Source organism: Lepus europaeus, unplaced genomic scaffold, assembly GCF_033115175.1.
Source record: "Lepus europaeus isolate LE1 unplaced genomic scaffold, mLepTim1.pri SCAFFOLD_29, whole genome shotgun sequence".
Taxonomy (NCBI): domain Eukaryota; kingdom Metazoa; phylum Chordata; class Mammalia; order Lagomorpha; family Leporidae; genus Lepus; species Lepus europaeus.
This window is the reverse complement of record NW_026909167.1, coordinates 4,032,144-4,093,091: the sequence shown is the minus strand read 5'-3', so window position 1 is coordinate 4,093,091 and position 60,948 is coordinate 4,032,144. Positions and strand designations below refer to the sequence as shown.

The 60,948-nt window shown below is 41.4% G+C and overlaps 3 pseudogenes; 1 reads left to right on the top strand and 2 right to left on the bottom strand.

Moving 5' to 3' along the window:
* Positions 1 to 756: 756 nt before the first annotated feature.
* Positions 757 to 29,998, bottom strand: LOC133754761 (serine/arginine-rich splicing factor 10-like; annotated as a pseudogene).
* A 1,087-nt stretch (positions 29,999 to 31,085) lies between these two features.
* On the top strand, positions 31,086 to 33,239 carry LOC133754760 (ubiquitin-conjugating enzyme E2 D3-like; annotated as a pseudogene).
* Positions 33,240 to 54,238: 20,999 nt separating this feature from the next.
* LOC133754818 (serine/threonine-protein kinase RIO2-like) lies at positions 54,239 to 55,971 on the bottom strand (annotated as a pseudogene).
* Positions 55,972 to 60,948: the final 4,977 nt, after the last annotated feature.

Here is a 60,948-nt window from a genome sequence, read left to right as displayed (position 1 = left end):
GGAGAGGCAGAGAGAGAGAGGTCTTCCATCCAATGGTTCACTACCCAGTTGGCTGCTATGGCTGGAGCTGCACCCATCTGAAGCCAGGAGCTTCTTCTGGGTCTCCCAAGCAGGTGCAGGGGCCCAAGGACTTGGGCTATCTTCTACTGCTTTCCCAGGCCATAGCAGAGAGCTGGCTTGGAAGTGGAGCAGCCGGGTCTGGAACTGACACTCATAATGGGATGCCAGCACTACAGGCAGTAGCTTAACCCATTACACCACAGTGCCAGCCCCATAAATAAAATATTAACATGGGACTAGACATCTTAACAAGACATAAAAGTTCACCATGAACCTACTGTGTTTGAGCAGTCAGTGTTATACTGTGGCTACTTCATTTTGTATTAATCTATCTTATTAGCAAGCTACAGCTCTAGGTTTCCAGTTCTACCAAATATGGATATGAAATTTCATTTTTAGTAAGACAATGTTGCAAATTCAAGCCAATCAACATCTTTTCAATGAATACTTCAAGCATAATGAGAATCTTTGAGAAAATTGCAGACCCCACAAATTTGTACCTGTCCATGACATTAAGTAAATTGGACTCCTCAGAGTGGCTTCTTAATAACATGTCATTTTAATTATAACCTGATACATGGAAAGCTAACAAGTATTTCTAAAGCATCATTACAACATTGTACTTCTGATAATTTAAGTAAACCAAACTATGATAAATTAATGATATATGCCTAAAGATTATCATGGTTTATGTTATCAGTGGCCACTGGACTTAGGACTAGTCTAAGATCTTGATCTAAATTTTGACCTAGACCTAGACTGTGATCTTGACTGAGCTTTGGATTTAGGTAGTCCTTTTCTCCCTGATTCCTTTTCATTACTTGAGCCAGACTTATAATGTGTTTTGGAACCTGTTTTAGAGGTACCTCTAATTTTTTTGTGAGTTGCAGACCTAGAATGTGATTTAGTCTCCAATTATTTATTGGGCTGGGATATCACAATCTTTGGTGTTTGAATCTAACAATGTTAGAACGGCTTCTGCTACCATGAAGTCTTCTAATTAGTCTGCTCTTTCTAGGGCTATAAGACTTAGACATGTAATTAAAAGACTGACTTCTTGCTCTCCCTTCATAACACTAGATTCTAGAACATCTATATTTGTCAAATCATGATGACATGAAGAACTCTACACATTCCTCCCTCCCTTGGCTTTCTTCTGATTTGGTGTCTTCTGATTGCCCTGTGCAAATTGTATTTTTGATGCCCACAAATCTATTTTCTGTCCAAGTTATGTAAAGCATTTTTGGAATCATGAGCATCCTCAAATTGAATGTAAGCAAATCCTCTTGGATGGAGAATGTAGAAATCAAGTGGAACATACACATGAACTTTAGGATCATAACAACAAAATTTTCACCATAAGTCTTCAGACCTGGTGTTGCCCACTACGTTCCTGACAGAGATGTGTTTGCAGGGCACAGGTAGTGGCGTGAATCTTGCTCAGGGTACTAATAGGCTCAGCAAACCACTTGCAGCCAAGTCTGACACAGACACACAACTTCTTTTTTTAAGATTTATTCATTTATTTGAGCCGGTGCCATGGCTCACTTGGCTAATCCTCCACCTGTGGTGCTGGCACCCCGGGTTCTAGTCTCAGATGGGATGCCAGATTCTGTCCCGATTGCTCCTCTTCCAGTCCAGCTCTCTGCTTTTGCCCGGGAAGGCAGTAGAGGGTGGCCCAAGTGCTTGGGTCCTGCACCCACATGGGAGACCAGGAGGAAGCATCTGGCTCCCGGCTTTGGATCAGTGCAGCACACAGGCCGTAGTGGCTATTTGCAGGGTGAACCAATGGAAGGAAGACCTTTCTCTCTGTCTCTCTTTGTCTCACTGTCTAACTCTGCCTGTAAAAAAAGTGATAATCAGGTGGATATACCTTCTTCAAAAAAAAGGGAATTATTTATTTATTTGAAACTCAAAGTTACAGAGAGGGAGAAATGGGGAGACAGAGTGAGAGCAAAGGAGAGGGAGAGGGAGAGAGAGAGGGAGAGAAAAAGCAAGAGATAGATAGAGGGAGATGGAGGGTGGGAGGGAGGGAGAGAGAGAGAGAGATCTTTCATCCACTGGTTCACTCTCCAGATTTCTTCAAAGGCCAGTGCTGGGCCATGCCAAAACCAAAGCCAGGAGCTTCATCCAAGTGAAGCAGCCAGAACAAGAGGTAATGTCCATGTGGGGTGCTGCCAATAACAGTGGGTGACTTTACCCACTATGCCACAATATTGGCCCTGAGTCTGCTCTATTTCTGATCCAGCTCCCTGCTAATGCACCTGGAATAGAAGCAGAAGGTTGTCAAAGTACTTGGGCCCCACCACCCATGCAAATGATCTAGATGACACTCATGTCTCCTGACTTCTGCTGGGCCTAGTTCTGGTCATTATAGCCATTTGGAGTGTGAATCAGCATATGGAAGACTTCTCCTCTATGTCTTTTCCTCTCACTCTGTACTCTTTCAAATAAACAAAAATAAATCTTAAAAAAGTGAAAGGGGCTTATTTAGCCTACACAGACATGTTAAGGATTTTTTGAGTAGGAAACAATAGGTTTTAAAATATTGGCAAACACAGACTATGATTCATGTGACACAATGAATTACTTTTGCCCTACCCTGATATAAACACACATACTGGCTCCTGGTTTTGGCCTGGCCAAGTCCCAGCTGTTACAGCCATTTGGTGAGTGAACCAGTGGGTGAGACAAATATCTCCCTCTCATTCTGCCACTGTGTCTTTCAAATAAACTTTTTAAAAAAGATTTGAACTCAGGGACTTTGAGATATTAATCAAAATGCTGAATCAGATACTCCTCTCAATATGTCTTCTGTGGGCCATCTCCCCATGTGTGACTTTTTTAACTCTCTAAGATGACTTACAAATTTATGTCTGTAGCCTCTGAATTAGAAACAATCTAGTGGACATTTCCACTTGGATGGAATTTAGCATGCTTATATCATATACTGGAAAGATCAGACTGCTGTTTCTCATAATGCTTGGTAGGAAAGGTTGGAAATTGAAAGCATGGGACACTTAAATTCAGATACTCTATACCTAAGGTTGATGCCTTTCTTCAGTGACTCAGGTTTAATTCACCAGCACCTACTACAGACCCTGGTAACTGACCTGAAAGAATTTTCATTGATTCAGCTTTATTTGCATGTCATTTTTGGAAGGTGATTACCTTTATCCCACAAGTTCAAAGTACTATAATTTATATTCATGATGAGAATATTTTCTAAGAGTGAGCAGGGATTCTACTCAGAGACTAATCATCTCTGAAAGCCTGAACCTATGTAAATTCCCTTAGAGTCTTGCTTTAATCCATTGGAATTAATAATCACAGAGAACTCAAGGTAGCACATTAAATTTAAAGCAGTTCAATTCAAGCAAGTAAAGGAAACTTGGACTGAAAAGAGAAATCTTTACACCAACAGATTGGGTTTTAAGATTGAAATTGACAACAGTCTCTATAGGACGTGCATTGCCATTTTCAGTTCTTTAGAATGATAATTTTCTTTTAAGGTTTCCATTAATTAAAATATATAAAAGTAACATATGCTTATTGGAACTATGACAATACTACAAACCCCTAGAGGTGACTGCTATTAATAACCCACAGTGCATTTCTTATGCTGCTACAGGCTCAAAAACTGGATACCAATAGGTTTCATACATGAATAGTATTGAATTATCTATTTTCTTTTTTTTTGATTTTATATCATGTTTATTCAGAAATGTACAGTGTTTGAAATGCTATTTTTATCTTTTATTTAATAAATATAAATTTCCAAAGTGCAACTTATGGATTACAATGGCTTCCCCCCCACCCATAACTTCCCTCCCACCCACAACCCTCCCCTTTCCCGCTCTCTCTCCCCTTCCTTTCACATCAAGATTCATTTTCAATTCTCTTTATATACAGAAAATCAGTTTAGTATATATGAAGATTTCAACAGTTTGCCCTCACATAGCTACTCAAAGTGAGTAAGTACTTTTGGAGTACTAGTTATAGCATTAAATAAGTGTACAGCACATTAATAACAGAGATCCTGCATGATATTTTTTTTTAAAAATTGATTAATTTTCTATGTAATTTCCAATTTAACACCAAGGGCTTTTTTTTTTCATTTTCAATTATCTTTATATACAGGAGATCGATTCAGTATATACTAAGTAAAGATTTCATCAGCTTGCACCCACACAGAAACACAAAATGTAAAAATACTGTTTCAGTACTAGCTATATCATTAATTCACATTGGACAACCCATTAAGGACAGATCCCACATGGGACGTAGGTACACAGTGACTCTTGATGTTGATTTAACAATTTAACACTCTTGTTTATGGCATCAGTAATCTCCCTAGGCTCTAGTCATGAGTTGCCGAGGCTATGGAAGCCTTTAGGGTTTGCCAACTTCGATCTTATTCCAACAGGGTCATAGTCAAAGTGGAAGTTCTCTCCTCCCTTCAGAGAAAGGTACCTCCTACCTTGATGGCCCCATTCTTTCCACTGGGATCACACTCGCTGAGATCCTCATTTAGGTCTTCTTCTTCTTCTTTTATTTTTCCCAGAGTGTCTTGGTTTCCATGCTTAAAATACTCTCATAGGCTCTTCAGCCTGATCCGAATGCCTTAAGGGCTGATTCTGAGGCCAGAGTGCTATTTAGGACATCTGCCATTCTATGAGTCTGCTGTGTCTCCCCCTTCCCATGTTGGATCCTTCTCACCCTTTTTGGTTTTATCAGTTAGGATTAGCAGACATTAGTCTTGTTTGTGTGATCCCTTTGACTCTTAGAACTGTCAGTGTGATCAATTGTGAACTGAAATTGATCACCTGGACTAGTGAGATGGCATTGGTACATGCCACCTTGATGTGATTGTATTGGAATCCCCTGGCACCTTTCTAACTCCATCATTTGGGGCCAGTCCGATTGAGCATGTCCCCAATTGTACATCTCCTCCCTCTCTTTTTCTCATTCTTATATTTAACCGGGATCACTTTTCAGTTAAAATTTAAACACCTAAGAATAATTGTGTGTTAATTACAGAGTTCAACAACTAGTACTAGAACAAAAAATATACTAAAATTGATAAAGTATTACATTGTACATCAACAGTCAGCACAAGAGCTGATCAAGTCACTGTTTCTCATAGTGTCCATGTCACTTCCACGGGTTTCCCCTTTGGTGCTCAGTTAGTTGTCACTGATCAGGGAAAACAAATGATATTTGTCTTTTTGGGACTGGCTTAATTCACTCAGCATGATGTTTTCCAGATTCCTCCATCTTGTTGCAAATGACCGGGTTTCATTGTTTTTGACTGCTGTATAGTATTCTATAGAGTACATGTCCCATAATTTCTTTATACAGTCTACTGTTGATGGGCATTAGGGTTGGTTCCAGGTCTTAGCTATTGTGAATTGAGGTGAAATAAACATTAATGTGCAGATGGCTTTTTTGTTTGCCTATTTAATTTCCTTTGGGTAAATTCCAAGGAGTGGAATGGCTGGGTTGAATGGTAGGGTTATGTTCAGGTTTCTGAGGAATCTCCAGACTGACTTCCATGGTGGCTTAACCAGTTTGCATTCCCACCAACAGTGGGTTAGTGTCCCTTTTTCCCCACATCCTCTCCAGCATCTATTGTTGGTAGATTTCTGAATGTGAGCCATTCTCACCGAGGTGAGGTGAAACCTCATTGTGGTTTTGATTTGCATTTCTCTGATTGCTAGTGATCTTGAACATTTTTTCATGTGTCTGTTGGCCATTTGGATTTCCTCTTTGGAAAGATGTCTGTTGAGGTCTTTGGCCCATCACTTAAGTGGGTTGTTTGTTTTGATGTTGCGGAGTTTCTTGATTTCTTTGTAGATTCTGGTTATCAACCCTTTCTCTGTAATATAGTTTGCAAATATTTTTCCGATTCTGTCGGTTTCCTATTCACTTTCCTGTTTCTTTTGCAGTACAGAAACTTCTCAATTTGATGCAATCCCAATAGTTAATTTTGGTTTTGACTGCCTGTGCTCCTGGGTTATTTTCCAAGAAGTCTTTGCCTATTCCTATATCTTGCAGGGTTTCTCCAATGCTCTCTAATAATTTGATGGTTTTGGGTCATAGATTTAAGTCTTTAATCCATGTTCAGTGAATTTTTGTGTCAGGTGAAAGGTAGGGATCTTACTTCATGATTCTGCACGTGGAAATCCAATTTTCCCAGCACCATTTATTGAATAGACTGTCTTTACTCCAGGGATTGGTTTTGGATCCTTGATCAAATATGAGTTGGCTGTAGATGTTTGGGTTGATTTCTGGTGTTTCTATTCTGTTCCATTCATCTATCCATCTGTTTCTGTACCAGTGCCATGCTGTTTTGATAACTACTGCCCTGTAGTATGTCCTGAAATCTGGTATTGTGATGCCTCCAGCTTTGTTTTTGTTGTACAAGATTGCTTTATCTATTCGAGGTCTCCTGTGTCTCCATATGAATTTCAGATCATTTTTTCCAGATCTCAGAAGAATGCCTTTGGTATTTTGATTGGTATTGTATTAAATCTGTAAATTGCTTTTGGGAGAATGGACATTTTGATGATGTTGATTCTTCCAATCCATGAGCATGGAAGATTTTTCCATTTTTTGGTATCCTATTCTATTTCTTTCTTTAAGATTTTGTAATTTTCATCGTAGAGATCTTTAATGTCCTTGGTTAAGTTTATTCCAAGGTATTTGATTGTTTTTGTAGCTATTGAGAATGGGATTGAACTTAGAAGTTCTTCCTCAGCCACGGCATTGTCTGTGTATACAAAGGCTGTTGATTTTTGTGCATTGATTTTATATCCTGCTACTTTGCCAAACTCTTCTATGAGTTCCAATAGTCTCTTAGTAGAGTTCTTTGGGTCCCCTAAATAAAGAATCATCATCTGCAAAGAGGGATAGTTTGAGTTCTTCCTTCCAAATTTGTATCCCTTTAATTTCTTTTTCTTGCCTAATAGCTCTGGCTAAGACTTCCAGAACGATATTGAAGAGCAGTGGTGAGAGTGGGCATCCCTGTCTGGTACCAGATCTCAGTGGAAATGCTTCCAACTTTTCCCCATTCAATAGGATACTGGCCATGGGTTTTTCTTGAATTGCTTTGATTGTATTGAGGAATGTTCCTTCTATACCCAGTTTGTTTAGGGTTTTCATCATGAAAGGGTGTTGTATTTTATCAAATGCTTTCTCTGTGTCTATTGAGAGAATCATATAGTTTTTCTTCTGCAGTCTGTTGATGTGGTGTATCACGTTGATTGTTTTGTGAACATTGAACCATCCCTGCATACCAGGGATAAATCCCACTTGGTCTGGGTGGATGATCTTTCTGATGTGTTGTTGCATTCTATTGGCCAGAATTTTATTTAGGATTTTTGCATCTATGTTCATCAGGGATATTGGTCTGTAGTTCTCTTTCAATGCTGCATCTTTTTCTGGCTTAGGAATTAAGGTGATGCTGGCTTCATAGAAAGAATTTGGGAGGATTCCCTCTTTTTTGATTGTTCTGAATAGTTTTAGGAGAATTGGAGTTAATTATTCTTTAAATGTCTGGTAGAATTCAGCAGTGAATCCATCTGATCCTGGGCTTTTCTTTGTTGGGAGGGCCTTTATTACTGTTTCAATTTCTGTCTCTGTTATGGGTCTGTTTAGGTTTTCTATGTCTTCCTGGTTTAATTTAGGTAGGTTGTATGTGTCCAGGAATCTATCCATTTCTGATAGATTTCCCTGTTTGCTGGCATATAAGTCCTTGTAGTAATTTCTGATGATTCTTTTTATTTCTGTGGTGTCTGTTGTTACGTTTCCTTTTTCATCTCTGATTGTATTGATTTGGGTCTTTTCTCTTCTTTTTTTAGTTAGTTGGGCCAATAGGGTGTCAATTTTGTTTATTTTTTCAAAAAACGAGCTCCTCGTTTGGCTGATTTTTTGTAATGTTTTTTAGGATTCAATCCTGTTGATTTCTTCTCTGATTTTAATTATTTCTCTTCTCCTACTAGCTTTGGGTTTGGTTTGCTGCAGATTTTCTAGATCCTTGAGATGACTTGAAAGCCCATCTATTTGGTGCCTTTCCAATTTCTTGATGTAAGCACCTATTGATATAAACTTTCCTCTTAACACTGATTTTGCTGTATCCCATAGGTTTTGGAATGATGTGCTGTTATCCTCATTTACTTCCAGAAAATTTTTGATTTCTCTTTTGATTTCTTCTATGACCCATTGTTCATTCAGGAGCATGTTGTTCAATCTCCATGTGTTTGCACGTGCTCTAGGGATTCCCGAGTTGCTAATTTCCAACTTCATTCCTGTATGGTCTGCGAAGCTGCATGGTATGATTTTAATTCTTTTGAATTTGCTGAGACTTGCTTTATGGCTAGTATGTGGTCAGTCCTACAGAAGGTTCCATGTACTGCTGAGAAGAATGTAAAGTCTTTAGATGTAGGATGAAATGTTCTGTAGATATCTGTTAGGTCCATTTGAGCTATAGTGTCGTTTAAATCTACTGTCTCCTTGTTGACCTTCTGTCCTGTTGATCTGTCTATCTCTGAGAGTGGAGTATTGAAGTCCCCCAGTACTATTTTATTGGGGTCTAAGTCTCCCTTTAAGTCCCTTAACAAGTCTTTTAAATAAACCAGTGCCCTGTAATTAGGCACATATACATTGATAATCGTTGTATCTTCCTGTGGAATGTATCCCTTAATCATTATATAGTGCCCCTCTTTGTCTCTCCTAATAGTTTTTGTGGTAAAATTTATGTTATCTGATATTAAGAGGCTACGCCAGCTCTTTTTTCATTTCTGTTGGCATGGTATATCTTTTTCCAACCTTTCACTTTCAGTCTGTGTGCATCTTTGTTAGAAAGATGTGTTTCTTGTAAGCAGTGAATAGATTGGTTTTGTTCCTTAACCCAATGAGCCACTCGGTGTCTTTTAACTGGATTGTTCAGGCCTTTAACGTTTAATGTGACTATCGATAAGTAGCAATTTTGCCCTACCATTTTTGGGTTTCCTGTGATCTTTTGCTGTGAGGTTTCCTTCCTTTACCTTCTTTCATATTGATGACCGTGTTTCTGTGTTTCTACGTGTATCACATCTTTAAGCATCTTTTGCAGGGCTGGACAAGTGGCGATGAATTCTTTCAATTTCTGTTAGCTGTGAAAGGTCTTTATTTCACCTTCATTCACAAATGAGAGCTTTGCAGGATATAATATTCTGGGCTGGCAGTTTTTCTCTCTTAGTACCTGGGCTATATCTTGCCATTCCCTCCTCCCTTGTAGGGTTTCTGATGAGAAGTCAGCTGTGAGTCTGATTGGGGATCATCTGAGGGTGGTCTGATGTTTCTCTCTTGTACATTTTAAGATCTTTTCTTTATGTTTCACTGTGGTGAGTTTAATTACAATGTGTCGTGGTGAAGATCTCTTTTGATCATGTTTATTAGGGGTTCTATGAGCTCCCTGTACTAAGATGTCTCTGTCCTTCTCCAAACCTGGGAAATTTTCTGCTAGTATCTCACTAAAAAGGCCTTCTAATTCTTTCTCCCTTTCCATGCCTTCAGGAACTCCTAGGACCCGAATGTTGGTTTTTTTTTTTTAATAGTATATTGTAGATTCCCGACAATATTTTTTAGATTTCTAATTTCCTCTTCTTTTCTTTGATTTGCCTGTTTCCTCTCCTGTTCTCTGTCTTCTAAGTCCGATATTCTCTCTTCTGCTTCACCCATTCTGTTTTTAAGGCTCTCTAATGTGTTTGTCATTTGATCTATTGAATTCTTCATTTCATTATGGTTTCTCGTCACTATCACAGTTTTTTGTTCTACTAGTTGTTTCATTTCATTTTGATTCCTCCTTAATATTTCATTTTCACGAGAAAGATTTTCTATCTTGTCCATTAAGGATTTCTGTAATTCAAGAATTTGTTTTTGAGAGCTTCTTAATGTTCTTATCAATTTTTTGAGATCCACTTCTTGCATTTCTTCTATCTCATCATCTTCATAATCTTGAATTGGGGTGTCTTTTTCATTTGGGGGCATCATAGTGTCTTCCTTGCTCTTGTTACCTTGGTTTTTATGTTTGTTTGGCATCTTGGAGGTGTGGCCAAAGAGGTCTGTTTGGTTCTTCAGGGTTAAGGGTGTGCCCAAGGTGACTCACACAGATTGTTATCTGGCTTGCTCTCTTGCTCTCTCTCTCTCACTTTTTTTTAGACTCAGTTGGGAAGAAATTCCACACAGCTCACCGGGTTGCCTAGGTTATGGAGTTTGTTTTACATATGTAAAATGGTGCCTGCTCTTTGTCTTGCTCATCTTTGTAAGCTGAGTGGAGAGAGAGGCTAGTGACCCTGTCGGTTTCCCTTATTTATTCACTTTTTTTTCTCTCCTCCAGTCAGCCTGGTGCAGTTTCCCCCCGTGGGGTCTCAGACCACGCTCTAACCTTCCCATCCAATGTCTCAGGTTACCTTTCCTTCCAGCGCTGGGGCTCAAATTCTGTGGCTGGGCTTCTGTCGCTGGGCTCGCTGGGTTCCCCGCTCTTGTGGCTCCGATCTCACAGCTCCGATCTCGTGGCTTTGCTCCCGCGGTACGGCTTGGCGGGGCAGTGGGACACCTTGCTCTCCCTGTAGGTCTTCTGTGTCACATCTACTAGATCCAGAAGAGTTTCCTCTGCAGTTTTTTTTCTGAGTCTCTTCCTGATGGTACAGTAACTCCACTTTTGTTAAACTATCTTTTCCCGGACTGTTGGTGCACGCCCTCACTCTTCCGCCATCTTGGCTCCACCCTGAATTATCTATTTTCTTATTTATTTTATGTCTTCAGTAATAGAACTATAACAGCTTGAACTATATGTTTGCTTATTTATTTATGTCTTCAGTAATGGAACTATGCAATGTATATTACTCTGCAACTTGCGTTTCTCACTTAATGCTATAATACGGACAGCTCCTCAGTCAGTTAACATAGCCTTCCATTTTGTAAATAACTTATAATATGGGCTGCTCCTCAGGAAGTTCATTTAAATGCTCACTATAAAAAAGTATGTGTGGATTTAAAAAATCTGCATCAAAATAAACTCATAGTAATTTGTAACAATCTGTTTGCCCAAGATCTAGTTTGGGGCACTAAGAAGGTAAAGACATCAATTTGAAAAAGCCCTTATCAGAGCAATATAAATTCTGCAGGAAAAGAAGAATGAACACTATCTTGATGGTGCAGCATGGATGGGAAAATTGTAACCCCATGGATGCCTTGTGGCAATTTTATGTGGACAAGGCCTCAAGGAAATCAGCAATTTATGAGTGGTAAATTTATTTAAGAAGGGATGAGGTGATGTTAAAGATAATTTCCACAGTGGCAGACCATCCACATCAATCTGCAAGGATAACATTAGGCTTGTTCATACCCTAATTGAAGAGGACTGATGAATAGCAACAGAAACAATAGCCAACAGTACAGACATCTCCACTGTTCAGCTCACATAATTCTGACTAGAAAAACTAAAGACTAACATTTTTGCTCAGTGGGTGTGCAAAAACTGTTGTTCCCAGAACAGCTATAGAAATATTCAGTTTTCAATAGAAAGATTTTTAACTAAAAGCACTTCTTGCAAACACTGCAATAATATGAGGAGTTACACTAGGTAACTCATTAGGTCATATCCCTATCAGAGTGAGAAAGAGACAAAAGCCCTTGAAGAGTGGACAAAGTGCGTGCTTCTCCCTGGAAGCTGTCTTAACCACACTTAGTTTTATGCCAAGAGAAGACTATACAGCATTGTAAGCCTTGCTCCTGATTGGTTGGTTATTCTAGTCTTCTAATTGTTACCCTCCCCCTCTGGTTGCTATTCTACCCTTCCGATTGCTTTTTATCCCTGCTTTGTGATTGGCTGTTAGTCTACTCCTCCCTGATTTGCTAAATCTAGGAATGGTTTTCAGAAAGGAACCAGAGAGAGCAACTATATGTATAAAATGGCTAGCCCTCACAGGCTTAACTGGGAGATGCTCTCTTGGAACCACACTCCTCACTGCTGCAACAAGGGGTTTCTCACTTTCAATAAATTTTGCTTTGCTCACTGTCCCTGTCTGCATGGAAATTCTTCTTTAATGTGAGATAAGAACTGAGATGGCTTTCATCATCCTGCAACAATGCGAGATGAAACATGAATTTACCAGTATGATTCCTAAGTCAAAGCACATCAAGACAATGGCTACCAAGAGATGGAAGTGGTCCAGTCAAAGCAGAAACAGAGAATGATCACATCTGAAAGCTCCAGCAGAAAAACCCCTGAAAAAGCTTCACCAAGGAGTATTTCTGCACTACAACAATGCATTGGTCATTTAGCTCATCAAAAAGGGGTAAGTTTGTGAGAATTTCCATGGGATATAGCTAGGCATCTATACCATAATTCTGTTTGGGCTCCCTATGACTTCTTTATGTTTTATAATCTTAAAACTTTTTTTAAAGACATGCAGTTTTCTTTAGTTACTAATGTAAAAATCCAGCAATACCATGTTTAAATTCCCAGAAACCTCAGTTCTTAGGGATGAATTAAATGGCAAAGTATCGTGATTCACAAAAGTGTCTTGATCTTCATTGAAATGTGAAGAAGTAAACTTTTTTAATTTAAATTTAATTTTTCAATTCCATTTTTAATGAACATTTTGTGTATATCTTTTTATATAATAAAGCATTTATTTTTGAAGAAGCATTTCTTTCCATCACTAAGATTTCTGAGTTACAGAGAGGACAAGTTTTTCCAATTACCTTAATAAATGAGCAGAAGAAGGGAAAAGGGAAGCCACATTTCTGTCTGCCAGATACTATAGGAGGTACTTTCCATAAGTGGTATACTTTGATCTTGTTTGCTTATTTCTAGCCCATCCTCAATCCATTCTCTAAACACAGAGGAGCATGTCAGCCTTTGCTCAAAGTCTCCTCCTCCCCAGCCCCATGGTTCCCATGTTCTCCATGATACAGTACTAACTGATTAGTAATACAAGCTACTAACCTGGCCCACAGGCCTTCCAGTTTGCTCTGACTTCCCTCTTCTGTCTTCCCATGTCCCCACCCTTTCTCTTTGTATCCTAGCTCACCTGAACGACCTACAGTTTCCCCAATTTCCAGGCCCTGTCAATCCTCAGGGCCCTTGTACTGCCTCCTTCTGTTCTCATGGTCATTCTTCACCTCTTCTCCTGGCTGTCATTCCACTCACCAGTGAGTACTCACTGCTCTTTGGCTTCTTCAGAATGTCTTTTGCAGGGCGTTTGTGAATTAGTGAAGCAAGAGCATGCTGTAGTCATTTACAACCAATAACTCTTGGTAAATTAACAGAAGTTTGTCACTTAGCCAGTCAAATTTGGCTGCAGGTCTGGGTTATTCTCTTGGGCAGCTCCTCTAAAAGCTCTGCAGAAGCAATGGGTGGCAGGCCTATTAATGGCTGATCTGTACAGTGATCTGCCCTCAAGGAGACCCAACAGGCCAGTCCACTGCAGTGGCTTTCAATGTGGTAAGCCTGGGCTTCAGCAGAAGTCAGCTTGTGAAGAGCCCTGGCAGCTCTGCCAAGAGTTGGATCACTGGAAATGGACCTGCCCTGGAGTCGAAGGATGCCCAGGTCAGAGCCACAGATCTTATTGGCTCTAAGCTGAAAAGCCCTTCACTCAGCCCAACTTCCAAAGTGACCACTGCAGCTGAGGGGATGGTCAAGTAGGGTCAGCAACATTGCAGGCAGAACTGTAAATTTCTTGTTAGAGATGCCACCTGCCTTTACCTGGCCAGCTCTCCTCCCAGGCCAGCCAAGTAATGAAAGTCAACAGAGTGCCTTCCCCTAGGAGGTTCACACCTCCCTTAGGATATACCTCATGTGAAGAAATAGCTAGGTCTGGGCCTCTGAATTTACAAGGCCTAAAGCCCACCAGATTATTATCAAGCCCCTTCTATCAGGTTCTATTTGCCTCTCAATCAGAAAACTTAATTGTAGCTTAGACAGCACCTTTCTTAGCTCCTCTAATAATGACTCTGTCCTTTGTTCTAGGCCCTGTCTAGTGCACTTGGGCCTCATTCCTTTGTAATCATAACCTCTACTCTACCACCAATGGCTCTACTCCCAACATGTGTGTACTGATGGTCCTCTTCCCCACTTAATGCTGTATAATTGTTCAAACCTGGTAAATGCCACTCTTAGGATCATTGGTTACTATCCTCACTCTGTCTTTTATGACCTTGTCTAAATATGATCAGAGTCGGCAAACTTGGAAGGCTTCCATAGCCTTGGCAACTCATGACGACAGCCTAGGATGGTTACTGGCGCCATAAACTAGAGTGTCAATTTGTTGGGTCAACAACAGGAGCCACTGTGCACTTGCTCCTCATGTGGGATCTCTGTCCTTAATGTGCTGTACATTGTGATTTAATGCTATAACTAGTACTCCAACAGTATGTTTCACTTTGTGTTTCTATGTGGGTGCAAACTGTTGAAACCTTTATACTAAATTGATCTTCTGTATATAAAGAGAATTGAAAATGAATCTTGATGCAAATGGAAGGGGAGAGGGAGTGGGAGAGGGGAGGGTTGCGGGTGGGAGGGAAGTTATGGGGGGGGGAAGCCATTGTAATCCATAAGCTGTACACTGGAAATTTATATTCATTAAATAAAAGTTAAAAAAAAAAAGCTCTGCTGATGGAGTTCGTGGAGTCTCTTCCATCCTGTAATTGCACTATCCACAGCATTTGACTTCCTTGGCTATTGTGGCAGTAGAAGAGAATATAAATGGTGACATTCTGGCCATGAGATGTATTGGTTTCAAAGTGCCCCTGATCCCCCTACTCTCAAACTTCTACTAGCACTGCTACATGGCCCTGATTTCAGAGGCCTAAGGTCTGATGCAAGTACAAAGCCAGAAGGAAAGGAGAAGTGGACATAAAAGAGCCTGCAATCTCTGCCACAGGTGTGATGACAGCAACCACTTCTGTCCAGAGGGATTACTGTGCAGTATTAGAAGGATGGTGTAGATGGCTCTCACCCACTAGAGTGTGCATTTTGTGAGGGTGAAGGCTTTTATATTATTCATTTTTATGTCTCTGGAATCTGGCAGTGTCACCCACACAAATCTATTCATCCATATTTCTAAGTGATCCAAGTTTCTTTTTTCTTATTTGACAGATAGAGTTAGACAGTATGAGAGAGAAAGAGACAGAAAGAAAGGTCTTCCTTCTGTTGGTTCATCCCCCAAATGGCCACTACAGCCAGAGCTATACTGATCTGAAGCCAGGAGCCAAGTGCCTCCCTCTGGTCTCCCATGTGGGTGCAGGGGCCCAAGCACTTGGGCCATCTTCCACTGCCTTCTCGGGCCACAGCAGAGAGCTGGACTGGAAGAGGAGCAACTGGGACTAGAACCTGGTGCCCATATGGGATGCTGGTGCCACAGCAGAGGATTAACCAAGTGAGCCATGGCACTGGCCCTGATCCAAGTTTCTAAAAGGTTTATTATTTATCAAAAGGCAGAGTTACAAAGAGAGAGAGATATATATCTTTCATCCACTGATTCACTCCCCCATATGGCGGCAAATGCTAGGTCAAAGCCAGGTTCCTGAAATTTCACCCTGATCTCCAATGTGAGTAGCAGGGACTCAGTGCTTGAGCCATCTTCCACTGCCTTCTCAGGTGTATGTAGGAAGTTGGATCAGAATCAGAGCACCTGGACTTGAACCAGCACTCTGATATGGGATGCCAGCATGGCAAGTGACAACTTAACCTGATCTGCCACAATGCTGGCCCCTAATCTATGTTTTATGTATGGGGAAACTAAAGGCTAGAGGGGTCAATTAATTCACATGGCTAGAAGGTAAGCAAAGCACGATTCAGATCCACATTTTTCAGATACCCTAATCCACAATTTTAGGAGGGGTTTTATAAGTTATGATTCTTAGATCTTGGGGCCAATACTGTAGCAAAGCTGGTAAACCTACAGTTTACCTGCCACCTACAGTGCCAGCAACCCTTTATGGCACTGGCTTGAGTCCTGGCTGCTCCATTTCCAATGCAGCTCTCTGCTATGGCTTGGGAAAGCAGTGGAAGGTGGCCCAAGTCCTTAGGCCCCTGTACCTGCATGGGAGACCCTGAAGAATCTCCTGGCTCTTGGCTTTGGATCAGCACAGCTCTGTCCATTGTGATCATATGGGGAGTGAACCAGTGGATGGAAGACTTCTCTCTTTCTGGTAAGGATGGGAGCTCTTTCTTTCTCTTTATTCCTCTCTGTGTGTCTCTGCTCTCAGATAAGTAAATAAAAAGTTAAAATAGATAAATACATAAAACCTCTACTTTCACACATATGCATGCTAATTTCATGCCCTATAATGTTCCAAATGCAAGAAACTTCAGATAAATGCTCTACCTTCCTCATACTCCCATAATTTGTGCTATCTTTTTTTTATTTTTTATTTATTTTGACAGGCAGAGTGGACAGTGAGAGAGAGAGACAGAGAGAAAGGTCTTCCTTTGCCGTTGGTTCACCCTCCAATGGCCGCCGCGGTAGGCGCGCTGCGGCCGGCGCACCGCGCCGATCCGATGGCAGGAGCCAGGTGCTTCTCCTGGTCTCCCATGGGGTGCAGGGCCCAAGCACTTGGGCCATCCTCCACTGCACTCCCTGGCCACAGCAGAGAGCTGGCCTGGAAGAGGGGCAACCGGGACAGGACCGGTGCCCCGACCGGGACTAGAACCCGGTGTGCCGGCGCCGCAAGGCGGAGGATTAGCCTAGTGAGCCGCGGCACCGGCCAATTTGTGCTATCTTATCATGTTTTGTGGCAGACTTGCAGTAGCATTCCTTCTATAGTGCTGTTTTATGTTGTTAAAATGTTATTAAAAGGGGCTGGCATTGTGTCACAACAGGTTAAGCCACAGCCTGAAATGCCAGCAACCCATATGATACCAGTTTGAGTCCTGGCTGCTCTGCTACTGATCCAGCTCCCTGTTAATGTGCCCAGGAATGCAGTGGATGATGACCCAAATGCTAGGGCCTCTGCCACCTGTATGGAGTCCTTGGCTCCTTGGCTTCAGCAAGGACCAGCCCTGGCAGCTGTAGTCATTTTGGGAGTGAACCAGTAGCTAAAAGCATTTCTCCCTCTCCCTCTTCCTCTCTCTCTCCCTTTCTCACTCTTCCCCATCTCCACTGTAAGTTTTCCTTTTAAATAAATAAGTCTTTAAAGAATCAAAGACCGACATTGGAGTTATTTTTCCTTCAAAGTATGTTATTAAAGGACAACTACTTCCTTGAAGTCCAGTAAGAATACTATTCAATATAATCCCTGCACCTACTAACTTTCTTTACTTTACTGATTGATTTTTTGACAGGCAGAGTTAGACAGTGAGAGAGAGAGAGACAGAGAGAAAGGTCTTCCTTCCATTGGTTCACCCCCCAAATGGCTGCCAAGGGCCGGCGTGCTGTGCTGATCCAAAGCTAGGAACCAGGTGCTTCCTCCTGGTCTCCCATGTGGGTGCAGGGCCCAAACACCTGGGCAATCCTCCACTGCCCTCCTGGGCCACAGCAGAGAGCTGGACAGGAAGAGGAGCAACCAGGACAGAATCTGGCACCCCAACCAGGACTAGAACCTGGGGTGCCAGTGCCACAGGTAGAGGATCAGCCAAGTGAGCCATGGTGCCAGCCTACTGATTGATTTTTTAAAGATTTATTTATTTATTTGAAAGTCAGAGTTACACAGAGAGAGGAGAGGCGGAGGGGGGGGGTCTTCCATCCAATGGTTCACCCCTAGATGGCCACACCAGCTGGAAACTGCACTGATCTAAAGCCAGGAGCCAGGAGCTTCTTCTGGATCTCCCACGCAGGTGCAGGGGCTCAAGGACTTGGGCCATTTTCTACTGCTATCCCAGGCCATAGCAGAGAGCTATGTTGGAAGTGGAGCAGCTGGATCTCGAACCAGTGCCCATATGGGATGCTGGCACTTCCAGCCAGGACATTAACCCACTGTGCCACAGTGCCAGCCCCTAATGATTGATTTTTTTAAGGGAAATAGTTTATTGGGGGAATCCCAACATACCAGTGGGAAGGAGCAAAGAAGGAAAGGAGGGAGAAGAAGAGTATAAGAGAGAGACAGAGATCAGGACACGGAGAGAAAGAGAGAGGTCCTTTTAAAACTTTGCCACGGGGCAGGCAGGGAAGTAGGAGCAGCAAATCCCATTAGGATGGGGGTGGAGCTTGACACCAGTGGTTGAGCCATGTGGCTACCTGGCTTCCAGCAATGGCAGTGGGGGCTAGAGCCTAGGATGGTGTCAGGGTGTAGTTCACACCATAGATAAGATTGCACCATTTTACTAACATCCTCCACTTTTAGTTTTTTATGAAGCAGGAGTTGTATGGGATTACATTAGTCCCAAAAGTCCAGGAGGGTTAGAGGGACAATGATCTGTCTTTAGAGCTACTTCCTGCTGGAATGGGGCAAGGAGATACTCTTCACTGTCATGGGGCATTGTCTCAAGCCACTATCTCCTGGGTGGGGAGTCAAGTATATCCCTGTAGCAGCAACAGCATTTGGTTGACCGCCTGGTTGCTGAATGCCTTGGTTCATTCCATTATTAACTCCTGTAAACACTTAAACAGACACTGTAGTATAAAAGACAGGGTAAGAATAGAAACCAATGATCCTAAGAGTGGCATTAACCAGGTAATGAGAAGATTTTATAGAGGAGAGGAAATGATGGTGGTGGTGTCTCTGGACCCTTGTGAGGACTGTTTGATAAATGTGGTTTAAAGCTGATCCCAACCAAGATCAGGAGAAAGGCCACTCAACTTTTTCAGGTAGAGGTGTTTGTCTGTAGAGAAATTCTGGACAACCATACAACATTAAGTAGGGGAAAGGACCATCAATACACAGAGGTGGGGAGTAGAACCCTTGATGTTAGAGTAGAGGCTATGATTACAAAGGAATGAGGCCCTAAGTGGGCTAGATACAAAGGACAGAGTCATCATTAGAGGACCTAAGAAAGGTGCTGTGTAAGCCAAATAGAAATTGACAGTCTGGCTGTTGTGGCCAACTGGGGAGTGAACCATCATATGGGGGACCTCTCTATCTCTCTCCCTCTGCCTCTTGTCTCTCTGTGTAACTCTGACTTTCAAGTAAATAAAATAAATATTTTAAAAAAAGGAAAGAACTGACAGAAGGGGCCTGATAATAATCTGGTGAGCTTTAAGGCCTTGTAAGTTATGAGGCCCAGACCTATCTATCTCTTCACATGGGGTACAGCCTAAGGGAGGTGTGAACCTCCTTGGGGAAGGCACCCTGTTGACTTCCATTACCTAGCTGGCCTGGCAGGAGAGGTGGTAAGGTTAAGGCTAGTGGCATTTTCTGCCTGCAATGTTACTGACCCTGCTTGGCTGTACCCTCAGCAGTGGTGGTCACTTTGGAAACTTGGCCAAGTGAAGGGCTTTTCAGCTTGTAGCCTGCAAGATCTGTGGCTCTGACCTGGGCATCCTTCGACTCCAGGGCAGGTCCATTTCCAGTGATCCAACTCTTGCCTGGCAGAGCTGCCAGGGCTCTTCATAAGCTGATTTCTGCTGAATCCCAGGCTTCCCACATTAAAAGCCACTGTAGTGGACTGGCCTGCTGGGTCTCTTTGAGGGCAGATCACTGTACAGAGCAACCTTTAATAGGCCTGCCACCTATCTTTACATTGCTTCTGATGCCTAGCTTTCTTTTCTCCTGATTTTTCTTAAAGCAGACCACAGGATGCAAGTCAAGGAGGTGCTCAAGTCCCACCTCTAATTTACTGATTGATTTTTATCATCACATGTTCCACTCTCTGAGATTACGGTAGTTCCAATTTGCCTGTGTGTTCATTTTCTCTCCCACTAGGATGGAAATTCCTGGGAATGTGGATTTTGTTTATTCAGCACTATATATCAGTTTCTATAAAAGTGCCCACTACATAATAAATTTCAAAAATACTTATGGAATAAATGAAGACATGGATATTTAATAAGGCTAATCAATTCACATTGGGAATTCTTTCTGAGATGTGCAATGCAAGAGTTAATCTGACACTACTGATTCAGTGAGCTGTAAATGAGATGAACTCACAAATTTGAATCCATTTTCATTTGAAAATGACTCTGAAGTTCATCAATTATCAAGCAAATATAAGAAGTCACTGGTTTATAGCAAAGATCTATTTTAATTTTTTATGCAGAAATAGAGCATAAAGTGGAAGTGGAACTTGCCACATTTTCTGGTGTTTGTTTATCTTCTTTTCTTTTTTTAAATTTATTTTTTAAGGAATACAGTTTCATGAGTACAACTTTAGGGATGTTTTATTATTTAAAATGCTTTAAAAATTCTCTGCTGGAGCCAGCATTGTAAAGTAGTGGGTAGAACGGTCACCTGTGATGCTGGTATTCTGTATGGGAGCTGGTTCCAGTACTGGCTATTCTACTTCCTATCAAGGCCCCTGCTAATGCACCTGGGAAACCAGCAGATGTTCCAAGTACTTGGGCCCCTACATGCATGTGGGAAACCTGGCTCCTGGCTTTGGACAGGCCCAGCTGCAGACATTATGACTATTTGGAGTGTGAACCCTGGCTGGTGGATATATCTCCCTCTCTGTAACTTTGCTTTTCAAATAAATAAACAAATTTCTTTTTAAAAAATTCTCTGCTAATGTACTAAAATTTCCCTCCTTTCATATCCTTTGACCTCCAGTTCCACTTCCTAGAAGTGACCTAAGTATTCTTGAAATTTTGTCCAAGGTACTTGTGGGTAGTGGGCCACAGACTGACTCATTCCCTACATATGGATATACATACTGCAGCTTCTCCATTTACTCTGATAGGCTATCTTTTTTCTTGTTAGTGCTCCCTCACTATGCACTTTGACTTAATGCCTTTCCAGAGACTGCTCCATCCTTTAGCACTCCTTCTCAATACAGCCCCATGAGGCACTTAACCTGGCTCTTACTTGTGCCTGTGGGATGGGTATGGCCATATTTTGTGCCCTTGGTCAGCCTGCTGGTGTCTGCTTTTAAAGCCTGATGCCAGTATACCTGAGGCTGTACTCCCCTGGCTGGGTCTAGCCTGGCTCAGCTGCAGTTCCCTGTGACAGGGCTGGATAATCCTTTGCCTCATCTTTCCCCACACCCCATCTTTGGAAGATGCCCTGGGAAACTAAGCACTCAAGAGACATAGGGACCTAAACACCCCCTTACCATCCTGCGGCTAGGGAGAACTTGCCCACCAATCTGGGCTGTTTGTCTCAGCACACCTCATGTGCAGTGTACCACAGGCCATGAGAGACAGTGTCTTCAAGTCAGTCAGAAAAGGAGCAAGAGCCTCCAGGGAGGCAGAGTTTTCATCATATACATCCAACCCTCTGCCAACTCAACAGCTCTCTCTTCCTCCCACAGTCCCTCAACCCTGAGGTGAGGCTTTCATTTCCTTCCTGTCTGCTAAGGACTTCTACTATGGCTAATCTTTCCCCTGTCTCAACTTTGCTGTTAGCTCTTAATCTAAGTGCTGAGTACAAGTTCAGAGACAGAAGCATTTTTATTGGTAAAGGAAGATAAATTGGGAAATACATTCAAAATGACTTACTGTTACAGATTTTATGTATAAAATTTACTGTATAGATTTTATGTAGCTTAACTAATCAATAGTGATGTTGTGTTCCATATAACATTCTTTTCTTTTTGATGCAATATTTGTTATAGTTGTTACCACAGCCATACACACATCTCTATCTTATTACTTTCTAGGACCACATAGTTTTGCATTGAAAAAATATTTTGCCAGTCTCTTAGTCATGGGCATTTAGGTAATTTCCAGTCATTTTCTTTGCAAGCAATGCTATAGTAGGCATTACTAAACACAGTTTGAGCATTATTTTTTATTTTTGTGTGAATATATACTTTAGCTACATCTCTAGAAGTGGGGCTGCTGGAAAACTGGTATGAAAACAAGATTGACTATAAAAGTGTTTATCTATTTCATATTGACATGAAGTCACAGGATGCCCTTTCAGCATTAGTTTGGATAAATATGTCAGTGATGACCAGAACACAAGAATCCATTTTGAAGATAGAGAGGAGGAAATTGGAAGGAGGTGAGTCACTTACTGGACACCAGTGCAATATGGGCATGGGCTCAAGGGCTTGGGAATCACATAAACTGTGTGGGAATTCTAGCTCTGCCATTTTCTGGCTGTATGACCGGTTTCCTCATTCATGTGAACAGCTGTGAAGGTAAATAAAACACTTGCACAGTATTTAGTAATGAAAAATGTACATTTTAGCACCATTATTATGTATCTAGTACTGTGCTAGATGCTTAACAAATAGTGGAACTGGTGAGCACATAAGAGGGGGTATTAAACTTTATTTCTGTCTAGTTGGGAAAATACAACATGCCCATCAGAAATCATCAAGTAACATCCATCATTCACAAACTGTAAATGTTCTGTAAGTCCAGACACACTATACATGTGAATTTAGATGTTTGGTGCTTTGAAGAGCTCTCTTTAATTTCACATGGCTTTATTGAAAGCAACAATATGTTCTATGATGGGTTGAGATGTCAACCTTATGTTTTAAAAGTTTAATTGCATGTCTTAAGGTTTCTTGAGTCAACATACTAAAATATTTTAAGTAAAGGTTACTGCTATTTACGTTAAAATAGTGTCATTGTAGAGTTGAGGGAGATTTGATTCTTCTGATGGATTTCAAAAATAAATTTTAGACTTGGTTTTAGAACTTTTCTATTTCATAAACTGTCAGGGTCCTGTGAGTGCCTCTGTTTGAAGATGTTTTGGTGTCCACCCTTCCTTGTTATGATATGTCTTAAAAGTATATAGTTTGAAGCACTAACAAGAATAGACATCAATTTGGAAAAAGCCCCTATCAGAGCAACACAAATTCTGCTAAGCTTGAGCAAAAATAAATATCAAATTGGTGGTAAATCTTGGATTTAAGAATGGTGAAATCACTGATCATTTGTTAAAAAAAAGTGTATGGGGACAATACCTCAAAGGAATCAACAATTTACAAAAGAATAACTTGTTTTAAGAAGGAAAAAGACAATGTTGAATGTGAACCCTACAATGTCAGATCACCTATATCAATTTATGGAAAAACCTCACCTTGATCATGACTTAAAAGGGACTGATGATCAACATTAGAAACAATGACCAGCCAGGGCCATGGCTCTCTTGGCTAATCCTCCATCTGTGGTGCCAGCACCCTAGGTTTTAGTCCCAGTTGGGGCACCAGGTACTAGTCTCAGTTGCTCCTCTTCCAGTCCAGCTCTCAGCTATGGCCAAGGAGGGCAGTGAAGGATGGCCCAAGTGCTTGGGTCCCTGCACCCACATGGGAGACCAGGAGGAAGTACCCAGCTCCTGGCTTCAGATTGGTGCAGCTCCAGCCATAGTGGCCATTAGGGGAGTGAACCAATGGAAGGAAGACCTCTCTCACTGTCTAACTCTGCCTGGCAAAAAGTTAAAAAAAAATTAAAAAAAGAAACAATGGCCAACACTGCAGATATCTCATCTGATTCATGTTTCACAATTCTGGCTCAAAAGCTCAAATAGAAGATTCCTCAGAAACCTGAATATAGCCTTACCACATGACCCAGCCATCCCACTCCTTGGAATTTACCCAAAGGAAATTAAATTGGCAAATAAAAGAGCTGTCTGCACCTCAATGTTTATTGCAGCTCAATTCACAATAGACATGGAATCAATCTAAATGCTCATCAACAGAAGACTGGATAAAGAAATTATGGGATATGTACTCTATAGAATAATATACAACAGTAAAAAAAAAAAAAAAAGAAATCTGGTCATTTGCAACAAAATGGAGGAATCTGAAAAATATCATGCTGAGTGAAATAAACCAGTCCTAAAGGGACAAATATATGTTCTCCCTGATCGGTGACAACTGAGCACCTAAAAGGAAACCTGTTGAAGTGAAATGGACACTATGAGAAACAATGACTTGATCAGTCCTTGTCCTGTCAAGGAACAACTTACTATTTTTATTTCTTTTAGTATTTTTTTGTTCTACTTAATATCATTGGTTGAACTCCTTAATTAATACACAATTATTCTTAGGTATTTAAATTTAACTGAAAAGTGATCCCTGTTAAATATAAGAGTGGAAATAAGAGGGAAGAGTGTACAGTTCAGCACATGCTCACTCGGACTTGACCCTAATGATAGAGCTAGAAATGTGCCAGGAGATTCCAAATCAATCTCATCAAGGTGGCATGTACCAATGCCATCATACTTGTCAAAGTGATCAGCTTAAGTTCATAATTGATCATAAAGATAGGATTAAGTGTCAAAGGGATCATGTAAACAAGACTAGTGTCTACTAATAATAACTGATAGAATTAAAAAGCAGAAAATGATCCAACATGGGAAATGAGATACACAGCAGACTCATAGAATTGCAGATGCCCTAAACAACACTCTGGCCTCTGAATCAGCCCTTAAGGCATTCGAATCTGGCTGAAGAGCCCATGAGAGTTTCTCAGGCCAAGACAATGGAAAGCCAAGACACTGTGGGAAAAAATGACCTAAATGAAAGATCTCTGTGAGTGAGATTCCTGTGGAAAGAACAGACCATCAAAGAAAGAGGTGCCTTTCTCTGAAGGGAGGAGGGAACTTCCACTTTGATTATGGCCTTGTCTACATAAAGTTGGAGTTTGTGAACTCAAGAGGCTTCCATAGCCTTGGCAGCTCGTGACAAGAGCTTCAAGTAATTACTGATGTCATAAATAATAGTGTCAATTGTTAAACCAACAACAGGAGTCACTGTACACTTACCTTGTAGGATCTCTGTCCTTAATGTATTGTACTATATGAGTTAATGGTAAAACTAGTACTCAAACAGTACTTTATACTTTATGTATCTATGTGGATGCAAACTGTTGAAATCTTTACCTAGTATATACTAAGTTGATCTTCTGTATATAAAGATAATTGAAAATGAATCTTGATGAAGGATGGGATGGCAGAGGGAGTGGGAGATGGGATGGTTGTGGGTGAGAGGGAGGTTATGGTGGGGGGGAAAGCCACTATAATCCAAAAGTTGTACTTTGGAAATTTATATTTATTAAAAGTTGAAAAAAACCAAAAAGACAAAAGTTGTACTTTTGAAATTTATACTTATTAAATAAAAGTTAAAAAAAAGCTCAAATGGAGCAAACACTCTTTGATGAGTTCTAAACTTGATGCACTTAGATCAACTTCAGATAACAGTAGAATTTTCTACAGAAATTTTCAGTAGTCCCTGAAGTATTTCTTGGAAGAATTTTTAAGAAGAGATGAAATATAGACTTAGCAAAATGATCCTGAAGACAAAACCCAATGAAGAAATGGCTAACCAGAGTGGGAGATGGTCTAGACAAAACAGATTTATCAAGAGTAAATGTTATGCAAATGGTTTTTCAGATGCTCAAGGAGTCTTGCTTGTTGTATTTCTGGAGTATGATCATTGAGCATGATAACATCACTTACTTGGAAAGAGCTTCAAGAAAGTCAGCCAAAGCTTTAGCAGGAAAACATGTGGGCAATCTTCACTAGGCAGTCCTTCATCATGACAATGTTTCTTCATTTCTTTCATCAAACAAGAACAGTTTTTTGACTATTTCTACAGGAAGTAGTTATGAATCTATATCACACACCTCATTTGGCCTATTCTGAGTTATTTTTGTTCTATAATCTTTTTTGTGAAGATTCACTTTATTTATTTGAATGATTTACAGAGAAAGGCAGACACATACACACACACACACATAGAGAAACAGAGAGAGAGAGAGAGGGAGGTCTTCCATCCATTGGTTCACTCCTCAAATAATTGCAATGACAAGGGATGAGTAGGTCAAAGCCAGGAGCCAGGAGCTTCTTCTGTGTCTCCAAAATGGGGTCAAAGTCTTTTTTTTAAATTTTTTTTTGACAGTGGACAGTGAGAGAGAGAGACAGAGAGAAAGGTCTTCCTTTTTGCCATTGGTTCACCCTCCAATGGCCGCTGCAGACAGCACATCGCGCTGGTCCGAAGCCAGGAGCCAGGTGCTTCTCCTGCTCTCCCTTGCGGGTGCAGGGCCCAAGCACTTGGGCCATCCTCCACTGCCCTCCCGGGCCATAGCAGAGAGCTGGCCTGGAAGAGGGGCAACTGGGATAGAATCCGGCGCCCCAACCGGGACTAGAACCCGGTGTGCCGGCACCGCAAGGCGGAGGATTAGCCTATTAAGCCACGGTGCCGGCCGGGTCAAAGTCTTAATCACTCTGGTACTTTCTGAGGCACATTAGCAGGGAGCTGGATCAGAAGCAGAGCAAGCAGCTAGGACTTGAAATGGCACCCATATGGGATACTGGCACTGCAGGCCAGGGCTTTAACCCACTACACCACAGCACCAGCCCCTGTTCTAGAATCTTAAAAATCTTTAAAGAACATTCAGTTTTCTTTAGTTAATAATGTAAAACCCTGCATTGACATGGTCAAATTACTAGGAGCCACAATTGTTTGCAAATGAACTAAATGCCAAGTATCACTGTTTTAAAAATGTCTGGAACTTCATGGAGCTTATGTAAACAAATAACATTTATATTTGTACTTGATTTTTGAAGTTGCCTCATATGTTTTCTTACTTTTTTATCATAAGGTATCTTCTCTATTACATCTTGGCCACCTTCCTTGATATTTTCTTTTTTTCAAAATTTATTTGACAGAGTTATAGACAGTGAGACAGAGACAGAGAGAGACAAAGAGAAAGGTCTTCCTTCCATTGGTTCACTCCCCAAATGGCCACCATGGCTGGCAGTGTGCCAATCTGTAGCCAGGAGCCAGGTGCTTCTTCCTGTTCTCCCATGTGGTTGCAGGGGCCCAAGGACTTGGGCCATCCTCCATGGTCCTCCTGGGCAACAACAGAGAGCTGGACTGGAAGATGAGCAACCAGGACTGGAACCCGGTGCCCATATGGGATGCTGGCACTGCAGGTGGAGGATTAACCAAGTGAGCCATGGCGCCAACCCCCCTTGATATTTTCTAATGTGACTGCATCATATAGCAAATAGCAAGGGCATTATGACTTTAAGAATGAGAAGTGGCCGGTGCCATGGCTCACTAGCCTAATCCTTCACCTGTGGTGCTGGCACTCTGGGTTCTAGTCCCAGTTGGGGCACCGGTTCTGTCCCAGTTGCTCCTCTTCTGGTCCAGCTCTCTGCTGTGGCCTGGGAAGGCAGTGGAGGATGGCCCAAGTGCTTGGGTCCTGCACCCGCATGGGAGACCAGGAGGAAGCACCTGGCTCCTGGCTTCAGATCAGCACAGCGCATCAACCATAGCGACCATCTGGGGGGTGAACCAACAGAAGGAAGACCTTTCTCTCTGTCTCTCTCTCACTGTCTAACTGCCTGTAAAAATAAAAAAAAAAGAAAAAAAGAATGAGAAGTGCTTAATAAATTAACCATCTTTTCTCCTTTGCAGAACTTCTGGGGAACTCCCTCTGATCAAGAATGCCAGAGAGATAGATTTAGACTAGAAGTATAGACTGTTTCATGGTTTTCACAGAGGGTTGACTCTGAATAACTTAGAAAAATAAAATTATAATCTACAGTTATTTATAGTCCATTGAATTCTTTTATTTACCCACAATAATTTTAGCATCAAGGTGTTCCCCAAGATGTTTGGGCTGATCATTTCACAGATTTCATAAATCATAACAGTAAATTGCTTCAAACTATAACCTATAATTAGTAAAAGTCTAAAATTGGTAGATTTTAAAGAAGATTTGTTTCATTTGTTTGAAAGGCAGAGATAATGGCCAGGGCTGGTCATGCTGAAGCCAGGAGACAGGAGCTACTTCTGGGTCTCCCACATGGGTCCAAGTACTTGGGTCATCTTCCATTGCTTTCCTGGGAGCATTAGCAAGGAGCTGGGTCAGAAATGGCACAGTCAAGACTTGAACCAGCACCCATATGGGGTGCTAGTGTCACTGGCAGTGACTTTACCTGATACAGCACAATGTCATCCCCTAATCAGTAGATGTTGAATTCCATGGTATAGGGCATTTAGTATGTTCATGTTGAATAGGCCGAGAAAGATATTGGCCTGAGATAAAGGTGAGTGGGAAGGTTTTGAGATCTTTCTAGGGATAGCTGGGAGCATCCACAAGAACCAGAAAGTTTTAACTGGGGACTAGTCAAGATATGGCATGCAGTGAGTGAATATTTAATGCTTAGTAAATATAAGACATCCTTACTGTGGAGATGATATACATATTTGTGGTTTAATAAGGGGAAAGAAGCAATCTGCCAAGTTCTCTTTTTCTCTGATTAATGTACACATTGGATTCTGTCTACCTATTAATTAGGATAATCCAATGGTCTGTCACACCTTTGAAAAAAGAAGCATTCAGGGCTGGAATTGTGGTATAATGGATTAGGATGCCACCTGAAATACCAGCATCCCAAATGGATACCTATGTGGGTCCCAGCAGCTCCATTTCTGATCCAACTCCTTGTTAATATGCCTGGGAAGCAGCAGGAGATGGCCTAAGTCCTTAGGCCTCTACACTTATGTGGGAGATCAAGAAGTTCCTTGCACCTAGCCCAGCCCTGGCCATTAAAGCTATTCAGGGAGTGAGCCAGTGGATGAAAGATCTCTGTCTCTTCCTCTCCTGTGTAACTCTGACTTTCCAATAAATAAATAAATAAATCTTTAAAAAGAAGTTCATCTACATATTATAGTAATTGAGTCTCTGTGGAAGTTTGGAACTCCTCCAGAACTTTCCTATCACCTGGCCAAATAGATTTGAGGCTTCAGTAATGCTTCATGGTAAATATTGGAATCTGGAATCCCTCCCTCTGTTACTCCTGGTTCTGTAACATCCATTTACAGTTTTAGGAATTCCCTTCTGTATTTCACTCCTAGTTATTTGTTGAAATTTGGGATTTCCCCACCTTTTGCAAGGAATATTCTGATCTAATCTCTCTTTTTAACTGTCTCTTCTACAGTGCAAATCATAAATTTTACTTTTTGTTTTTACTCTTTTGAAAAATTTCTGTGCTTCTCTTTATCTTTTGCATTTCTTTGGTCTATCAAGCCAGCTCTTAATTACAAAATTAAGAAAACTAGAGCTTGGTATATTTAATCTTCTTTTTAGAAGATTTATTTTATTTATTTGAAAGACAGAGTTACAGAGAGAGGTAGAGACAGAGAGAGAGGTCTTCCATCTGCTGGTTCACTCCCCATATGGCTGCAATGGCTGGAGTTGTGCCAATCTGAAGCCAGGAGCCAGGAGCTAGGAGCTTCTTCCGGGTGTCCCACGTGGGTGCAGGGGCCCAAGGACCTGGGCCATCTTCCACTGCTTTCCTAGGCCATAGCAGAGAGCTGGATCAGAAGTGAAACAGCCGGGACTAGAACCGGCGCCCATATGGGATGCTGGCACTTTGGGCCAGAGCTTTAACCCACTGCACTACAATGCCAGCCCCAAGGTATATTTAATCTTCATCTGAGCCAAACTTGGACCAAAAGACTGAGGGTTCATAAATTGGATCTTTAAGTCAAATAAAACATCAACACTTAATCATTGTTTTGCTTTTCTTTGTTCCTGGTTTGAGAGGTGTTCCCCCAGGACTCCAAAATTCTCCCCAGTGGACTATCCAGGGAAATGTCAGAGGGAGCCTCCTCAGTTCTCCTTTCCCTAGACCTAGAATTTTTATTTCCCAGTTTGACCGATCTCTGTGTATGAGTTTTCCTGTGTGCTCAATGTCCCATAATGAAGATTTCTTGGACATGTGTATTCAGTCTCCCATAAGGGAGCTTTCTTGCATACCACCTCAAATTTTTCTTGAGCTCAAACCTCTGTAGTGGAGGTTTCCTTCACATCTTGGGATCCAACTGCTCCATGTCCAGTTGTTTCCCTTGAAGGAGAATGGAACTAAAATGGGACTCCATACTTGCCTCATACTTGGGATATGTGTCAGTGACATATGCTTGACCTCCAAAAATACCCAAATACCAATGCAATACTTATACTCTAATTTTTCCTACTTGGCTCATATGTGAGGTTGTTTGGTTGCTGCAGTACCTGCTTTTTCTTTTCTGTGGCACCTCTGCTGTCCTCCAAAGAACAAGTCTCAGGCTTCTGGAGTGAGATAGGGCACCCAGATAGAGCAGGCCACATGCAATTGGATGGGATGTGTCTCCCCCTCTATTAGAGCCCCCACTCCATGCAGGTACAGAGATCCCTGATGAGCCCCCAAGTTGTGAGAAACAGCCTCACCTTTCCACTCAATGGATGTACTCAAGACACAGGAAGTGCATTGAGAAGGGAAACTATGAATGGTCTTGCAAGATGGGGTGCCTGGTGGGACAGCACACTCAGCGTGTTTTACAGCAAGCTATTTGTTTCCTAGCATGCAGGTCCTTACTCTGGTTCCTCCTTGGCTGAGTAACTACAAGATTGCAATCTTCCCAGCATTTGCTTCAGCTGTTTTGGCTACTAACTTCCTGTTTGCCTAAGAACGTTCAGGTGCATACCTTAGTTTGAAAATGAACCAAATATTTGCTTGTCACACTGAACCAAGTGTGCAATTATTTGTTATTTCTTACCCTTTGTTGGTTGACATTTCTTTTCAGAAAACTGAATTGTGTCTTTCTCACTAAACCTCAAACTCCATGTCAGAAGGCATCCTGACTTTGATGACTTTCTGTTTCTATCAGACCTACAATCGCGATATAGCATAGATGCTCAGCAGACACTTACATATATCACTTCCCCAGTCCTCTCGGAATGCTAGAAAGCATTTACCATTCTCAACCCACTTTGTAAATCAGGAAACTGAGGTACATCATTCAAGTAATTTCCTAGTCATTAGTGGGTCAGAATTGGAGCCTAATTACTTGAATGATTGGATTCTTCTGCCACATACAAATGTTTGGTCAAGGAAATGATGCTCCCCAGGACCAGGATCAGAGCAGTTTTGGTTATATGACACATGAGTCAGCCAAACAGACATGTTCTAGGCTTCAGTGAGCCAGAATGTCTCATAATGGTGTGTCTAAACTAGGAGAAATGAGGAGAGGTGAGAAGGCAGACAGGGGAGGCTATGCTAAGTGGAAGGAGGTTGTCTGGTCAGTGGCAATTTAAGAACAAATGAGGCTTTATTAGGCTGTCCAGTGGGGCTGGGGGTCTGTGAGTCTCTCAGATGTGGGTAGAATTCCTTCACAAGCAGACTGCCATCTGTCAGTGGAAAGCTTGTTTCCAGACCAGCTGGCATCTCCCCCACTAATAGCTTCTCAAGATGCATGTGTGATCTTGCAGCTTTAAATCACACTTTCAGTGTGGTTGCAATCTTTCACCCTGAGCTAGCAGAAGAGGGGTTTGAGCTTCTAAGGAGGACACAGACTGTCTCCAGGAGACCCACACAATCTCTGTGAGCCCCAAGCTAATAAACATTCATATGTGAAACCCCTGCCCAATGGACACCCCCCCCCCAGAATGATCCAATTGGAAAAAAAAGTAATGCCTTAAAAACCCTGGGCACTTCCTGAAAGCCGGTGTCCTGCTCTGGCACTCTGCCTCATCTCCTCTTGGACCAGATGCTTTTGTCAAATAAGTGTTTCTGCCTCTTAGCAAATTGTTGCCTAGCTTTTTATTTCAATACTAAGCTTTGGAAAACAATTCTCAAAATTCGCTCCTGCAACCACCATCCCCTCTGTGACTGCTACCACTTATCTGCTTCTTTTTCTCTGGATGAGCAATTAAGATCTAGGTGGGATCTCTCCGCAGCAGTAGACGGCCTATGGCCTAGGTGCGTGGAGGACTTCTAAGGGCTCTGAAGCCACATATGCAGCTGTGAACTTGCAAATTGTAGTAGTGGGGCCTCTGGTGCCATTGAGAGGAACTAGAGAGGGTAACAGATTCCAAGAGGTTCATTTCAGCTGTACCATGCTCTTTTCAAGTATTTTTAAACTGGATATTTTAAAAGATATATGTGTATATATTTGAAAGGTAGATTTGCAGAGAGACAGAGTTTTTCCATCTGCTGGTTCACTTCTCAAGTGACTACAATGACTGAATCTGGACCAGGAAAAAGCCAGGAGCATGGAATTTCATCTGTATCTCCCCTATAAGTCACAAGGGCCTAATCACTTGGGCCATCCTTTGCTGCTTTTCCATGTGCATTAGTAGGGGACTGGGTTGGAAGTGGAGCATCTGGGACTTGAACTGGTGCTCATATGAAGTGTCAGCATCACAGGCAAAGGCTTAACCTGCTACACTACAATGCTAATCTCTAAACTGGATCTTTAAAAGATTTCATTTAAGACAAGGTCTTTACAAATTATTCACAGCTATGACTTTTAAATTAAAAACCAATTAGTATGAAAGTATAAAAAATGAAAAGTAAAAGCAGCCTTGTTTCTATGTCTCCATCTCTGTATGGATTCATCTTTTTCTCACATAAATGGAAACAGACATATATCCTGAATATTTATTTTTTTAAAAGATGCATTGAGGTTGGCTCAGATTTGCTAAGCCCTGCATTTGGGCAATAAAGTGTTCCCTGCTATCCTTAGCTTCGTCCCATGCTTGCAACGGCCTTGTTGGTGGACTGATACAAAGCGGTGAAGAGACACCTGTGTTTGGCAGAGCCGATGTGAGACCAAGAGACAATCCTTCCCTGCCCCCTGGATAATCAAAAGTTTTGGCCAGACTTCTGAGCACACGCTGAGAGAGGAACCAGACTGAAAGCACAGACTATAGTGCTGAAATGGATTAATAAGGAATTTAGTGATTTGGCCCGTGACCTTCTGGCATGATATTCTGCAGGTCCAGTTTGGGATGATATGCTTCACTAGCAAGTCACAATTACGGGACAGCTCATATCATGGAAGTGTATTCTTTTTGGCAATTCATTTTCCTACAGACTACCCCCTTCAAATCACTTAATGTTGCATTTACAACAAGAATTTATTATCCAAATGTCAACAGTAATGACAGCATTTGTCTCGATATTCTAAGATCACAGTGGTCTAATGCTTTAACCATTTCTAAAGTTCTTTTATCCATTTGTTCACTGCAATGTGATCCAAATCCAGATGAACCCCTAGTGCTAGAGATTGCACAAATCTATAAAAAAGAGATAAATACAATAGAATACCTTGGGAATGGACTCAGAAGTATGCCATGTGATGCTACCTTAAATTCAGAATAATCTGCATATAGCTGAAATAAACTTTAAATTACTGTTTCTTTTTTGATTTTCTTATCTGGTGGCTTCCCTATTAGATCTCATCTTCTAAAATTTTTTTAACTCCCTTCATTCATTCACATATTCATCTGAGAATACTTAAGTTCTTACAGCTTTGGACAATAACTGCTTTTGAAACTGTAAGGTAGGGGCTGGCACTGTGGCATAGTGGGTAAAGCCATCGCCTGCAGTGCCGGCATCCCATTTAAGTGCTGGTTCAACTCCTGGCCTCTCCACTTCTGATCCAGCTCTCTAGTATAGCCTGGGAAAGCAGTAGAAGATGGCCCAAGTCCTTGGACTTCTGCACCCATGTGGGAGACCCAGAAGAAGCTTTTGGCTCCTGACTTCAGATCAGCACAGCTCCAGCCATTGCAGCCAATTGGGGAGTGAACCAGTGGATGGAAGACCTCTCTCTCTCTGTCTCTCTTTATCTTTGTGTAACTCTGACTTTCAAATAAATAGATAAATCTTTAAAAAAAAACCATGCAAGGTAGTTGCAACTGAACAGTTTCCCAAGATTCAGAATTTATTTTAAAAAGTGAAGCATGTGTATTATGTGGCAAATGTCTTCACTCTAACTTGGTTATGAGTCTAAAAATCATTCTTCACTACTCTAACACGCTGAAGAAATCTGAAAGGGTGGGAGATGGATGCTCAGTTGTCACATCAAAGGAAGCACCATTATTATAACAGCATCCATTCTTGTTTAAGCCTTCCACTGTTAGAAATTTGAGGTTAAATGATGTACTTTATGCTCATCACTGATGCAGTTAGAGAATTGATATTGAATTTATAGCATCAGCAGAACAAAAAAATGTGGTGTATTTTATGCATACAAGTAAAGGAATGACCTGTTTTTGCTCTACAGGGAATAGAAATTAGAAGTCAAACACCCATTGTATTCCAAAATAGGGTCTCCAACAATTTGTGATTTTCATTTAAATTGTTAGGAGGCTTGGAACTATTAGTTAATCTATCTTCCAATACATTGTTTAAGATAGCACTGAATGAATGATGCAAGTTGCCAATGGATGAGTGATCAACTAACAAGTCTGCTAGTAATTAATTTATTTTCTTCAATAATGTTACATAGACCAAAACAAAAACCATGTGTCTATTTGGGGAGAGTGATTTTGGGGATAACATGATAGCTTGATCACATAATTTTGCTGTATGCCACAAACTTCATGAAAAATATGCAAGAATTTTTAAAAGATTAAATTTGAAAAATAGAGTAAGACAGAGGAAGCAAAAGTGTAGAAAACTGTGGAAGCAGAAGGTGAATGTATAGTCAGTAGACCCAGAAAAGTTGGACCTACACTGGCCAAGGAGATAACTGAAAATAACATGCTCTGCCTCAAAATGTTCAGAAGCTCAACAGTTCTTCATTGGAGCTATGTGCCTTGGGGAAGGGATACAGGGGAATGGGAGATGAAGGCAACCAAGTCTCCAGCTTAACAATGCAAGGGTTTGTTCTGAGAAGACGTGGATTGATGAACACACACACATGTTGAAGATTTCCCCAAGGAACTCCTGCATTCAGCACTCAGGACTTCACCCTCCATGTAGAGGCTAGAAAAACACACCCTGGGGAATCTGATCTGTATAAGCACAGAGCATAAAGATATAAACACTGTACAGTGGTCTTCACTGTATAGTGAAAGCCAAGTCAGTGAGCCCCATCCTCAATTTTCACTTTCAATCTAGTATATACACTTTAATCATGAGCAACAAGCCAGCTATGATAGGATAGTTTCTACATGAGAAAGATAAAATCAAACAGAAAAGAAACTTGTGGGAAGCATGCAGGTGGAACAAAATCTGACATTTATAGCCTCAGTGAAAATGTTTGCACTATGAAAGAACAACAGTATGCCATAAAAATCTCTGGGAACAAAAAATAGTCCTTGGGTATTAGAAATGTAGAAGAAATGAAAAATTCAAAAGAAGAATTGAATGAAAAAATTTCCCAAAAGTAAAGCAAAACAAGAATAGAAAGTAGGAAGGAAAACAGAGGAAAATTAGAATTTGGGTCCAGGAGGTTTAACAACCCAGCAATTAAATCTTAAAAAGAAAAAGAGAACATGGATGACGGAACACTTTTTAGAACCAAAGGATATGTATTTTGGGATGAAAGGGACTCAATCACAGTCCAATGAAAAGGACAAAACAAAAACTTCCAGCATAATTGTGAAGTTGCATTATATTTGGAATTAGGAAGAGTCCATAAACTCCCAGAAAATAAAACAGTTCACACAGAAAGGATCAGCAACTTCCTAATGGCAGTACTAAAAGCTAGAAGACAATGGAAAAGCCTCTAAAAGTAAAAGAACATTGATTTCTATAGCAACCCAAGCTATGAATCAAGTTTGATGAAAAATAGACAGTCTCAGGCAGGCAAATCTAAATAATATTTCAGAAATTTGCCTTCTTAGACAGTTCCTGGAGGATATACTCCATACAGATGAGTGGAGAAGCCAATGCAGAGGAAGACTGGGATAGAGGACCCTGTAGGAAGGGAGGGGATTTCCTGGAGAGTGATACAAAGAGACCCAAGGATAACAATTTTACCTCCAAAGCAGAAGTCAATCAGTACAGGTGGGAAGTGTGCGATTCAGCACATTGTGATCATATGGGGAGTGTACCAGTGGATGGAAGATCTTTCTCTTTTTTTTTCCTCTCTGTCTCTCCCTCTCTGTCTGTAACTCTGCCTCTCAAAAACAAAACAAAAAAAGTTATAGCATCAATCTTTTGCATGTGAGTATATTGTTTTCCCACCATCATTTGTTGAAGAGATTATTTTTCTGCACTGAATGGTCTTGGAAATCTCACCAACACAATTTTTTAAATTCTATTTTATTGTTCTGTATATTTGCTTTGATGCCAGGGCCCTAGTGGTTTGAGAATTGTACATGTGTAATTTTCAAAATTATTTTCTAATTTTTTTTTATTTGAGAGGTAAAGTTACAGATAGAGGAAGAGACAAAGAGAAAGGTCACCCATCTGCTGGTCAATTCCACAAATGGCAGCAATGGCCAGAGATGAGCCAATTCAAAGCCAGGAGCCAGGATCTTCTTCAGGGTCTCCCACAGGAGTGCAGGGGCCCAAGAACTTGGGCCATCTTCAATTAATTTCCCAGGCCATTAGCAGAGAACTGGGTCAGAATAGGAGCAGTTGGAACCCAAACTAATGCCCACATGGGATGCTAGTGCTGCAGTCAGAGGTTTAGCCTACAATGCCACAGCATCAGCTCAATAATGTTTCTAAATCAAGAAATGTGAGACTTACAAATCTATTTTTTCAAAATTGTATTGGACATTTGGAGTCCCTTGAGGTTCTGTATGAATTTTGGAAAGGTTTTTCTGTTTCTGCAAAAAAAAAAAAAAAACACTCATAGAGATTTTGATAGGATATATTGAGTCTGTAATTCATTTTGATAATGTGAACATTATACCAGGCTTTTTTTCCTTACGAGTATAAAATTACCAAATTGTGAATCTGACCAAAATGAACAAATGAAACAGGCAAATGACATATGGGAGACCAATGCAAACTGAAGATTCTATGATGGAGCTGACCAGCAGAGCACTATACTGGAAGGCCATTGGAAGACAAGGAAGAGTTAGATTAAAAGACACCAAGACTCTGAAATTAATAAAAAGAAGACAATTATAACATTCAGGATATATATAAGAAAAATAAGAAAGGAAGCACTGCCATAACAAAATGCATACTTAGCTACATTTTTATGGACACATGCATATAATATAAATGTTGAATATTGAATCACAAGTATGTAAATCTTGTAAAAAATGCAAGAAAGTTCAGTGTTAGGAAAGCTAGATGTTTATTTACCTGTAAGAGTTGTTGTGTCTGAACACATGTTGACAGAGGAGCACCACACACTGATAAACTTTGGAGTCCTTTATTGCCAGTGGCTGAGAATAGGCTCTGCACTAAAAAACTTTGGACCACTAATCTCAAAGCAACAGGGTTTATAAAGGCAAAAACCACAAGGAAGGGAGAGGGAATACATGGTTGTTAGGGTTGGGGAGAATACATAGTTGCTAGGGTCAAGCTGACCTAAGGCCTATGCAAAACTAATATCAATTACAATCATGAGAATACCAATTACAATCTTAACAATACTAAATACAATCTTGATATTAGTCCAGGTATTGACCTAAATCATATTTGGGATATGGACAAATTACAATCCTAACATTAATCCAGGGGCCAGAGCTGTGGCACAGCAAGTTAATGTCCTGGCCTGAAGCCCCAGCATCCCATATGGGTGCCAGTTTGAGATCCAGCAGCTCCATTTCTGATCCAGCTCTCTGCTATGGCCTGGGAAAGCAGTAGAAGATGGCCCAAGTCCTTGGGCCCTGCACCCGCATGGGAGACCAGGAGAAGCACCTGGCTCCTGGCTTTGGATCAGCGAGATGCGCCAAGCACTTGGGCCATCCTCCATTGCCTTCCAGGGCCACAGCAGAGAGCTGGCCTGGAAGAGGAGCCACCAGGACTAGAACCTGGTGCCCCAACTGGGACTAGAACCCAGGGTGCTGGTGCTGTAAGCAGAGGATTAGCCTAGTGAGTCATGGCGCCGGCCTGTACTCTAAGTTGTAGACCATAGTTAGTTTCAGACCATAGTCTCATGGTGTGGGGGGGTGCTTTCTCAAGATAGAGTCTCAGTTGCTCTAAAATGGAGTCCCTGCTGTCAAGGTATCACTTCAGAGTAAGTCAATCACCAATCAAAAAATAGAAGAATACTTCAATTAGAGCTATTATATCTAATATGGTAGTGACTAGTCCCATATGACTATTGAGAAATTGAAATGTAACTGGTTCAAATTGAGATGCATTATTAGTGTAAACTACACCATGGATTTTGAAGGTGTAGTAAAAACTGTGAAATGTCTGTTTTCAATTATTTTCTGCTGCTACTATAGGATATCACATACTGAGTAAGTTACGAACAATATAAGTTTATTTAACTTATTGTTCTTGATTCTACAAAGTCCAAGTTGTAAGAACTGCATCTGGCAATGGTTTTCTTGCTGTCTCATAACATGGCAGAACATGGCACATGGCAATGAAAGAGAAGGAGGGGGGCAGAAAATAAAAACCATCAAAACATCTTCATTTTTCATTAACCCATTCATAGGAGAACAGCCTTAATCCACAAATGAGAGTTATGCCCCCAGGACCTGATCACTTTACACAGATCCCACCTCCCAAACAACTGTGGCACTGGCAATTAAATTTCAATGTGATTTTTGAAGGGAACTTTCTGAACATATACCATCTCATTACTTATGTTCATACTGATTGCATATATATTGTTAAAATTTGTGGTTAAATAAAAGATACTATTAAAATTCATGTTACCTGCTTATTTTAATTTTTTAAAGGTGGCCACTAGACAATTTAAAGTTATATTGTGGCTTACCTTATGTTTCTGTATTTTGTATATAATAAATAAATTATTCCAAGAAATAGAACCACAGAAAGAACAGTGCTGATTTATAAGTAAACTAACATGTATATGTGGGAAGGGACAGCTATGATAGTAAGATGTGCTTGTTTCTTGAAAAGGACTGGGGATTGGGAGGGGTAAAACAGGAAACCTAAGCCTTTTAATATCATTTAATCTTTTAATTTTAATTAGTTTTCTAAAGATTATTTGAGAGAGTTACAGGAAGAGATTGAGAGAGACAGAGAATACTCTTCCATCTACTGGTTCACTTCCACATGGTCACAATGGCCAGAGCTGAGCCAATCAGAAGCCAGGAGTCAGGAGCTTCTTCCTGGCCTCCCACATGGGTGCAGGGGCTTAAGCAATTGGGCCATCTTCCATTGCTTTCCCATGCCATCAGCAGAGAGTTGGATCAGAAGAGGAGCTGCCAGGACATGAACTACACCCATATGGAACTCTGGGGCCACACAGGTGGAGGCTTAACCTACCACACCACGGCACTAGTCCTTAATTGTTTTTAAACAGATTCAATGTGTTTGTAGATACTTTCTAAGAACATAATGATAGTCCCTTCCTCCCTGCCTTTCACTCTCTCCCTCTCACCCTTTTCCTTCTCCATTTCCTATTTTTAATTTTTTAAATAGCATATTTAAAATTTGCATTACAGTAAAAAGGCTTAATACTACACCGAATACTATTTGTTGGTTAGTGTAAGGTTAACTTCATGATCATTTAGTAAACTGAAAATAGATCATTGTAGAAATTAAGAGTGAGAGCCGGCGCCTTGGTTCACTAGGCTAATCCTCCGCCTTGCGGCGCCGGCACACTGGATTCTAGTCCTGGTCGGGACACCGATCCTGTCCCAGTTGCCCCTCTTCCAGGCCAGCTCTCTGCTGTGGCCAGGGAGGGCAGTGGAGGATGGCCCAAGTGCTTGGGCCCTGCACCCCATGGGAGACCAGGAGAAGCACCTAGCTCCTGGCTTCGGATCAGCGCGGTGCACCGGCCGCAGCGCGCCTACCGCAGCGGCCATTGGAGGGTGAACCAATGGCAAAAAGGAAGACCTTTCTCTCTGTCTCTCTCTCACTGTCCACTCTGCCTGTCAAAAAATAAAAAAATAAAATAAAATAAATTAAAAAAAAGAAAAAAAAAGAAATTAAGAGTGAGAATGGGAGAAGTAAAAGAAGAGTGTTGTAGCATGTGCAGGAGGAAGAGAGGAGTAGGAAATATCACTATGTTCCCAAATCTGTATTTATGAAATAGAATAAACTTGTATAATTTAAACAAAAAAGAAGTTTAATAAGTAAAAAGTAAAAAGACCCTAGTTAACAGTAATATAGACAATGATTGTAAACCATAATTAAATGGAAAATATGTAAAAATGACCATTTTCCCACATACAGTGCATTTTAAAGTAATCATATATCATTAAAATTGTAGAAACATAACATTGTTAACCATTGATTTGACAAAATTATAAAAAAAGTTTGACAAAACTATAATTGCAGTAATACAGACACACACAGGCATCTCTTCCTTTTTTCTTTTTGTTTTATTTTAATTATTTAATTTTTAGCTTCCACATATATGAAAGATCAAACAGTACATCTTTCTAGGTATGGCTTATTTCAACATGGTGTCTTTCAGTTGTGTCAATTTTGCTGTAAATGGTAGAATCTCATTCTTTTTTATAGATGAAAACATTGCATTGTATATTTATACCACATTTCTTCATTCATTTAATGATGGACACCTTGATTGATTCCAAATTTTGGCTATTGTGAACAGTGCTGTTATAAACTTAGTGGTGCAGGTATCTCTTTGATATGTTGTGTTCACGTTTTTTGGGTATATACCCAGTAGTGTGATTGCTGAATCATATGGCAAGTCTATTTCTAGCTTCTAAATAAATCTTCACATAATTTTCCACAGTGCAGCCACTAATTTACATTTCCACCAATAGTGTATAATTGTTTCCCTTTCTCCACATCCTTGCCAGCATTTGTTACACTCTATGTTTTGGATAAAAGCCATTCTGTCAGATGTAAGGTGATATCTCATTGTGGTTTTGATTTGTGTTTCCATGGTGGCTAGTGATGTTGAGAATTTTTTTTCATATATTTCTTGGCCATTTGTACTTCTTGTTTTGAAAATTGTTTATTGAAGTCCTTTTCCCATTTCTCAACTGTGTTGGTAATTTTTTTGTTGAGTTTTTAAAGTTGATGATATATTTGAGATAGTAATCATTTGTCAGACAGCTGTCTTGCAGATACATTTTCACATTTTTTTGGTGTCTTCTTCATTTTATTGATTGTTTCCTTTGCTGTGCAAAAGTTTCTAAGTTTTATATGTCCCATTTGTTTAGTTTTTCTTTTGTTGCCTGTGCTTCAGGGCTCTTGTCCAAGTCATCCCCTAAACCTTGGAGTGTTTCCCCTACATTTTCTTCTAGCAACTTAAAAGTCTCAGCTCTTAAGTGTAGGTCTCTGATGTATCTTGAGTTGATTTTTGTATATGATGAGAGATATGGATCTAATTTCATTCTTCTACATATATACATCCAGTTTTGCCAGCAGCATTTGTTGAAAAAATTATCTTTACTCCACTATATGTTCTGAATGCTTTTTATCAAAAATCAATTGGCTGTATTTATTTGGATTAATTTCTGGGCTTCCCATTCTGTTCTGATGATCTATGTATCAGTTTTTGTGCCAATACAATGCCATTTTAACAACTATAACTGTAGTATGCTTTTTAAAAATATTTATATATTTATTTGGAAGAGTTACAGAGAGAGAAGGGGAGGCAGAGGGAGGTCCTCCACCCACTGGTTCATGCCCCAGTTGGCTGCAATGGCCAGAGATGTACTGATCTGAAGCCAGGAGTCAGGGGCTTCTTCCAAATCTCCCATGTGGGTGCAGGGGCCCACGGACTTTGGCCATCCTCCACTGCTTTCCCAGGCCACAGCAGAGAGCTGGATCAGAAGTGGAGCAGCCAAGACTTGAACCAGCACCCACTTGGGATTCTGGCACTGCAGGTGGTGGCCTTACCCACTACACCACAGACCAGCCCCTGTAGTATGCTTTGAAGTCAGGTATTGTAATGCCTTCAGCTTGATTTTTCTTGGTCAGGATTGCTTTGACTATTCTGGGTCTTTCTGTAGATGGGTTTAGGTGGTATAGACATTTTAATGATATTGATTCTTTCATTCCATGAGCAAAGAATATCTTTCCATTTTTTTGTATCATTGATTATTTCATCAATTTTCAAAAAGATTTATTTATTTGAAAGGCAGAGTTACAGAGAGAGGGAGATATCTTCTATTTGCTGGTTCACTCCCCAAATTACCACAATGGCCAGAGCTGAGCTGATTTGAAACCAGGAACCAGGAGCTTCTTCTATGTCCCCCTCATGGGTGCAGGGGCCCAAGGACTTCAGCTGTCTCTATTGCTTTCAAAGGCCATAGCAGAGAGCTGGATCATAAGTGGAGCAGCCAGGACTTGAACCAGTGCCTGTATGGGACACTGGCACTGCATGCAGCCACTTTACCCACTATGTCACAGGACCAGCACCTTGGTTTAATCTTGGTAGGTTATACAAATCCAGGAATTTATCCATTCTTCAAAGTTTCCCAGTTTATTAGCATATAGTTCTTCACAGTAGTTTCCTTTTATCCTTTGTATTTCAGTGGTAATATAATTTAACTTTTAAACTCAGTGCATATATGGCTGTTAACTACAATTTAATAAAACTATATTTATGGACAGGTTTTAAAAATGATTTATTTATTTGAAAGGCAGACTAACAGAGAGAGAGACAGAGAGATCTTTCATCCAATGGGTCACTCCCCAAATGGGAACAATGACTGGGCATGAGGTTGGGCCAGGCCAAAGCCAGGAGCCTGAAACTCTATCAGGTCTCCCATATGGGTAGCAGGAACCCAAGTACTTATGTCGTCTACTGCTTTTCCCAGGCATATTCACAGGGAGCTGAATTGGAATGGAGCAGCCAGAGCTCAAACCAGCACTCATATGGGATGCAAATATTACAGGTAGAAGCTTAACTCACTGCACCACAATGTTGGCCCCTTTAATGAACAGTTTTATCCTATTAGTCTGTAGAGATTTTCCTGATCCCTTAAAGGAATTATATAATATTCCTATGTAGGAAGTTACCCTAACTAGTGTAATTTGTTCCTCTTTTTGATAACTATTTTGTCTCTACATTATATCCATGAGACAAATATTCAAAAGTGGGATTCTTGAGAGTAATGGTATGTGCATTTACAGTTGTATTGGGGATCTGTTATCATTGCACAGCAGGTTAAGGCCCCCATTTGCAATGCAGGCATCCGATAACAGAGTGCCAGTTCATGTACAGGCTACTCCACTCCAGTTCAGATCTCTGCTGATGTATCTGGGAAGGCAGTGGATGATGATCTAAGTTCTTGAGTCCGTGCTATCCATATGGGAGATCCAGATGGACCTTCAGGCTCCAGATGTGACCTGGCCCAACCATGGTTGCTGTAGCCATTTGGGGAGTGAACCAATGGATGAAAAATTTCTTTCCTTTTGTGTTTCTCCTTTCTCTGTAACTCTGCCTTTAAAATAAATAAATCTCAAATAAAAAAACAAAAGTAAGATCTCATTTGGTGAGGTGGCTCTTTTTTTGAGACTGGGGAGGGCTGAAATGGAAGCTAATCGTTAGAAAATTTAGAGGTAAGCTTGTGAAAAGCTAAAAAGAATAGTTTCTCTGTAGTGATAAATGTCTGAGACCTTTTTGCTCTCCATCTGGATAGTGCGTACTGGCTGTGCAGTGCCAAGTGAGGAGCTGTTTCTAAAAGAAATAGAAAACTCTTGTCTCACCATGGTGGTAAGTTCCCATGACTCATACATGCTCTGTAGATGCATCCAATATAACCAACATGTGTCTGGCAACAGGGGTGCAGTAATCCAAAAAGAAATCCAGTGTGAGGTATGGGCAGTAACAAAGTGTGAGGCCACACTGCCCATTCATCGGTCTACTCTTGGTATTCATTCACTCCTTCATCTTCTCATTTCACCCTTGATTCCCATGGCATGATCTTAAGCCAGCTTTCTTGACTGATCCCCTTCTTTCAAGTGATCTCCTAGTCTTTGTATCTGACATGCTGCACTCCCAACTCCACTAACAGGTGGAATTTGGACCCCAGTTCATTACATAAAATACACAGTAAGTACTGTTGATTGAGTTAACTGTTAACCCATCATTTGTGTATTTTTTCCTCTGTCTCTTTGCTTATCAGAAATTTAATAAACAACAGCTGTTTGAGGGTCCACGTTGGTCAGGTAGGCCAGAGAAAGGAGGAGAGGAGGAGAGCAGGCTTTGACACCTGAGAAATCAAAGTCAGGCTCTGTCTTGTTCAAAACCCGAGGACACTGACAATAGTTCTACCCCAGTCTAGGGGTAGACATACAACCAACCAGAAAGTAGAGAGAGATAGCGAGAGAGAGGGAGATGGACACTCTACTTGAACCTTGCAAGCTCATAGGACCCTTTGAATATGAGCCATCATTTTTCTGTTAAATAGGCTGTGGCCTCAAGATTAAGTGACTTATTTTGAGTTGGTACCCTTGGTTCCCTGAGATTTCATTGAAGTGATAAGAAGTAGCTATGGCTTGAACTTTAAGAAGCTGGTGAATGCTCTTGTCCTTGGATCTGAAAGAGACAAATTATTCCCAGAGAATTGAAAGGACTAGAGCGTGGATCCCAGAAGTGTGTGGAGAGAAATGGAGCTGTCCAGCATCTTAGACTTTTCTCCCCTGGAACAGAGGTGGAGAGAGGAGGTGCCAGCAATCCAAACCAGAGAGCATTATGGGAGCACCACTTCCCTCAGGGTTGATTTTCCACTGCTAGGACTTACCAAAAAGCACACCTTTCTCACATCATTATGAAAACATCTGGATGTTTGCCACATGCTCGGTGTGGCTCAGCTGTTCTGCTTAGCATGCCACACAGTGAGTGCTTTCAAAACAACTCTACCTCCCACTTGCAGAGTTTTAGCAGGTACAAAACCTTTTCAAATATACTAGCTTATTTGGATCCATGGCACTCTGGTGAAGAAAAGAAGGCTCAGACACTTTGAGGTTTGCCCAGCAGTCCATGGACATGTTAGTTTCAGAGAGCAGAGGCCTGAGCCAAGGTTCCTGACCTGCTCATGTCCTGTGCCCTCTGTTCCATCTGTTATCATGGGAAAGAATGTGCTTCTCCAGCAGTTTTGATACAGAGGTTTTGAAAATCCTAAAATTTCATTTCTTTCAAGGTTTGTTGTGCTATATTGGCAAGTAAGATGGTATATATTGATGAAGTACAAAGTAATGATGTATATAATGTGAAATGACTACCACCTATGAGGTAATTAACACATCCACCTTCTGCCATAGCTAGGGTGTGTGTGGTGGGACACTTAGGACACTTAAGATCACTCTCTTAGACAACACATTCCAGTTCACTGCACTCACTGTGCCATTAGACCCCCAGCATGTATACATCTTAAAACTTAAAATTTCTGCCCCTTTGACCAACAGCACACTTAATTTTCATACACTTAATTTTCAATGCACAAAATTGACTTCTTATTTTTAATATTAATTTCAATTATGCATTTAAAATATTATTTATTTATTGGACTGAGAAAGCCCCTATCTGATTGAGTCCCCTAAACACATGTAATGACCAGATTTGATGTCAGGAATTGAGAATCCAATCCATGTGACATGGATAGGGACCTAACTATTTGAACCATTACCCTCTTTCTCCCAGGCTCTGTTTCTTCAGGAAGCTGAAATCAGGGCAGAGCCAGGGACCTAATCTAGTCACTCTGATGTGAGATACATGTGTCTGGGTTTTTTTCTTAAGATTTATTTGTTTATCTGAGATGTAGAGTTACAGACCGAGAGAGAGAGAGACAGAGAAAGGTCTTCTGTCTACTGGTTCACTTCCCAAATGGCATGACCACAATAGCTGGAGCCAGGCTGATCTGGAATCAGGAGTCAGGAGCTTCTTCTGGGTCTCCCACATGGGTACAGTGGCCCAAGGACTTGGGCCATCTTCTACTTCCTTCCCAGGCCATAGCAGAGAGCTGGATCTGAAGAGGAACAGCTAGGACATGAACCAGCACCCATATCAGATGCCAACATCACAAGTGGCGGATTAGCTACTAAGCCACAGTACCAGCCCTGATACAAACTTCTTAACCGGTAGCTTAGCCATTAGGCCAAGTGACTACTCCAATTAGGCCCTTGGAGTATTAAACAAAGACTTCAATATTGAATTGTGTAAAATATTCTGAAAACTCTTGGGTTCAAAAAGTTACCTTTCTTGCATTTGGCATTGTGGTACAGTGGATTAAGCTGCCTCCTCTGATACTGGTATTGAAAATCAAAGGGCTAGTTTCATTCCCAGCTGCTGCTGCTGCTCTGCTTACAATCCAACTCTCTGTTAATGGACCTGGGAAAACAGCAGAAGATGGTCCAAGTACTTGGGCCCCTGCAACTACATGGGAGACCCAGATCGAGTTCTTTGCCCCTGGCTTTGGCTTGACTCAGCCTCAGCCATGGCAGCCATTTTGGGGAGTAAACAAGCAGATGGAAGATCTCTGTCTCTCTATATATAACTATTTTTCAAATAAACACATCTTTAAAATTTACTTTTCTTTCTAAACTAATTTTCTAAAATTAACACCTGTTGAATAATTAATTAACATCTGTTGTGTGCAGAGCAACATTCACTAGCAGTACAGTGCATGTAAAAGCATCTGCCTCCCTCCATCTTGTCTCCTTCTCCATAGCTTCTATTGTTAAAAGCATTTAGTGTGGGCCGGTGCCATGGCTTAACAGGCTAATCCTACACCTTGCGGCACTGGCACATCAGGTTCTAGTCCCGGTCGGGGTGCTGGATTCTATCCTGGTTGCCCCTCTTCCAGGCCAGCTCTCTGCTGTGGCCCGGGAAGGCAGTGGAGGATGGCCCAAGTGCTTGGGTCCTGCACCCGCATGGGAGACCAGGAGAAGCACCTGGCTCCTGGCTTTGGATCAGCATGATGAGCCGTCCACAGCGGCCATTGGAGGGTGAACCAATGGCAAAAAGGAAGACCTTTCTCTCTGTCTCTCTCTCTCATTATCCACTCTGCTTGTCCAAAAAAAAAAAAAAAAAAAAAAGCATTTAGTGTGAACAAATCTGTTTGGAGATTGACTTTCTCCTTAGGGCTTACATAAAAACATCTGATGTAGCAGGGGCCCCAATATGGACTCACCATGCCCTCTGTTGGAATGGACACATCCCAGTGGGAAATTCACAAGGTGGCCAGTCAGAGGTCATAAGGTTATGGAGGAGGTTTAAAGGCATAATAGAGGAAATTATGTGATGGAGGGGTCCCATAGGTCCCTAAGGATTGTTAAATTTAAAGGTCAGAGATAATGACCTATAAGCAGGCTCCTGTAAGAGCCCATAAAGAGGAAGACTAGCAAGAGAAAAACCAGAGATCCAGAAAAGGAACAGTAATCTTATACCCCCAAACTAAAATCCAGTACTAGAAGTTCTAATCATGGGATGGTCAGTTAAAAAAGTCTGGGAATAAGGATTTAGGTTAGCAAGTGTCTTAAGAAGTCCAGGACTTCATCCTATGGATTAGTCCATATAAATTTAAAAGCACTTGATGTTATTGAGCCTGGATTTTTGCCTAGAAATCTCCAAGCAATAGTACAACAATTGGGGCAACCGCTGCCTGATAAAGTCTCCTCCACCAGGAATTGAAAATCTCAACAATAGTTAAACACTTATAACAAAGGGACACTTGTGGCTCACAAAATAGGTGAGATAAGTTTCTTGACAATGATACCCAAGGACACTATGATAGACTCCAGAAAAGAAATTAATGTGTGTTGGAACACATGCAGGAAAATAGAGTCAAGAGGTCATTTAGGAGACAGAACTCTAAGATAAGGAGTCAGAGTAAAAAGGCTGGTGCTTTTCTCAACTCACTTGGGAGTGTAGAGTCTTCCAAAGATATGCATGAATCACTTCAAGGAGAAAACTCCAAGGAGGATACTGAAAAGGGAGCTCAGGAATCTCACCTTTCCTCCACTAAGTAGAATTGTCCAATAAGAAATGAAAGTAAAGAGGAAATCAGTGTTCAGATATTGGGCATTTTGAGTCTAGAATTCATCTGGGGAGTTTTGGGTCACATAAATGAGTAGCCTCAGTCAGAGACCATCAGTCCTCTACCAGGTTACCTCCAGTCACATGCACCCTTGTCATCATCTCAGAAAGGAAAATGAAGATGATAGGAAAGAGAAAGTAGGAGTGATAGGCCATTGGTGATCTTTTATTTGCCACTTGGAGAGGAAAGCCTAGCGGGTCCCCAATAATGTTGTAGGACTACTAGTGAGATTAGTTTTCACTGGGTTCATGTCCCAGTGTCAATGACAACTTATGAGACAGGACACAATGGTGAGAGTAGAAGTGAAGTTTTATTTAAGAGAAAGAGAGGGTCCAAACAAGTGGAGGGACTGGCAGAAAGAGACATCAAGCCACAGGGACTGACAATCTAGGGGTGTTTGTGTTTTTAGTACATTATCTCCAAGGACCAAGTGTGGTGGTTATACAAGATCTATGATGGCAGGGCAGTTTCAATGGAGCCATTTGTAACTTGTTTGTGTCAAAACCTAGATCTCATTGTGTGCTGGCAAATATTTGTACAAGGGGTTTCCATTTTTTTTTGTTTGTTTAGTGTGTACAAGCTATTAATGAGCAGCAACATACATGCTGGTAAGGACCTGCAGGATGGACACCATCTAGTGTATTTCTAGTCCTAGGCTCCCTCAAACACAGCCTGTTATTTTTTTTTTAATTTTGTTTTTGTATAGTGGGGCCATTTTATTCCAGGTGTGTTTCTCTGTATGTCAGATTTACCCATCAAGCTTGAGTTTTCTTTTGCGCATCAGACTTGGATTACTTCAGCCCCTTGTCCCTGGCTACCTAATTCAGACTTAATCTGTCTCCTGTCTATTAATATCCAGCATGGATAACTAGAAGAGGGGCTCTCATAGGCTCTAAACAGAAATAAATGTTGAGGAAATGGAGATGCCCATTCCCTGATTTGATTAGTTTTCAGTGAAGACATGTGTTGAAATATTGCACTCTTCTCCATAAAAATATACATGTATTGTGTTAATCAAAGATGAATAAATACTTGTGGGAAAATGCAAATATTGAGGCTAAGCTCAGTTCTTTGGAGATTAATCAGAAGCTCCAGTGTGGCCCACACTCTGTTTAACCAACCCTGGCCCTAATTCACAATGACCTTGAGCTTCCTTACTGGGGACATTTAACACCAAAGGAAAATGAGAACCAGAGCCTAACAGAAACTCAGCGAGTTCTGTTTAATGATTTATTTTCAGAGCTCCTTTTCAGCACCAACTTTTCCATCAGTCAGCCACTCAGGAAGCAGGACAGCCAATAGTAGCCTCCATTTTCATCTGTAAAGGAACAGGTTACTAGTAGCATCCAAAGTTGCTTCTACCAGCCAGAAAGAATTGCAAATCATTACCAAGACATCTTTTAAAATTGTCAACAGAAATGCCATGAATACAATGGTTATGCCAGAAGCTAGAGCTAGTCGGACCTGAAATCAGGATTGAGAAAGATAAGAGAAGGATACAATATAAAACGTGTCTGGGTACCCAGCCAACTGGTCAATACCTTTTACAGGGGAATCTGCATCAGAATCAGAGGCAGGAATCAAACTCAGGCACTCTGATATGGGATTCAGATGTCCAAGTGGCAGTTTACCTCACAGCACCACAGTGCTTTCCCCTATTCAATTTTATCTTGCCTTTTCACTTGGCAGTTTGTTGTAATTAAATTTCTATGATGTTTGTGTAAATTTATCTTCCTTCATTCAATAGTTGTGCAGTATTCTACTATTTAACTGCAATTTATTTCAACAGTGCCTGAATCATACAAAGCACTCAATGAAAATGGACTGTTGTTTATGATCATACACATATTTGCTTATTTCCTTACTTATGCCCCTTCCTGTATATTTATACTTTCTTCTTTTTAATGTACAAGTTTCCAGACATAAGTACATTTTAAGGCATAAACTCTGTTTTTATTAATCAATTCTATAGTTTTATTTTTGCCTTTATTATTGTATTGGTGCTTTGTTACTATAGTAAAATACACAGCTTTATAAAGAAGAGAGGCTCATCTAGCTTACAGTTTTCAAGGCTTAATGTTCAAGTAGAATGGTACAGGCTCTTGCCAGTGCCCTCCTGGGATATCATCTCATAGCAAGTGGCCTTTGTGCTTGCAGAAGTCCTGGGTGGCAAAGAACACCAAAGACAGGAGGAGGGTGTGCGCATTTCTATGTCTTGTCTCTCCTGTCTTCATATGAAGCCACCAAGATTCCACCTTTAGGTTCCTGCCTGATACCCTTATCAAATCCTTATCACTTCCCAAAGGCCTCCCCTCTGCACACCATAATTGGATTAGGTTTTCACCCTCTTTGTGTCTCATAATGGGAATGAAATCTCAACACATGGAGTCCTAGGGGGCACTCAGACTGTATCCAAATCATAGCAAGTACTCTGTTCTACTTTCTGTGAGTTAACTTTGATGTTATACTATCTTGTAGGTACACTTATATTTCTCTCTCATTTTCTATGGAGGTATTTTACGTCAATCCATAAAAAGTATTTTTTAAAAATTTATTTGAAAGACAGAGTCACAGTGAGAGAAGAGAGGAGAGAGAGAAGAGAGAGAGAGAGAGAGAGAGAGAGAGAGAGAGAGAGAGAGAGAGAGAGATTGGAGATAGAAAGAGATCTTCCATCTGCTGCTACACTCCCCAAATGGCTGCAATGGTCAAACTGAAATAAAGATCCTGAAACTCAGTCTTGGTCTCCCATATATGCAGCAAGTGTCCAAGTGCCTGGAAAATTTGCTGCTTTCCAGATGTATCAGCAAGGAGCTGGATTGGAATTGGAGTAGACAGGACTCAAACTAGCACTCACATGGGATGCCAGCATTGCAGGTGGTAGCTTAACATGCTTCACCACAATGCTGGCCTTCTATGAAAACTATTTCACTGTGACTTTGGCTGCTCACTATCAGTTTACCCAAATAAATCTTAATTTTTATCTTTGAGTTCGTATGACCCAAAATTTATTTCAAGTGATGACTTTACAATTCAAGTGTGGAAAATGGTTTTACAAGTACTGTTATTGCTATATTTGAATCTTGTTGTATTTATGTAATAATGCCCAGATGCTTTCTATATATAAGGAATAATTGGGTTTTTCTTTGACATAAGCAAGAGAATACTCTGACTACATGTGGTTTCAGGGTGCTTATGGAAGGTAAAACTGCCTGAAATTAGAGGATGTAATGCAGTACAGCTGAAGGTGAGCTGCCATCTCAAAGAGGCTATGCATTAATAACTCATTTACTTGGTGACTTTCCAGTTTCTTTATGTAGGGACCAATTACTATAAACTTCTCTCTTAACACTGCTTTTGCTGTATTCAATAAGGTTTTTTTAAAGATTTATTTATTTGAATGTAAAAGTTATGCAGAGAGAGAAGGAAAGGCAGAGAGAGAGTGAGAGAGAGAGAGAGAGGTCTTCCATCCACTGGTTCACTCCCCAACTGGCTTCAATGGCTGGCGCTGCACTGATCTAAAGCCAGGAACTTCTTCCAGGTCTCCCACACAGGTGCAGGGGCCCAAGGACTTGGGCCATCTTCCATTGCCCATCCAGACCACAGCAGAGAGCTGGATAGGAACTGGAGCAGCTGGGACCAGAACTGGAACACATATGGGATGCTGGGACTGCAGGCAGCAGCTTCACCTGCTATGCCATAGCGCTGGCCCCATCCTATAAGTTTTGATATGCTGTTATTGTCATTTTCATTCACTTTCAGGAATTTTTAAATTTCTCTTTTGATTTCTTTGGCCTACTGTTCATTTGGGAGCATGTTTTTCACTCTCCATGTGTTTGCATATGTTCTAGAGATTCTTGATTTATTGATTTTCAGCTTCAATCCATTATGATCAGAGAAGACACATGGCATAATTTTGATTTTTTTTTAGTTTACTGAGACTTGCTTTATGGCATGGTATATGGTATATCCTAGAGAAAGTGTCATGCAATGATGAGTAGAATGTGTATTCTGCAACTGTGGGGTGAAAGAATCTGTAGAGATTGGTTAAATCCATTTGGTCTATAGAAATGCTTAGCTCTATTGTTTCTTTGTTGATTTCCTGTCTGGTTGATCTATCTATTGCTGAAAGTAGGGTGTTGAAGTCCCCATTACCATTTTGTTAAAGATTTATTTATTTTGGCCAGCACCATGGCTCAATAGGCTAATCCTCCACCTGTGGCACTGGCACACTGTGTTCTAGTCCCGGTTGGGGTGCCGGATTCTGTCCCAGTTGTCCCTCTTCCAGGCCAGCTATCTGCTATGGCCCAGGAGCGCAGTGGTGGATGGCCCAAGTGTTTAGGCCCTGCACCTGCATGGGAGACCAGGAGAAGCACCTGGCTCCTGGCTTTGGATCAGCGTGATGCACTGGCCACAATGTGCCAGCCGCAGCGGCCATTGGAAGGTGAACCAACGGCAAAAGGAAGACCTTTCTCTCTGTCTCTCTCTCTCTTACTGTCCACTCTACCTGTCAAAAAAAAAGAAGAAGATTTATTTATTTCAGAGGCAGAATTACAGAGGGAGATACAGGGAGAGAAGTCTTGTTTTTTGTTTATTTGTTTATTTTACTTGTTTGAAAGAATTACAGAGAGAGGTAGAGACACATGGGGGGGGTCCTTCCATCCACTGGTTCACTCCCCAAGTAGCTGCAATGGCTGGAGCTGAGCCAATCCAAAGCCAGGAGCCAGGAACTTCTTTCATGTCTCTCATGAAGGTGCAGGGGTCCAAGGACTTGTGCCATCCTCTGCTGAATTTTCCAAGTGCATCAGCAGGGAGCTAGGTCAGAAGTGGAGGAGCTGGGACTTAAACTGGTGCCCATATGGGATGCTGGCATTGCAGGCCGGGGTTTTAGTGTGCTGTGCAACAGTGCCACTTACCCCCACTGCTATTGTATTGGATTTTATGTCTCCCTTTAGATCAACTAACAGTTGCCTTGTAATAGCCAGGTGCCTTGTAATTGGGTACATATACATTTATTATAGTCACATCTTCCTCCTGAATTGATCCTTAATCATTACATAGTGTCTTTCTCTGTCTCTTTTACAGTATTTGTGTTAAAGTCTATTTTATCTGATATTAGGAAGGCTACACCTGCCCTTTTTTAATGCTTTCCATTAGAATGGAATATTATTTCCCATCCTTTTAGTTTTTGTGTATCTTTGTTGGTGAGATGTTTTAGTTGTAGGCAGCAAATAGATGGGTCTTGTTTTTTAATCCATTTGGCCAGTCTGTATCTTTTAGCTGCAGAATTGAGGTCATTTACATTCAAGGTGACTATTGATAAGTAATGACTTGGCTCTGCCATTTTTTCTATGAATATTCCTATTGCTAACTTTGAATTTCTTTTATACTTTTACTGGGAGATTTTCTGCCTTCATATTCTTTCATGATGCTGGCTTTTTTTTTTTAAAGGTTGTATTTATTCATTTGAGAGGTAGAGTTATAGACAGAGGGAGAGACAGAGAGAAAGGTCTTCCTTCCACTGGTTTACTCCCCAAATGGCTGCAAATGGCTGGAGCTGTTCTGATCTGAAGCCAGGAGCTAGGAGCTTCTTTCTGGTCTCCCACATGGGTGCAGGAGCCCAAGCGTTTGGGCCATCTTCTACTGTTTCCCAGACCATAACAGAGACCTGGATAGGTCTAGAACCAGTGTCCATATGGGATAATGAGCTGTAGGCAAAGGATTAACCTACTGTGCCACAGGTGCTGGCCCCAGTGATGTCTTGCTTTCTGTGTTTCTCTGTGTGGCACATCCTTTAGCATCTTTTGTAAGGCTGATTAAGTGGTGACAAATTAATTCAATTTCTGTTTATTATGGAAGGTCTTCATTTTACCTTCATTCATAGTTGAAATCTTTGAATTCTGGACTAACAGTTTTTTTCTCTTAAATTTTGGACTATATCTTGCCATTCTCTTCTAGCCTGTAGGGTTTTTGATGAGTAGTCAGCTGAGATTCTAATTGGAGATCCTCTGAAAGTAATTTGGTGTTTCTCTCATGAACATTTTAGAATATTTTCTTTTTTTTTAATATTTGTTTGTTTATTTAAAAGGTAGAGCAACAGAGAGGGAGACACAGAGATCTTCCATCCGTTGGTTCATGTCCCAAATAGCCAGGACTGGGCTCAGTCAAAGCCAGGAGCCCAAAGCTTCATCTGGTCTCCCACATGGGTGGCAGGGTCCAAGTATGTGGTCCATCTTCCAATGCTTTCCCAGATGTAGGCAGGACTCAAATCAGCACTAAAATATGGGCATCACAGGCAGAGGTTTAACCCACTGTGCCACAATGCCAGTCCCTATCCAAGATCTTAAAACATGTTATTCTCCCCAAAAGCTGGTTGCTTCCAAACTTGATTTAATATTTTGCATGTTTTCTCTCCTTTGCTTGGTAAATATATTTGCTTCTCCTTTCTGTAATTGATGTCTCACAGCTGATTTTTGCTGTCTTGTCAACTGCCATTTTACCTTCTGTTTTACCAGTTCCGGAGGAATTGTTGAACAGCTTACAACAGTGCCTGCAGAAGTAACACTCAGAGTTCTTGTTCTACACTGAGTAAGATTTCCCAAACTTTCTTGATCCCTGAAAGGCCTGAATTCCTTGTTTAGTGATGACAGGGCAATCAGATCAGGGCACTCGTCTTCACACTCCTCAGGGCCAGCAGCGACTCCTCCAGGACCAGTCTGACCATCCTGCCACGTGCCATTTTCAGTTCTGTTTTTCTCCCCAGAAAGCTCAGTTGTTAAATTGCTCTCAACAACCTGTCCTTTCATTTCCTCCAAAGCCTGCCTGAATCCAGTAATTTCAAACACGTGTATGCCAGTATGCTCCCCTAACAAACTGTCCTCCTTTATTCGCTCGAGTTCTCCAGGTGACCTGCGACAGTGGCCACATGCTTCATCCACAGAGCTCTTTTCACTCTCATTCTCTGACCTACAGACCTTTGCTTCTTCTGACGCCTCTTCATCAGAAAGTGAGCAATCAGATCCCTGCTCTGTGGCGGAGTTTCCATCATCTGGCCCAAGTGGATGCAGCAGTTTATCATCGACCTGCATCTCCTTTGTGTAGCCGCTGGCAGAGACCTCCACATCCAGAGAGTCTTCCCTCCTGATGTCACTAAATGTTGGATAAAGCTCACATTCATAGTTGAAACGTTTGATGAAGAAATCTCTCACACATTTAACATTTCTGTCGAAATACCACTCAGCATTGGGATGAGAAGTTGAAACCATCTGTGGAAAATCAATCATGGTGATATGGTCATCTTTATCCAAAATGAGATTGAATTCATTGAAATCTCCATGAATCAGCCCATGATTTGCAAGTTTGACAATTAGTTCCATTGCTTCATCATATACAGATGCAGGGTCTTCAACATGATGTATCTGACACAAAGGATAGCCATTTATGAGCTCCATGACCACTGCGTGGCGATTGTAATCAACTGGTTTTGGAACTGGAAATTTCCTCTCATGTAATGCCTTCATATAGGCAAACTCCTTCATGGCAGAGAGACGAGACAAATAAAGCCAAGAGACATTATGCCTGTGTTTATGGTAGTCACGCTTGTTTTTCAAATTTCGGAAGGAAGTTCTTCCTAGTCTATGAAGCTTCAATGCAAATTGCTGTCCTTCTTCATTTGCAACGATGTAAATATCTGATTCTTTGCCAACACCCATCTGGTTTCCAACAGACTCGACTACCTGTCTAAAAGAAAGTGTTTTCAAAGCAAGGTAGTCATAGCCTGCGTTTGTCAGCCGATAGCCCTGGACAGTTTTGGTACGCTCCCAGGCTATGAGCTTATGTTTCACTAATTCTCTTAAAACTTTATTACAGCCACCATGTTTAAGGCTGGCTATAGAAGCAATCAAACTGCAGGGAACTATTTCATGGTTCTTCATGCCCATTTCAACTGCTGTCAGGACCCTGAAGTCATCCCGGCTCATGTAGCCAACTTGGCCACATTCACCTTGCCCATGGCAGCGGCTCCACAGCCAGCCCGGCGCGCAGAGCACGGCCTTCCGCGTGCATGACGGCCGCGCGTCGCCTGCGTATGCGCCGGCGTGCGCCCCAGGTCCTTGTCGCAGGAAGAAGGCGCTCTGGTCCCCGGAGCGTGCTGGAGGGAGGCGTCGCCTGTGTGATGGAGCACCGGGCGGGGAACAAGGGGGCGTTTTATTTGCCATCGATTTTGCGTGGAACTGAGTTGGCGGAGTGTACATGCTCTCTACAATTCGGCGTTTTGTTTTTCACATCTGTCAGGACTGGCTGCCTTGAGGATGTGTCCAGCCTCAGCGGAGTGGTGACTTTACGGGAGGAACTCATGTTATCCCCAGAGTCCCAACAAGAGCGCTGGGCTGAACTGGAGGAAGACCAGAGACGACGACTGTAATTCCTAACTGCACCCCTTAGGGACACGAGATCACGCGGCTCAGGAGAACGTTTCCACGCTTGCTTGCTCGTTCACTATCTCAGGAATGCGCCTAGAATCTTTTCTTTATGTTTTATGTTTTACTGTGGAAAGTTTGACTACAGTGTGTCATGGTGAAGATCTCTTCTGGTTATCTTTGTTAGGAGTTCTATGTGCTTCCTTTACTTTCTCCAAATTAGGGAAGTTTTGTGCAATTATTTTACTGAATAGGCCTTCTAATCCATTCTCTCTTTCCACACCTTCAGAAACTCCTAAGACCTGTATGTTGGGTCATTTGTATAGTATCCCATAAATATCCAATGTTGTTTTTAATTGTTCTAATTTCCTCTTTTTTTTTTTTTTTTTTTTTGGTGTGACTGTAAAATTTCCAGATAGTTTTCTTCTAGCTTGGATAGCTTGGAAATTCTTTCTTCTGCCTTACTGAGTCTGTTGTTAGGGCTTTCCACCGCATTTTTATTTGATCTATTGAATTCTTAATATCTAATATTTCATTTTGATTTCTCTTTAAAATATCAATTTCATGGGAAAAATTTTCAATCATATAATGTATGGTTTTCTTTAGTTCGTGGATTTGCTTATGATTACTTTTGAGTAATCCTATGATTAAGTTTTTGAATTCTGTTTCCAGCATTTACTCAATTTATTCATCTTCAGATTCTACTATTGAAATGTTGTTGTGGTTCTTTGTGGGGGGATCATGGTGTCTTTATTATTTTTGTTTCTGTAATTTTTGCATTTATTTTTAGGCATCTGTAGAGTACATTGTGTTTTTTTTCTTTGATGGCTTATATCTTTGAGCTATACTTCTGTGGCTTAGTGGAATGTATGTACTTTCATTGAATATCAAAGGGTGTGTGCTTGGTGTGGTTAGAGAGTTCTGGTCAGTGCTACAGGGTGGGGTGAGTACCCAGGGTAATACCCAAGTTGGACGTTGCAGCTTTCCTCTGATTAATAGGAGGGTTGGGAATGGTCACCTCTGTTGGTGTGATCACCCCCTCACTTCCTCTCCAAGCTGAGCAATGCCCAGATATTAGCCCCTACTGTGTTCAACACTCATCTGCACTGCATATGAACCACATAAATTATCTGTACAGTCCTTACTGTGAGCATGGTTCCACTGATATTAGCTGCTCCCAGGAATCAAAGAACTCCAAGAGTGTGCTGTGGTACCCAGTGATTGCCAGAAACCCAACTACACCTTTTCTCCACTAATGCATTCACAGTGCTTTCTCAGTCTCAATACCCAGGGCTCCCATGGCCGAGGAGTGCAAGAAGGTCCTCTCTGCCCTGCTAGCCTGTCCCATTTACAAAGAGGCTGAGGAGTTCCCAGAGTCACTGTCAATGTGTGTTCCACCCCAGCAGATTGAGCCTGATCCTCCTAACCAGACACAAAGTCAGTAGGGAACATGAGTTTTTCATCCTGGTAAAATTTCTGGATCACACAGATACACAATACCTGCTGGCCACAGTCCCACTGGCTTCACAATTGTGCTGGGCATGTACAAGAGTGCCCACAGGTGGCACTTCCTTTCCATCAGGATGGCTCAGCCTCCCTACCCACTGCCAGGTAGTTGCAGCTGGCAGGGTGGAGGCCATCTCCAGTAGTTGCTCTTGAACTGTTGATTAGTTAGAGTATCCTCACTAGGAGCTCTGTGTGCACACAAGATCTGGAGCAACTGCTACATGCTTATGTCCAAAAATGATGCCAGCCCTACCACAGCTAGCCACAGGTCTCTGTTGTATGTGTAGGAGGGAGATGGGGAGAGAGAGATGTACTGCTTTTTCCCCCCTCTTTAGGTGAGCAGTTGCCCTGTTCCCCTCAAGTTTTTGGGCTGGACTCAAAGACAGTGTAGCCCACTAGGCTTTCCCTGTAGCTGTATCAACAGTGGCCTGGGCTTCTGCAGTCAGTAGGTGCTTTTTCTAGATCCAGCTGCTGGGCCCTTTGTTGTGTCCTTGCTCATTGTTTTGTGTTTGCACCATCCACACAGGTCCAGGCTGTTTCAACTACTTTCACAGGACCTCCCACTGCAGTTTCTCCTGCAAATTTACCTTGGGAGTGTACTCTCTCTACTTTTCTCCTACTAATTTTGCTTAACCTAGATCAGACTGCCCTGTCACTGTTCTGCCATCTTGGAGTCTCCTCCCTTTTGCCTTTAAATCCCCAAAAGAGCCCCATTCAGACCTTTGTTCTTCTTGGGTGGCTTGAGTAGATTCTGTTGTGGGTCCAATGAAAACTCCAGAGACCTAGTACTGAGTGTGACATTTACAAGTGCAACACTTCATCAGGTTAATAAAGGGCAAGACAAGTTCAAGAGATTATGGAAAGGCACTAGTTTTTGTGAGGTGTCCCATCTGCAAGTCTCAGGATGGTGGGAGACATCCTGTTGACTCTCTACAGACTGAGGGAAAACCTGAAGATGACTAGAGCTGGTCTTTCTCGTCTTGTAGATGGGAAACATTTCCTCAACTATTCTAACTCTGCTGGAATGCATTCTCAACAATTGGACAAAATTTGATCCACAGAACTTGAAAAGGAAGAAGCGAGTCTTCTTTGGCACCTGAGTCTGGCCCAACTACCCACTAAAAGATGGGGAACAGTGGCTTAAAAGAGAGAGAATATAAATGTTAATACTATTCATCACTAGATTTTTTTTTTGTAAATGGGAGGGCATATGATCAGGCTTTCTTTGCACTAATGAGACTCTATGCAAACAATATTTATGAGACTCATCTCTCCTGACAGTGGTTCAAAAGCAAGAAAAAAGGAGGGGGGTTGATACGGTGGCATGGGGGGTTAAAGCTGCAGCCTGCAGTGTCAGCATAACATATTGGTGCTGGTTTGAGTCCCGGGTGATCTACTTCCAATCCTGCTCCCTGAATATTTGCTTGAGAAAGCAGCAAAAGATGGCCCAAGTGTTTTGGTCTCGGTCATCCACATGGGGGACCTAGAAGAAGCTCCTATCACCTGATTTTAGCCTGGCCCAACCTTGGTCTTTGTGGTCATTTGGGGAGTGAACCAGCAGATAGCAGATCTCTCTCTCTCTCTCTCTCTCTCTCTCTCTCTCTCTCTCTCTCTCTCCTTTCATCACTCCCTTCTCTCTCTCTGTAACTCTGATTTCAAGTAAATAAATCTTTAAAAAGAAAATGAAAATAGGTAAATATACCCTCAAAAATTCTAAAAAGCCAATTTGCCCCATTTTTTTTAGTTCCTAAACCTACCTCTCCTGCTGCCACCCCAATGCACCACCCCATTGAGGAAGGAGGGGACACCTGCTAGTGGAAATCCTATCAGGGTCTACTACCCTTTCTCTCTCCAAGACTTAAATCAAAATAGGCATGGGAAAATTCTTGATGAACTAGATAAGTATATTGAAACTTTCATGAAAGTTATCCAGGTGTTCAACCTCACTTGAAAAGATATAATGTTCCTTCTTAAACAGACTCTGACAGCCTCAGAGAAGAACACAGTCATAAAGGCAGTTGTAGCCTATGGAGGTGAATAATACAGCCTACACTAGAGGAAAACAGATGGGCCACAGCCCAGAAATCTGACCTGCCCCACTCACAGGAAAAGACAGAAAGCCAGAGGCAAAACTGTAAGAGCTGCAGACTCTTTTGATGTAATTGAGAAAGTAGAGGAAGTGGGGGGGCTGAGGACTAGGGACCTGGAGCTCTATTTCCTTACCCCACTGGGAATCAGAGTTACTACTTGGGACACTGGATGGTCTTCTATGACCAAAAGAAGAGGCAATGGAGAGCCCAATAGTTTTCTTATGCATCATTGAAGGCTTAAAGCGTTCATGCAAGAAGCCTCTTAACTATGTTCCGCTGTCACAGAAAACAGAGGTGAAGAGTTCTCTTTTGAATTTTTAGAGCAATTCAGAGAGGGTCTCTCCAAACGTACCATCTTAGACTCTGACATTTACAGAGACAAATTAATTCTTAAGGATAAAAAAAAGAAAAAAGTTACAAAAGTCTCCAGACTTTTGAGGGCCAAGACACCCTAGATAACCTTGTTTGTATGGCCACTAAAATTTTTACAATAAAGAAGAGGAGAAATATAAATTTAAAAAACCTAAATTTAAAAAAAGACCATTGCCCCTAGTAACAGAGGGTAGGGAGGCCATGTTGAGAGAACAAAAGAAAGAACTAGTGCTATATGCTACTTCTGCAGGAGGGATACTTTAAAAAGAACTGTCCTCAAAGAAAGAGGCCACTCAACTCTGTGTGCTGAAGAGACCACTAAAAGGCAGACTGTGTGTGGAGGCAAATGTCCCTGGGCACGGGTCATGATGGATGGCCTTGCAACAGCAGGATTAAAGGAGACTAAAGACCCTCTTATCAGACAACTATCTCTTAAGGGGCACCTCAGGTGGCCCTGATGGTTGAAGGGAAAGAGTTGGGTTCTTTTTAGATGCAGGGGCAACATACTCAGGCCTCATCTCCTGCCATGGACTTTTCCCATCCCATTCAGTAACTATTAAAGGGGTCTCAGGTCAGGCCCTTACCGCTGCTTCATGCCCCCAC